The sequence below is a fragment of the Phoenix dactylifera genome, chromosome 18, assembly GCF_051530095.1.
Source record: "Phoenix dactylifera cultivar Ajwa chromosome 18, Ajwa_hap1_PhDact_Kaust_v1.1, whole genome shotgun sequence".
NCBI lineage: Eukaryota > Viridiplantae > Streptophyta > Magnoliopsida > Arecales > Arecaceae > Phoenix > Phoenix dactylifera.
This window is the reverse complement of record NC_143207.1, coordinates 19,409,511-19,462,279: the sequence shown is the minus strand read 5'-3', so window position 1 is coordinate 19,462,279 and position 52,769 is coordinate 19,409,511. Positions and strand designations below refer to the sequence as shown.

Genomic DNA, 52,769 nt, shown 5'->3' with positions numbered 1-52,769 from the left:
GTGCAAGGAGGACCGAGAGATAGCGATTGGCCAACGGCCCTTGGTTGGTGGCCAATCAAGTCCTGGCCATGGAGAGATGGATGTCGGACTTCGTCTCCAGCTTCAGATTGGTTAATCGGGTGGTGGTCTAGGCCCGGCTCCTCGATCTCCCCTGGAATATTGGGAAAGGGACTCTATTTGGGATATTACGGTGGTGGCCGGCCGGCCTTTGGCTCTGGACGGCGTCACAAATTAGGCGAGGAAGATAGGTTTCGCTAGAGTTAAGGTAGATTTCAATGCCCTCAACCTACTTAAGCTCGGTGTATTCATCAAAGGGGAGCTGCAAAATTTTTGGTAGGCTTTTGTATATGAAAACTTGCCAGTTTTCTGCTACAACTGTGCTCGAATAGGCCATGTAGAGGGGGACTATCGTGCCTCCCCTTCGATGCCGGTCTCGACGGAGGGGGAAGAGAGTAGGACAGCATCGGTGCCAATGGTGGTGGAGACACACTTGGGAGCGTCGCCGCGTCTGGCGTCGGAGGGGGGTGATGGGAGCCATCGGCCGGTGTTCGAGTCTTGGTTGGCCACCTGCTGGATCCAGCGGCCAAGGCCTGCAAACGCCAGGCCTGCCTAACCTTGAGTTCGCCTCTGGCCCATCGTCCGCCCATTTCGGGCCAAGTTCTCCTAGGAATCGGCAAGCTCACCGAAATCGCCGCCGAACTTGGATGGGTGGCAGAAGCCCACCAAGGTGACACGGAGGAGGTCGGAGAACAAGTGGTTTCTAGTTGGTGACTCAGCGATGTCTAATGATGAGTTGACTCGGTTTGCCGTGGGTGCTAGGTCCGGAGCGATCCAGGGGTGTGGAGAAGGCCAGGCCCGAGGGTCAGGCCTGTTGGACCAAGCTGAGGGGGCCAGGTCGATGAAGCGGGCCAGAAGCCCCCCAAGGCTCGCATTGAGGGTGGGCTGGCGAAGCGTGGACCGAGCCTCTTGGGCCCCTCCAAGATCCTCAAGGAGGGTGGGTTGAAGGATTAGTCGAGCCAAACTGGTCTTGGATTAGTCGAGGGCGGTGAGGAGGAAGGGCCTACGGAGATTGGGCTAGCCCTCCGCCAACCCACGCTCCACTGTGAGTGTTCGGAGGAGGTACCTCCGGGTTCGAGGATGGGTTGCACCTCCTTGCGCCATAAGAGGCTGCTGGGGATGTGGGCTTAGGTGGTAGTGAGCCACTGGAGATGGCATCTCGTGCTCAATTGAAGCAATAGGGGAGGACCCTTGGTGAGGGTAGTCGCGCAATCAGAGGCGCCCACGGCCGACTTCAAAGTAGGAGTCCATCTCCAACTCAGAATCCAGGGGGAGGCAGGGGCTAATACCTCAACCAAGCTCAGCCTTAGCGCCTGCATGTTGTCCCAAGGCCCGACGGAGGATTCAATAGAGGCGAGGAGGAGGGGACGACCGACTCGGGCCGACGGCGGAGACAAAGCTTCTGCCAGCAGCATGGTGGCATCAGAAGTGGACCCTAAGAACGGAGAGGTGGAGTTACTCGAGTCTGAGGAGAGAGGCTTTTAAGCAGGGGAAGTGAGGATATGGGGGGCAACCCAATGCCCTCTCTAGCTGGGGCCGGAAGGGTTGGGCCACAACTGGGCAGAGCACGAGCATGTGCTGCTCCAGTTGAAGAAGGCGCCTGTGGGGCCTTTCGGACGAGCAACGATGGAAGATGAAGGGGTAGGGGACTCGGCGCGAGAAGGCTTGTCCCCCCTTTCTCCAACATGCTAAATGAAGATCATGTTGTGGAATTGCCGGAGAACCGGAAAGCCATCTTTTAGCCCGGCATTCCGGAGACTTGTACTGCTGCATGAGCCAGAGGTATGTGTACTCCTCAAAACCCGACTGTTCGGAAATAGTCTCCAACACTCAAGGAGGTCCCTGTCGAGGTCCTCGAGATTTTATGTTGTGGAATTCCTTGGGTTGTCTAGTAGAATTATTGTGACGTGGAGACTAGGTAGCTGTAATCTTGATATTTTTCATAATTGCAACCAGGAGGTCATTATGGTGCTATCAGAAGGCAACGAGGTTCCATGGGTCTTATCGGCGGTCTATGCCGGCACCGACTATAGGAAAAGAAGGGTTATGTGCGATGAGGTAACTACCTCGATTTAGCAAGGGCACCCAGAGCTAGTTGTAGGGAACTTCAACTGTATTGATAGACCTCACGAGAAGTGAGAGGGCAAGGCCTTCGGCAACAAGGTTGAAGCCGGGGAGTTTCAGAACTTCATCACAGCAAGTGGACTGATTGACTTGGGATACACTAGACTGAGGTTAACTTGGTATAACAATAGGTTGGGCCGAGCGAGAGTATAGGAGAGGATAGATTCGGTGTTCGCAACTGCAGGATTGATCCAGCGATGCCTAGACCATTAGGTGAGCCACCTTTCTCAGATTGCTTCAGATCATTGGCCCATCCTGGTAAGCACCTCAACCCCAATCCCTTATCACAGCCCATTCCGATTTGAAAAGATTTAGCTTTCTTACTCCCGATCATGGGATGTGGTGCGGGAGGTGTGGGGGATGTTGGTGCAGGGGATGCAATGTACAAAGTGACTTGTAAGCTGGAGATGACAAAACGTCGGCTACGCAAGTGGAACCACAAGTAGGTAGGGAATATATTTAGGAGGGTGGAGGAGGCATAAGCGACTATAGCAAGTTTGCAGACCCGAAAAGAGCAAAGAGGGAGCTTAATGGAGGATGAGTAGAGGAAGCTCAGGATACAAGTGGCCGTTCACCACTCACTCCTACGGCAACAGGGGACTCTGTGGAGACAGCAGTTAAGATTACAGTGGATTATGGAGGAGGAGGGAACTCCTGATTTTTCCACTAATCGATAGTTATCAGGAGGCAGGGGAATAAAATTTCTAGCATCAAGGAGAATGGTGGGCAGAATACAGGTGACCCAGACTCCATTAGGAGGGTCCTGAAGCAGTTTTTTAGATCCAGATGGACAGACCAACCCGGAGGGGTGAAGCATTTTTTCATCCCCGTGTCACCTTGTTCAACTAAAAGGTGATATGGGGGTGTTTGCCGGCCATGAGAGTCTTGGTGAGGAGGGGGCATCTATGTCGCCTCTGCTTGTGAGTGGTGTTCCGATATGGAGGAGACCATTAGTCATGTCCTTCTTCGATGCCCCCGTGCGGTGCAGATATGGTGTGCCGGGGTCTCTCTGCATATCACAGCATCAACTGAGGACTTCCTGCAGGTGCTGCAGCAGTCGGTGCAGAGGCCTTGTACAGTGAAGTGGGGTATTAGGTGTGCCTATGTGGCTTATCATATTTGGCTAGATAGGAATGGCCGAATTTTCGAGGGTAGGAGGATGCATCCGAGGTCAGTGGTGGATAGAGCATTGGTTCACGCAACTGAGGTGTCTAGTACCACTGTTGTGAGATTGCCTGAGGTGGATAGGGACATCTGGGGCTCTCATTTAGCTTATGCAACAGCCAGAACAATTTTTGTTTCCTGAGAGCCCCTACCACATTGTTTCCTGAAGGTTAACTTCAACGACAGTGTTTTGGAGAGTGGAGGTGGAGGGGTTGTGAGCTTTGTGATTCGAGACCACAAATCTAGTCCCGTAGCTGCCGGCAATTGGCACACCTTTGATGAGCATGTCACTGGAGCAGAGTTGAGAGCTATATGGGAAAGCATAGTGCATGTGAGGTGCGAGGTGGGCGCAGATAGTATATACTTATAAGGTGATTCAGTTACGGTGATCGAATGGATCCAGAGTCAGCACAGTAGCAACAATCAGTACCTGCTGTTTCAGGACATCTGCATGATCTTCGGCAGGCTTGACGCTTTTCGGGTCACTCATGTCCTTCGAAAAGTGAATAACGCCGCCAATTATGTTGCTTCCTTTGCTGCGCATTACTCGGAAGAATTTATGCAGGATAGCATCGAACCCGTTCCTCCCCCTTCCTCCCCCTCTTCATCAGCTCCTCTTGTCGGATAGGATTGGGTGCGCCCACGCCCATGTGGTGTGAGTCACTGTTGTATCAACAACAAAAAAAAAAAAAGAAGCTAGTTTGCAATTTTTATAGTCCCTCTTATACCTTTCTTGGAACACATTTATCAGTAAGTTGTAGTGAAAGTACTAAAACCTTGTTGCCTGAAACCTGTGAGCAACATTTGAGTCTAATTTTGGCCGATCTTTTTCTTGAAAGATCACACCAGACAAGGCAAAGAAATGCCACCTTCCATATATATATATATATAATATCTAGTTACAATAATATAAAGTTATTTTATATCGGTATAAATACTATAGTAATTACTGCTATACTAATCCATCGATAATTTAATAGTAATATTATTTTTCATTATAACTATAAAAGTAACATGATAAATGTTCCACTAAGATAGAAAATATAAACGAATTGCTATTTTTCATGGAGGGAGGGGGTGATGTGGAAGCCGAGCGTGGGGAGTGGGAAGACGGGCGCGGGGAGGGGGAAGCCGGGCGCGACGAGTGCGGAAGACAGGCGCGGGGAGGGGGAAGCCGGGCGCGGCGAGTTTGGAAGACGGGCGCGGGGAGGGGGGGTTGGTGGTGGGGGAAGCCGGGCGTGGGGGGTGGGGAAGACGGGCATCGGGGGGGGCGACGGGCGCGGGGGGAGGAGAAGACGGGGGTGAGGGAAGCCGGGTTCGGGGAGTGGGGAAGACGGAGGGGGGGGGGGGGGGGGGGGGTGTTGGTGGTGGGGGAAGCCAGGCGCGGAGGGTGGGGAAGACGAGCGTGGGGGGGGGGGGGGGGGGGGGGGGGGGCGTGGGAGGAGGAGAGAAGCAAGGATAATAACGTCATTTTATATTTTTATTTTATTTTTAATTAATAAAAATAACCAAACAACTGTAATTATACTAGCAAGTTTCAATTACAGACAAGACAAACGAGGCCTCTTTCTATAACTGCAATTCTAATTGCTGCTGCAAATGAATTACAAGCAAATAAACAATCCTTAATACAGCTGCATCTTCAAAAGGTAACTTGATGGTTTTATATGCGCATAACTCGTATATATGGAAGCAAATCTTACCAAAGAGATAATCCACACAAGACCGACCACCTAGCACAAAACAAACACTTACATAAGATGAGGCAGGTCTTTTAGGCACCCTAGCTCTTTCCAATTCCACCAACGCCTGATCCTTTTGGTTCCACAGATCCTGAACTCCCCCACCATCATCCCCGGAGGAGGTGGTGTGGCGGCGGCGGCAGTCGAAGGGAAAGCAACAGAGAGGGAGCAGGGACGTATGAACCCATTTGCTCTCTAAACCTAGCAACAAACTTTTAGTTTGGTTTTATTTGCCCAAGGATTTTTTTGACAGTTTTCACCCAAACAAGGCAAAGGAATGCCATCCATTACCAAAAGACTTGTTTCTTTTACAACTAAGAACAAGAGCATCTGCAACCAAGAGACCAGGTGAAATGATGAACGCTTGTTTCACTTGTCTCCACTTTGCCGGAACATACAAACGCAGCCTCCTCATATAACAGAGAAAGGGAGTACCATTTTATTGACAGGTTACATCTTAAAGAAGTTACCGAGTTTATCGATAAACCTTATTCCGCAGCTACCCGAGTTTCATTCATCTATGTAAATTTGTAGACAGGAGGAAAATGATGAGTGTGCCCTTCTAGTTCATCCAAAAGACCCGCCTCTCCGTAGGATTCAACAGCATCAGTGAGAGTTTCTTCTAGAGGCCTGCATTTCCAACCCAACTTCTTTAGTTTCTCTGAGGTCAGCGGGGCATTTGGTGGTACCTCAACGATACTGCAATTCGAAATAAAGTAAAAATTAAGATTGAAGTGGAAATATTCATGGTACTCCTCAAATAAAAAGTTGGAATGGAACGAACTTCTTCTGGTAACCATAGTTAGGATACATGCCCTTCAGCAAGTCAACCAACTCTCGAATAGTAATTGGAGAAGCTGCACAAATGTATCTTCCAGATGATTCTGGCTTCTCGTATACTAGAAGCAATGCATCGGCAACATCTCGAACGTCTACAAAATGCCAGAGGTAGTCCAACATGGGCTCTGGACCTCCTGTTATGAAATCATGCAGAAAAAAAATGCTGAAGTCGGAGAACTCAAACCCAAGAACAAAAATCATTTTCTCAGGCAGGTGTCTAGACATAGGAGGTTTGTAATAATTACACACCATGGAAGCAAATTCTTCAGCCTACATGGTGTCAGACTTTCTTAAGATTAGTGCTTAAGAGAGTCTTTTGAACTTGTTAGTGCCCACAAAATGTTTCTTTTTAACCTTTTTTTATTATTGTTTTCAGAAAAAATGATTGGGAAGGGCTAACCAGATTCATGAGGATGTTGAAACAAAGCCATTGAGTTCCTATAGGAACTGCGGGTCATCGCGCCAAGATATGTCTTCTGCTCAAGGTTGAAGGGGATGAGAAAAGGATCAGAAGAGCTAACCAAATTGAGAACTAACTGGTGAGGAAACGATTTGAGAATGCTCATTTTCATGTAGATATGCCCTTTGAGTTCGCTATGGTAGAAACTATGACCTGTAGCACTGTAAGTAGGATAAAGCTTGAACTAGACATCTATCTATGGGGGAAAGAAGCTAGAACCACACAGATCAGATCGGTATTTTTGGCCTGTTATCTATGTTTAACCAGCATAGAATAGATTCAGTAAGAAGCTTAATTTTTAATAGAGTTATATATCCTCAAAATTTAATGCTGCAATCTACGCCAGATTGCATTGATATTTGAAATGATTTATATATGTCACGAGAGAGAGAAAGAAAGAAAAAAAGAAAAAAGAAAGAAAGAACTGTGTGTAAAGGTGGACCTTTTGTGACATAGATTAGAAACATGCTGCTAGTGCTCGCTGTAGGTTGCAGCAATGGTCCTACAACCACCGACGGGCAAACAGTTACAAGATCGAGCCCATTTTTCTCTGCATACTCCCAAGCTGCATGTTCTGCCATCGTCTTCGAAAGGCAATACCAGTTCTACAAAAGCAAATAAAGGATTAAACTTAGATTGTTATTTTGGCTCTATCACGCGAGCCTACACAAGCATTGTTCTTGCATTAGTGATAGAATCTTCCACCTACAATAATTAACTCATGGATAAAATCACAAAATTTTATGATGATAATTAAGGATTTTGGCAAATAAAGTGCACTAGCTGTCAACAACACCATTTGTGGTCGAGCCATATATTTTGGACATGTTAAATATACATGAATAATAGATTTCGGAAGGGGAAGGTGAAGTGGATGCCTTAGAAGCTTATGAAGTGTCTTCAGTGATGGTCCTGTAGTTTGGCAATGTACTCAAAGCTATGCATGGCCACCTCACCACTTAAAAGAGGTGGATTTACCATGTTGTTTCATATTATAATCTGTCAAAGAAACAAAAGGAGTTTGCAGGGCATGTACTGGCCAACTTAAATAAAAAGTTCAGTTTAACCCTTGGAGCAAGTACAGTATCTACAAAGCTCGAACCTGATTTCCGCACAAACCAAATAAACTACAACACCAAAGCTACAGCCATAATTGTGAAGGAACGACAATAGATTAATTAGAGGATGGCCCAAGTTAACCTAAACGGAAATTGTTGAAAACTATATTAATAGATATACACTACTGATAAATATGTTTATTGGCAGAAATAAGGGCCGGCACAGTAAAAAAATCTAACATTGACAGTGATGAATGGAGAAGGTACGGTTGCTTAGCTTTATTATCTTAAACATCTGAAAGACATTTGTCCAGCCATAGTTACTAACAATCATGTGACCACTTGTAGGCCATAAGGGAGTCTGTCGAGCACTAGGTTTACATGTTCCTGTAATAGCTCTTGATACGTAAGCTGGAAAATTATTTTGGAGAAGCAATATGAAGTTTTCTATTTTACTACAAGAATTGTGATGCTAATTAACTGTTCGATAATAAACTTAAATCCTAAGGTGATGTGGCATCGAACTAGCATTCTAGTTGGAGAGTCAAAGTCAAGTTAAGGTTAAAAAGATAAAAGGCCAAGGGTCACAAGAGTCATCATGAGTTATAGAAAGTTAAGAGTCTAGAATATGAATGAGTTATTGGAGATTTAAGAGTCATGGGTCATGGGTTTATTGATGAGAGTACAAAAGTGCGATCAACATACAACTTAAATTAGTATTATTGCTAACAAGATAACGATAATATCGCTGAATTAATATTATATTTTTGTTGGGCGCAGGTGATTATAAATCAGAGCTAAAATGTGCATCAGCAGGACTAAGTTCGGCCACATGGAACAACTGTCAGCCCGTGGCCAAGCCACAGCCAACGAGGAGACAAGTCAACGGCCAACATCACACAGCAAGGGAGCCATGTCAGCGATCCGTTTGGGTCACAGCCAGCCTTCCGCGATGCTTCCATCCACGTTCCCAGCATTCTTCTGCATCCCATCCTTTCGGATCCATGGTCCAACCATCTACCTTCAGCATCCCAAATGCAGTTAAGAAAATTGAATATCCCATTGCAGTCCAAATGAAATGAAATTTGGTGGAGATAAAGTAGACATGTTAAGGTTTCATATGCATCAAGAATCAGGTCAATTGGAACTCAGGAGAGAAAGTTATGAGGTTGCAAAGTTAGATTTTCCTAAACTGCCAGATTGGGCCCTAATAGATTAGACCTTTGTGTAGTATTTTAATGATTTCGGGATCCACAGAAGTCCAATTGAGCTGATTAAAATTTTGTTGGAACTAGACTTCTAGGGCTTTCCATGATTATAATAACATAAAATTTGAAGATCAGATGAGATCTGGAGAGCCTTCCAAACTTTATAGTGGCATTGGTACTCAAAGGTAAATTTGGAAAAACGCATGCAAGCGTGTCTAAGCCGTGCTTCCTAGGGTTTTAAGTCCCTAAACCCTATATATACTTGTAGAAACTTGCCGTTCAGAGGGAGGAAAGGCGGCATTACAAAGAAATCATGAAGAGGAGCCTCAAATTCATGGAGAGCTGATTTCTTTGGTGAAGGGTGATGGATGCACCGTTGCTTGATTGTTTCTTTGAAGTAAACTCTGAACTTTTGTTCTCAATGATTTACATCTATTGATATGTTTTGGATTCTTGCATATTTATTTTGTAGATAGTTCTTAAATGGTTTATATCTATTGATACATGGATTGCTTTAGTATTTGATTTGTCGTAGATGTAATAGGCACAATAAATGCTTAGAAGTTGAGTTCATATGTTCATGAAATATATTCCATGATTAGATCTATTCTGCTTTTGAATCTCTAAATGAAGAACCGTAGAGTTTATTCCTTGGATGCAATATAGTCAAGGGGGATTCCGGATCCCTAACCATTTCTATTTTACTGAACTTTGTTTATTTACTTATTATTCTCTACTTTCAATTTCTAGAAACCATCTGAAGTTATATCTGAAATTACGCTAATAACACATAGATCGCTCCCTGAGGAATTGACCTCGGACTCCCGAGTTATACTACTTGTGCGATTCTTCTGCACTTGGGAGAGCAGTTTTGCGAACGCATCAAGTTTTTGGCACCATTGCCGGGGAGTGGCTGATTTGTTAGCATATTTTCAGATCCAATTAGAGATTTAGTTTAGGTAAGTTTCAGCTCTTAAAAAAATAATAATAATAAAATAAAATAGAAGAAATATTTGTATGCTAAAGTGGAATAGGAACGACACCGGTCGATTAAGTCGTACAATTTTTGACAGCCCCTTAGGACACATTCTTAGGATTCCTTCGCAGAGTCTCACACCTTGTGAAATGGCTGATTTAAATGAAGATACGGGGAGTCACCATGATCGAAAATGTGAACCCCTTATTATGACTTTGGGACAATACTTACAACCTACCAGGACTAGTTAGCCTTCATGCATGATTTTTTCTGATAATGTAAGACATTTCAACATCAAACCAGGGATAATTCAATTGCTGCCCAAGTTTCACGGGTTAGAGTCCGAGAGTCCTTATCTTCATTTAAAGAATTTTGAAGAATTGAGCATCACATTCAGGGTGCCGAACATCACTGAGGATCTCCTCAAGCTGATGTTGTTTCCTTTTTCTCTAAAGGATAAAGCCAAAACATGGCTGAACTCCTTGCGGCCTAGATCAATAGGAACCTGGCAAGAAATGCAGAGAGAATTTTTGAAAAATTTCTTTCTCACACAATGGACCAACTTTCTAAAAAGGCATATCAGCAATTTCCAACAAAAAGATAATGAAACATTTTATGAGTGTTGGGAGAGATTTAAAGAACTGCATCTCTCATGTCCTCATTATGGGTTCGAAACTTGAAGAACTATTAGCTTTTTCTACGAAAGTTTGTCTCCACAGATGAAACAGTTTGTAGAAACCATGTGCAATAGTATTTTTAGAAAAGCAACATGATGAGGCATGAGAATATTTGGATTTTCTGAGCGCTAGGGTGGTCTATTGCGGACTTGAAGAGGATTAGCCCCTTAGTTTGCATGCAATGGATATATTTGGAGGACAATGCCAAAACCACAAGACAAATACAACGAAGGTTGAATCTTACGATGAGAGATGTGGTTGAAGCAGAAGTCCTCAAGTTCTTGATGTGGGTATTATTTATCCAATTTTTGATAGCAAGTCGGTAAGCCCTACTCAAGTCGTGCCTAAGAAGTCGGATTTGATGGTAGTTGAGAATGAGCAGGGTGAATTGGTCCCAACTCGTGCTCCGACGAGTTGGTGTATGTGTGTCGACTACTAAAAGCTGAATTTGGTCATCAGGAAGGATCACTTTCCTCTACCCTTCCTAGACTAAGTGTTGGAGAGAGTTGCAGGGCATGATTTCTATTATTTTCTCGATGGCTATTCCGGATATTACCAAATCGAGATTTCACCAGAGGATCAAGAGAAGATTACCTTCACTTATCCTTTTGGCACATTTGCTTTACGATGGATGCCATTTGGGTTGTGCAATGCACCTGCAACATTCCAAAGATGCATGCTTAGCATCTTTGAAGACATGAACGAGAAGTGTTTGGAAGTGTTCATGGACGATTTTGGTGACTCGTTTGATGATTGCTTGTCACACTTACAAGCGATCTTAGCTCGATGTGTGGAGAAGAATTTGATACTGAATTGGGAGAAATGCCACTTCATGGTACCAATGAGAATTGTCCTAGGACATATTGTTTCATCGAAAGGCATGGAAGTCGATAAAGCTAAGATCGACTTAATTGCCAAGCTACCTGCACCTAAGACAGTTAGAGATGTTAGATCATTTTTGGGTCACACCGGATTTTATAGGAGGTTCATCAAAGACTTTAATGTCATAGCTAGACCATTGTGCGACCTCCTATCCCTTGATACACCGTTCAATTAGACTCAAACCTGTCAAGATGCGTTCGAAAAGTTTGAGATCATGTGCGATGCTAGCGATTATGCGATAGGAGTTGTCTTAGGACAACGTAAGGATAATAAGCCATATGTCATTTACTACACGAGCAAAACCTTAAACGATGCTCAAATGAATTACACCACTACCGAGAAGGAATTGCTTGCAGTAGTATTTGCATTAGACAAATTTTGTTCTTATATTCTTGGTGCTCCTATTGTTATCTTCACGGACCATGCAGTACTAAAATATTTGTTGGATAAGAAAGAGACTAAACCACGCTTAATACGATGGATACTTCTACTCCAAGAATTTGACATCACTATCAAAGATAAAAAGGAAGTAGAGAATGTGGTCGCTGACCATTTATCACGGCTAGTTTTTCATGATTTGGTGTCACAGTTTTTCAACATGGACTCATTCCCTGAAGAGCAGTTGTTTGCACTTTCTACTATGCCATGGTACGCTGACATTATAAATTTTTTTGTTACGAACCGGATTCTGGAGCATTGGGAGTCGATAGATAAAAAAATTTTTGCGCGAAGTGAGGAATTATTACTATGACGAATCCTATTTGTTTAAATATTGCAATAATCAAATCTTTAGACGATGCATACCGGATCATGATATACAAAGCGTACTCTCTTTCTGCCATACTAATGCTTGTGGTGGACACTTTGCCTCCAAGAAAACTGCTGCAAAGGTCTTGCAATGTGGTTTCTATTAGCCTACAATGTTCAAAGATGCCCATGAGTTCTGCAGGACATGCGATCCATGTCAACGTATAGGAAGTCTAACTCGTAGGTAAATGATGCCTCTTCAACCCATTACTGTTATCGAAATTTTTGATTGTTGAGGCATTGATTTCATAGGCCCATTCCCACCATCTTTTGGACTCGAGTACATACTAGTTGGTGTTGAGTATGTGTCCAAATGGGTAGAAGTTGTCGCTTGTAGAACCAATGATCACAAACCTATTTTGAAATTTCTGAAAGAAAATATTTTTTTACGATTTAGGATGCCTAAGATCATAATTAGTGATGGTGAAAAGCACATTTGTAATAAACCTTTCGAGACCTTATTAAAAAAGTATGGTGCCACTCACAGAGTTGTTACCCCATATCATGCGCAAACTAGTGGCCAAGTAGAGTTAGCCAATAGGGAGATCAAGTGTAATTTAGAGAAAACGGTGAATCCATCATGCAAAGATTGGTCTTTGAAACTTTTCGATGCAATGTGGGCTTACCGTACCGCATACAAACCATTCTTGGCATATCTTCCTACCAGTTAGACTACGAAAAAGCTTGTCATCTGCCTGTAGAAATAGAGCATAAATTATGTTGGGCTATTTGAAAATTGAATTTTGAATTGCAAAATGCCTGTTTAGCTAAGAAGTTGCAATTGAACGAGCTTAATGAAATTCGCAGAGATACTTATGATAATGCTAGAATTTGTAAAGAATGGATGAAGATTTTACATTACAAATCAATTTGGAAAAAATCTTTCGAACCTTTGCAAAAAGTTCTTTTATACGATTCTCGCTTACATCTGTTTTCTGGCATGTTACGATCGAGATGCACAGGTCCTTTCATTACAAAATTGTTTTTTCACATGGCAGGGTTGAGATTGAGAATCCATGGGATGGTAGGATTTTTAAGGTAAATGGAGATAGGTTAAAACCTTTTCTGGAGAATTTTGTTGATGAAGAGGACTCCTTTTTCTTGGAGGAGCCTTTTTATGACTGAACATGACGGCAAAGGTATGTGTATATTAGTTAGAATTATTTTTTCTTTTATTTCTAGTTTTCTTCTTATTTTGTAGGTTTTCCCTTTCTGGATATCAACAACTCAAAGTATTACTCTGCTCTCCAATATTATTTTCTCTATTGTCTCTCATATATCGTTTTCTTGTATCCATTACATTGAGGACAATGCAATGTTTAAGTTGGAGGGAGGAAAATATTTAAAAAAAAGATTTTGTTTTTGCATTTGATTTATGCTATTATTTTCTTTTCTGAGCAAATGCACATGTATTTTCATATTGAGTTCGTGCAACTATTAAAGGCAAGGAATACATGCATACTATAATTGATCAGAGATCTATTATTAGATCTCCGCACTTGTACTTAATGACAATAGGAAAGCCTCAGGAGTTCATATTTGTTAACTGCATTTTTGTTGGCCTTATCCGTAAAAAAAGTACGAGTATCCTTATCCGCACCATAAAGTTCATGATTTGGTTTTCACATAAAGATAGAGGTTGAATATCCCGGCTAGATCACCTAGGTGCCTTATGATCCGACCTTGGTTGACCTATAGTCACGATGTAGTCACGTCTAAAATAAAAATATCTTTATGGTTCGATCTACCTTCTCTTTTATTGCAAAAAAAATAAATTATGATGACAAGTCTAGCCTCGTGGCGTAGTCTGGTTCAAGTAATTAAGTCTAAATGGTATTTCACGTAATGCCTTGAGCCAACTGGATCGGAGTTCATTGGCTGAAAGCTTGCTACATGGACCTTACTAGAGCCTAATGGGGTTGGATTGCTGTAGTCATCATACGCGTTTAAAAATAAAAATAAAAATAAGCATGAATGGGTTGGTTAGACTGAACCCAATGACATGTAGTAATGGCTGGTATGACTCCATTGTGTTGGACCTCTATGTACCCGAGTTATGTAGTTGGGATTGATAGCTCTTTCTTTACATGCAAACCATTCTTGATAAATTTAGACAACATGTGATATTCTGAAAATTTGATGGATCGGGTTCTAACAAACTGTAGAAAACACTTGTGAACTTGAGTAGTACACCTAAAACTTGGGTGGTGCCCTGTTGTGGTGGAGGTATTAGTACTCTAAGAAAGTCATGCTATTTTATGCACACTACACTTTTATATTTTCCTTGCTTTGACAGTTGCCATGCTTGAAAATATATATATATTAACTACATGTGTATTGGCTTAGGATTTATTTCATATTTTTATTAGGATCTCATGTCATGTCATATCATTCATGATGTTTGTGGGTAACATCTCTACAAACCCTCATGAGACAACACTCGTGATTCTCTATGAAAATGGGTACGTATTCAGTTTTGTTTACTTAGCTTCAATAAAACGTTTTAGGTTAGACTACATCTTTTGTGCTCTCATTTTATTGTTTGCTCGTTAATTGCCAGAGACTAGCAATAAACTAGTTGAGAAGTGTGATGAGAGCACAAAAGTACAATCTACATATCACTTAAATTAGTATTATTGCTAACACGATAACGATAATATCACTGAATTAATATTATATTTTTGTTGGGTGCAGGTGATTCTAAATCAAAGCTAAAATGCACATTAGCGGGACTAAGTTCGGCCGCATGGAACAACTGTTAGCTCGCGGCCAAGCCACAGCCAATGGCGAGACAAGTCAACGGCCAACATCACACAACAAGGAATCATATTAGCGATCCGTTTGGGTCACAGCCAACCTTCCGCGATGCTTCCATCCACGTTCCCAGCATTCTTCCGCATCCCATCCTTCCGGATCCATAGTCCAACCATCTGTCTTTAGCATCCCAAATGGAGTTAAGGAAATTGAATGCCCCATTACAGTCCAAATGAAATAAAATTTGATGAAGATGAAGTAGACATGTTAAGGTTTCATATGCATCAAGAATCAGGTCAATTGGAACTCCGGAGAGAAAGTTATGAGGTTGCAAAGTTAGGTTTCCCTAAACTGCCAGCTTGGGCCCTGATAGATTGGACCTTTATGTAGTATTTTGATGATTTTGGAAGGTACAGAAGTCCAATTGAGCTGATTCAAATTTTGTGAGAAACTAGACTGCTAGAGCTTTCCAATGACTATATTAACATAAAATTTGAAGTTCCGATGAGATCTGAGGAGCCTTCCAAACTTTGTGCTGACGTTGGTACTCGAGGGTAAAGTTGGAAAAACGCATGCAACCGTGTCTAAGCCGTGTTTTCTAGGGTTTTAAGTCCCTAAACCCTATATATACTTATAGAAACTTGCCGTTCAAAGGGAGGAAAGGCGGTATTACAAAGAAATCATGAAGAGGAGCCTCAAATTCATGGAGAGCTGATTTCTTTGGTGAAGGGTGATGGATGAACCTTTGCTTTATTGTTTCTTTGAAGTAAACTCTGAACTTTTGTTCTAAATGATTTATATCTATTGATTTATTCTGGATTCTTGCATATTTATTTTGTAGATAGTTCTTAAATGGTTTATATCTATTGATACATGGATTACTTTAGTATTTGATTTGTCGTAGACATAATAGGCACGATGAATGCTTAGAAGTTGGTTCATATGTTCATGAAATATATTCTATAATTAGATCTATTCTGTTTTTGAATCTCTAAATCAAGAACCATAGAGTTATTCCTTGGATGCAATATAGTCAAGGAGGATTCTGGATCCCTAACCATTTCTATTTCATTGAACTTTGTTTATTTACTTATTATTCTCTACTTTCAATTTCTAGAAACTATCTGAAGTTATATATGAAATTATGCTAATAACACATAGATCGCTCCCTGAGGAATCAACCTGGGATTTTCGAGTTATGCTGCTTGTGCGATTTTCCTGCACTTGGGAGAGCAGTTTTGCGAACACATCATATATCAAGAGTCATAAGTTAAGATTATTAAAGGTCAAGAGTTATGAGTTACATGAAGAAATTTCTACAGTCACATGAAGTCTATATAAAGGGTTGTAAGCATCCATTTGTAAGGTGTGGGTTGAATAAAAATTATTCTTCTTCCAAACTTTATTCTTGGGAGATTTTACCACCTTCTTCTTGAGTGTTCTTTCTCATTTTTTTGCTAACATTAACCACATCGATCGAGACATAGATCCTAAGAAAGAATGGTTGGGTGGTTCAAGAAAAGTGATAAATGAATTTGGGCCATAAATCCTGTTATGGTGTGTCTTCTATCAGAGGATGCACTGCTAAAAGAGTCTCTCCAACTGGAGACTCAGCCTAGAGGCTGAGGCCCACCGTGCAGTCTAGAGACATTAGGTGTAGCATTGTATCGAGGATTTTTTCTTCTTTGTACTCTTCTTTGTACTTCTTCCGATCGTCTTTGCTCGTGGATGTAGGCCATGTAAATGGCTCTGTTTGTATTCCGTTTATTTATAAACCCTAGATCTAGCTTCTTAGCATAACACAATATATGGTAAGTGATAGGGGATAAAATGGATCGTCCTGCTCAGGACATGGATCATCCCATTCCGACTGAGCAGACCTCAGTGCCGACCAGGCCAGACCTCAGTCCTGCTAGGTGCCAATCCGAGCTCGAATTTCACCAAAAAGACCAGGCCGACCTCGCTCAGATCTCTCCACTACTACGACCTGCAACAACCTTCTCCAACAATGCGCCTCGACCTGAGCTCGGGGCGCCAAGCATCTTCGACGATGCGCCCCAGCCCTAGCTCAGGCCGCTATCAAACAAACCTCAAAGTCGGAAAGGCTGAGCCGACCTCGGAATTCGCCAAGCCAACCTCATCAAACATATGTCACGACCTCCAAGTCGGCTTGACCTTAGTGCTCATCAAGCTGACCTCAAGTAAATACCGCGGCCTCCAAGCGAGCCCGACCTCACCCATGGCCACATCCACGTGCGCACCTACGCGCACCCCTACGCCTGCATACGTGGCCATACATTATAACCTCACTGCACCATGCTTTACTTGCGGGCCACACCACGACATGTCAACCAGGGGATACCCTGCCACCTCTATCGACGCCATGCCGTTCACAGGGACGGCCTACACCATATGCTTCAAGCAAGCCCTGGCTGTATGCCACCTAGGCACCTCCGTGGAGATTATAAATAGCCCTATCAGGTAACACCTAACAATTTTTGGCTGGACCACCTAAGATCCACTCTAACTTAAGCATCGGGGGGCCTCTCACCGAAATTTCACCGGTGAGGCTTTGTGTAGGTCTGCCGGTGCGCAGGAAGCGGTGTCCCTTTTCCATCCGATCGGTAGCTCTCCCAACTCCTCTGGCGTGGTCACCTTCGGGCCAAATTTGAACTACAACATTTGGCGCTAGAGGAAGGGCCTGAGTCGTGATCATGAGACTGAGGAGCCACGGAGCTTCAAACACATCGAGGAGTCGGGCACCAACTTTCGGCAACTCACTTCAAAGTCCACCCCCTGCAGCACCTGCACCGGCGGACCAAACTCCTCAAGCCCAGCTAGAGCAGTTTAATCTACTCATCTAACAAGTCCAAATGCTTGTTGCGGCCATTCAAGGCTTGCAGCAGACAGTAGCCCAGTTTATACTTCCTCTTCATGAGCGTGAGCCCTCAGGACAGCACTCACAACATTACTCCCCTACCAAGCGGCATATGACGGTCGATGAAAGCGAATACGACCAACCAAGGAGTAGATCTCTCCGGCTTAAGAGGAATTTTCCTTGGCCCAAGAGCTCGGCTCGTTCGAGGTCTCTCCAGAAGTTTAGGAAATACACTCCCCTCACCTCTACCCGAGCAGAGATCCTCATAGAAATTGAGGGTCAAGCTTACCTCCAACCACCACCAAGGATGCGATCATCCGAGTTGCGAAAGCGCTCGGGTAAATATTGCCGCTTCCACAAAAATCACAGCCATAATACAGACGACTGCTACCAGCTTTGAGATAAGATCGAAGCACTTATCCGCCGAGGTATGTTGGGTCGCTTTGTCCGTGCTCAAGCCGACCTGGGGGAGCCCGAGGAACAAAGCCCAGAGACACGTGAGGGGCAGAACGACACTTGCCCCATCGCGGGCACCATCAACACCGTAGCCATGTATCCCACGTGCTGGTGGCTCCTTGACCTCGGAGGGCAGTGGCGAAGACCTCATCCCCACCAGCTCGGGTCTAGCAGCCCGGGGCCTACAAGCTGCCACCCCTAGACGGGACTTTAGCTCCTCCAGATTAGAACTTTGATCTCAAAAGCATATTATCAATGAAAATTATCTTTTAGGCCTTAAAAAAAATGTGTCTTTGAAATGCCTTAACGGATTCGACACGACTAGGTTGTTTCCACAACTACGACATAACGATGCCAAATATTATTGACAAACATGCCCCGATCCGAGCTCGGGGCGCCAAATATCTTCGACGACGCGCTCCGACCCGAGCTCGAGGCGCCATGCATTGTATCGATCGCGAGCTAAAGAGCTTCCGCGACCGCAAGAGTATTTCGACAACATTCGATGCTATTTTGACGACATTCGATGCTATTTCGACGACATTCAACGCTATTTTGACGACATTCGATGTTATTTCGATGATATTCGATGCTATTTGACGACATTCAAAGCCATTTTGATGACATACGACGACCTCAATTAAGAAACGAAGAGGCACATCAACACATGCGCCCTGATCTGAGTGGGGGCGTCTTGTAAAGTCAACTAAGAGCCAAAGAAGCCTATCAACATCGGCGCCCTGATCTGAGTGGGGGCGTCCTGCAAAGTCAACTAAGAGCCGAAGAGGCCCATCAACACAGGCGCTCTGATCTGAGTGGAGGAGTCCTGCAAAGTCAATTAAGAGCAGAAAAGGCCCATATCCAAAGGTATGTCCCGATCTGAGCTCGAGGCGCTCCTGCGTTGTGTCGATCGCAGGCCAAAAGCTCCCGCGACCACAGGTTTAAAGGGCCGAAGAGGCCCATCGACTGCAGACACGCTGATCCGAGTGGGGCGCTCTGCAGAATCTATTAAGAGCCGAAAAGGCCCATCTCCGAAGATACGCCTCGACCCGAGCTCGGGACGCTCCTGCGTTGTGTCGATCGCAAGCCAAAAAGCTCCCGCGATCGCAGGTATTAAGGGCCGAAGAGGCCCATCAATTGCAGACGCGTTGATCTGAGTGGGGGCGCTCTGCAGAATCTATTAAGAGCTGAAGAGGCCTATCTTCGAAGATATGCCCCGACCCGAGCTCGGGGCGCCCCTGCATTGTGTCGATCGCGAACTAAAAAGCTTCCGCGACCGTAGGTATTAAGAGCCAAAGAGGCCCATTGACCGCAGACGCGCTGATCTGAGTGGGGGTGCCCTACAGAATCTATTAAGAGCCGAAGAGGCCCATCTCCGAAGACACGTCCCGACCTTAAGAAAAATATTTGAGGGTGATCCGATCTTGGCCCAGGCACCCAAGTCAAAGTTTACAGAAACCTATGAAGCCAAAAAGAACTAAAGCTTACAATGGCCTTCTATCTAAAAGATGCCCTAGCAAGCTATAGTTCGAAAGCTAAAGTGGGCCCTCGAGCTCAGTCTATGCAAAAGTCTGAAGTAGGTCTACTGCTCGACCTGGGCGCTTAGAGAGCGCCAGCAAACAAGCTCGGAAGCAGTGAGCTCTTCACCAACTTAGCAAGCCTGTCCGAGCCAGGAGTGAAGGCCGAACACAACAACTTGGCCAAAGTTACCTGGTAGCGTAAAGACTAAGTCAGCACCTAAGTTATGCAGTTCGGATTCTGTTAACTAAGCATAGAGATTCAACACAAGACAAGGCAAGACGAGCTTAAATTCTAAAGACTTCAACAATACAAATTACCAAAGAGGTATATTACAAGAGAAGCTGACCCTGAGGTCGGAATGAATACAGAGATAATCAAGTACAAAAAAGGCCAAACTAGCCGACCTTACAAAAATAGAAGAAAAATGGGTGCAAGGGGCAAATCTCAGGTGGCTTGAGCAGCCTCGGGCCCGACCTCGAGAGCGGCTTCAGCTCCTACAGCGACTTCGGGAACTGCTTCAGTCCCGACCTCGGCAACAACCCTACGACACCCTCATCTGCCATATCAGCGATGAGTTCGCGTGCCTCAATGGGCTCGCTTACTTCAGACATAGCCGCCGCCTCTACAGCTCCAGACAGAGACGAGCGAAGGCCGCTGAAGTCGACCCCGAGGCAGCATCGCTAAGCCTGGTCACGATAGTTTTTGAAGCCCTGGATCATGGCGTCAGTAGCCCCTCCGCTAGCTCGTTCATATACTTCTCGGACTGGCGAAAGTTTCGGACTGCCTCCCGGGCCTGCTCCTCTGACCACCTCCCAACTATTCGGCCTTCAGCCTCAAAACTTCAGCCTCTTGCCTTTGGCCACCCAGCGCATCTTCAAGCTTGGAGATGCGGCTTTCGGCGGCCGAACGAGTTCGGGTGAGCTCAGCCTCCACCTCTTGGACCTAAGCGAGTCCGGCTTTGACCAGTACCTTGGCCGCCCTTCTCTTCTTATCGGCCTTTTGTCGTCGTTGTTCGGCAGCTACCGCCCTCTCCTTGACCTCGAGCTACCGCTGCTCGGCAACCGCCACCTTCTCTTTGGCCTCCTGCAACTGCTGCTCGGCGGCCGTTGCTCGAGCCTCAGCCTCCTGCCTTAAGAGCACGGCGTGCTCCATCCTTGGCCAAAGCACCCTCGGGAGCCCTCAACAGTCAGACATGCTAGACACTAGCATGTCAACTATATGAAGAAGCTGACACAAGAGATAAAGTGTTAGTCGAGGTCAAGCACTTAGAAGAGATATAAAAGGCAAGGGTATGACATTACTTACCAAGATGCTGGCGGAGTGCTTCGTCAGCGAAAACGTCGAACCCCAGCCTGTCCAACCAAGCTCGGTCGCTCGGGAGTATGGCACAGCAGACGAGCTCGTGAGCAACCTTGCTAGACTTGAGGGCCATGTCGTCCTCGAACAGATGACACCCGGGCTGGAACGGCCTCCTCCCGGACTCAGAGTGAGTGGGCTCGACCTCAGTGGAGGTCGGCACCCTAGATGAGGGCCTAGCCCCGGAAGAGCTCACGACCCTAGCAGAGGTGGGGACCCCAGAAGTTGACGGGATCCCCAACAAATTCGGGACCCCGATCCCGCTCCTCGGCTCGGGGTCTGATCTGCACTGACGGACGGCTTTGCACGCCCTCCGAGTTCCGCAGCTAGGTGCTCCCATTGGCTCTGTTGTGCGCCCTTTTTCAATTGGTAAGGGCAACTTGGCCTCAGCGGGTAAGGTCTGCTCGAGCTCAAGCCGAGTAACTTCAGCAATCTCGACTTGAACGGGCTCGCCCCGCGACGACACAGCCCTGGCCTTCTTCAGCCTCCGCTCCGGCCGAGCTTCACTTGAGGCCGCCTCCCTCTTGTAGTACGTGGCCATTAGGATCTTAGCATCGAAAATCATTCCTGCAATTTCTGACAACAGGAGCCTTAATGAAAATCAAATATGAAAAAGAGAAGAAAAGGAGGGAGAAGGATGACTGCGCCGCCCTTACCATCGGGATGAGCCAAGCTCAGACCAACATTTAGCAAGGCCTCCTCGCTGAGCAGGTCAGAAAGCCTCGAAGTCCCTCCCAGTTCGAGCAGCCTGTCTAAAACTATCTGCTCGGACCGCGACAACTTGGGTGTCTTATTGTTCGCCATAGTCACCAGCCAACTCTAGGTTGGGTCGAACGCCCACGGCCGCTCGGAAGAGAGAAAAAAGAACTTGTCCTTCCACCCATGAATGGAGGAAGGAGTACCTCGAAAGAGTTTGCGGCCTCTCCGAAAGGTGAAGTACCACCATCCTCTGTCTGCAGGGTTAGCTTTTAATACAAAGCAACCCCGGAAGACGTTCACTGAGGTGGGAAGGTCGCAAGCGAGACAGAGAGCAAGGAATCCAATGATCATCCTCCATGAGTTTGGAGCGAGCTGCGCAGGAATAAGGCGATAAGTCGCCAGGAGCTCGTTCACAAACCCATGAAGGAAAAACCTCAGCCCCGCTCGGAGTGTCTCTATATATACTCCGATCCGACCTCTAGGGGGATCGGTGACCCGGGCACCAGGTCCCAGGAGCTCAAGAACGAACTTCCTGGGGACGAAGAACTGAGCCCGAACTAGGCCTAGCTCCTCTTTGGTCATGCTCGAGCCAACTCCACCCGAACTATGGTCCACCTCGAGCTCGACCTCCCCCGTATCCGAAGGAGCCCGAGCTCGGGATAGACCTGTGCTAAGCACAAGAACTCTTATGGGTGACCCCATTGCCTTGCTCACAAAAAAAACAAAGAGAAAGGGAAAGGAAGACGACTCCCTGAGCGACCGAGAAGGAAAAGAGCACCTACTTGGGATTTCGCTGGAGAAGAAAATAGAGAAAAAGAAGAGGGTCGTCGGAAACTGAGAGCAAAGCTCACCGCAAATTTTGCCGAGAAGCTCCAAAATACTCCAGAAGCCTCCCAGAAAGCTCGAGAGCGACGATGGCGGCCGAAAAGAAGGGAAGCAAGAAAAATCAAATAAGGGCTCAAAGGTCTCCCTAAGGCCTTATATAGCCTACCTCAATGTCTCAAATCGGGTTCCAAGCGGCCAAGTAGCCGGATCTCGCCACATGGCAGGCTGATGAAGACATAAAGAAAGCTATGAGGAATGCAGTAAGAAAAGCAAGAAGAGCCGAAGCAAAGAAAGCCAAGCAAATGTATTGCTTGGGTGGCGGCTTGCAAGAACCCAATGCAATTGGGTTTGAGCGCACTTTGAAAGGAGGCATACAAGGCACAAAGGACCAGCAAGGAAGCATGGCACATGGGGAGGAGCATGGAATGCGGTTTCCTAAATCTTAGGAGGAGCAATCAGCCATTTGAATTTAAATTCAAAGGCATGCGGACAAGCCATTTGAATTTAAAGGCATCCCTTGAAAGAAGGAGGATCTTTAGGCTTTAGAGTTGTTGTTTTGAATTTGAAATTTGAGTTTGAATTGTCTTTCAATTGAGGAGGTGGTTGAGATCCTTAGGACGTCCTATAAATAAGCCTCTCATGTAATTTGAAAGCATATTTTGAATGAATGAAAAATTCTGAGCATTAGCTCTAAACCAACCCATGAAAATAGGTGCTAGCTTGAGCTAGTCCTATCTGCAAATCCCACCGCTATCCTTTGATTTTTGGTGCTGCCCCGAGGTGGTCCATTAATCCCATTCATCCATCATGCCATCAAGCCCCAACCAACCATCTTACCGTGGACATTCATCCAACACTTTGGTGAATCCTAGCCATCCAACACTCCATCAACACATCACCCACCATCCATTGTTTGAGGGCTTCCATCATTGGTGCTTTCATTGAGAGGCATCCAACCCAAGGAAGAGGAAGCCATTGACGCCAAGAAGAAGAAGATCATGGCCGAAAGACAAACCAACTCATAGAGAGCGGATTGAAGCCTTGGAAGCAACGTTAGAGGCTCAAAATGCTGCTGCCAATGAGAGACTAGGCCGCGTCTGTAATAACCCCCCAAATTTTTTTTTTATATAAAAAAGGGATAGAATAGTCCTTTAAAATTGATATAAGGGGTAAAATGGGAAGAAATCAAAAGATAATGGCATAATTGCAGATATATCGAAGTGGCAAGGGCAAAATGGGAAATTAATAATATTAAACAAAGGTGAATAGTGCTTTGATGTGATTTAATTGGAGGGTTTGAGCTGGCTTTTGGAATGAAACCGAGAGAAAGAGGGAGGGGGTTCTCAGGCGTGAAACGGAGGAAAGAAAGAAAGAAAGAAAGAAAAAGAGAAGAAGAAGAAGAAGAAAGAAGAAGAGGAAGAAGATTCGAGGAGGAAAGAGATTCCGGTTGCACTTCCAGCTGAAGGGAAAAACGTTGATCTCCTTCCCCTCTACGCAAGGACCTCGATTTCCAAAAAGAAAAAGGTAAATATCCATCCCTATCTAGTCTTTTGATGACATTAGGCTATACAAAGGGTGGATATAGTCTAGAGGGGTCGGATAAGGGTTGTAGAGGCGGTTAAAAGAGGAAGAATCGGATTTTGACAAATTTTTCTGGCACTACGGAAAAACTGTGTCGAAGTTCCAACTTCGGCGAATTATTTAGGGGGTCAAACGACCTCCGATAGCAATGCATGTTATTCTTTGGAATCTCCTATGAGTGTAGAATGTTAGGTAAAAATTTCATCAAATCTGGAGTTTGAAAAGTGGATCAAACCCAGGATGAAGTAACCGGCTGTCGGTCCGAGTTACTGTTCATCCGGGTGGAAAATAAGGGATTTCATGCTATAATAGAGTATTAAGCCTAGATCAAGCTAAAAGGGACCTTGTACTCATGCAAGGGAGTCCCTAATACACATAAATGGTGAGTTAATTAATTAAAAAGAAAAAGAAGAAAGAAAAGAAAAGATTTAGGGAACGGGGGAGTTGAATCAATTAAAGTTCCCTATATTATAATTGGCACGTAGATTATAGCCCTTGATACAGGACTAAATGTATTATAAATGCATGTCACAGTTGGGCAAGAAGTTAGGGAGCAAGAAGAAGAAGCCCCTACTGCCTACCATAAAGTTTTGGAGGCGTATCAGGGCTGTGCCAGATTGACAGGTGAGTGGGAGTCATGTACTTTGCACCATGAGCACATTCCTTATTCATTTTCATGAATGTTGCCAAGTGTGACTTGATTCCACCTGAGCTTATTGATTAATTGTTGTAGTAGATTCCTCTATAATCTTGATTCTCCATGCTTGATTATTCTGTACATGCATTTGAGGAAACATTGAGAGGAATTACGAGGGGTTGATGAGTAATCAAATTGATTCCGAATTGTGAAATGATTTCTTTTGTAAATTGATTTCATTTCCTCTATTTCAAAGACTTGTGAGTGGTAGCCTTGATTATACTCTTTTATGAGTAGTTAAATTGGATCTGAATTGTGAAATGATTTCTTTTGTAAATTGATTTCATTTCCTCTATTTCAAAGACTTGTAAGTGGTAGCCTTGATTATACTCCTTTATGAGTAATTAAATTGGATCTGAATTGTGAAATGACTTCTTTTGTAAATTGATTTCATTTCCTCTATTTCAAAGATTTGTAGAGCCCATTTCAGTGGTATATTGAGTTGCATTGCACACCCTTGACCCCTCACTCCCAAACCTGATGTTAGTTTATGATTGGGTCGGAGTCGAGTGAGTGGTAGTCTTAATTATGCTCCTTTTAGTAGAGTATTGGGAGGGTGCATTATGGCATTCATGCATGGCTTGACAGTATCTGCAGGACACCTATAGTCGATGGGGTTGAACATCGGCCTTTGTGCACATAGTAGCCTTCTGGGTGGGCGGAGCCCAGTCCCTTCCTAGGGGGGGACACGGCCCTAGGCGTAGGATCGGCCGGTCCTACGACTTATATTCTGCTTGCCGCCGGGCATAGTAAGACCCCGCGAGGTGCAGTATGGCTTTCCGCGGATGTAGAATTCCCGCGAGGTGCCGTTTAGTATGTAGATGTAGATGGATTTCTGTTCTGGATACTGGCCAGCATTTACATGATCAGTGTGGTATCTTATCCTGCATATGCATGTGACAGTGGGGAGTTGTTGCTGGTTCGCCTGGGGCGTAAAACCCACCTCCCGATAGCTGTCTAGCATTTACATTATCGATATGGTGTCTTATCCTGCATATGCATGTGACAGTGGGGAGTTGTTGCTGGTTCGCCTGGGGCGTAAAACCCACCTCCCGACAGCTGTCTAGTGATGATTTACATATTGGTGTGGTGTTATATTCGATATATGCATATGGCAGTAGGGAGTTGTTGCTGGTTCGCCTGGGGCGTAAAACCCACCTCCCGATAGCTGTCTTGTTGATGATTCAGCCTATTGATACCTGATTTATATGATTCAGTACTATGACCTGTTGAGCATATTCATGAGTAGCATATATGTTGACTTGATTATTCCATATATGCTTCAGATGAGTTGATATTGATTGTGGTGATATTGATGATTTACTCCATATTCTCTATGTTGAGATCATGTTCATCTTGTTATTGATCTTGAGATTTCATCTCGAGCCATGATTATATTCTGTCTCATGTGCATAGTACTCTCTACTCCACTCACTGAGTATTTATATACTCACTCCCCAGTTTGATATTTTTGATTGCAGGGCAGGTATTGTATAGAGAGGAGCAGGATTAGTGGTTGCCTGCTAGCTGTGCCGCTCCATAGTATAGTATAGTACAATGTAGATAGAGGTTTATACCCTTTTGGTGTATTATAAACCTTCTGTTGTATATAGTGTATAGTTACAGTCATAGATCCTGTTGTGGATATGGGTTTGACCATGGATGGAATGGGAACCAGATTTTTATACAGATGAGTTATATGCCTGAGATGATGTATTGATATATATTGTCCAGGTTCATTATGTGACGGATTATGTGATTGCTGCTCTGACAGGTAGTGTTGTTGTATGTATTGAGATAATCCTGACAGGTCACTATAGAAAAAGTGATCATTTTGTGCATGTATCATGCCAAATTTTTCAAGATTTATTGATGATTGATAGGTAGTAGGGTTCTACGCGGTGGCTGGTGGCCTTATGCCTACCCGCACCCTAGGACCGTCGCGGCGGCCCGCCGGGAACGGGGCGGGGGTCGTGACAAAGCTTGGTATCAGAGCAAAGGTTAAACAAGAGTCCTGTCAGAGCAATAGAATGAGTCAGGATTAAGTATAGGATTATACTATGGAGCATAGGATTTTTCTGTATGTTAATTTATGAGTCATTTACAATTCAGTAAAATATATTATGACTCAGTGTGTAACGACTGCCCTCTCTTTTTAACTCTTTTAGAGACATATAAAGAATACCTCCAAGGAGAGGATCTGCTCGTCCTGGAAGGAGGATGGAGCCAGATATAGCATTGGATGCGGGTTCCACACATATCGAGCCCCAAAGAGAAAAATCTCCTCCTGCAGACAGGCGGAGAGTTGATGATCAAGGGGAGGTAGGAAATAGAGATGCATTGATGGAACAGTTACTGACGAAGAATCAGGCTCTGAGAGAGCAGATTGCTCGGGGGAAATCTCCTGCCCCGTCAGTAGTATCCATCTCACCTCCTGTACGTGTGCCAAGAAGTTTGGCCAGGCGAGCTCTAGATGATGAGGGGATTACTGTACAGGAATTTCTGAGGTTCAGAACCCCGGAGTTTAAGGGGGAAGAAGGTGAAGATCCTCAGAGATTTCTGGAGGAGACTGAAAAGATGATACGGAGACTGCCCTGTTCTGATGCAAGAGCTATAGAACTTGTAGGGCTTACAATGAAGGAAGATGCCTGGGACTGGTACCAGAGGCACGTGGAGGACAGATTGTACAGTAGGAATCCTCCAACCTGGGAAGAGTTCAGGCAAGCAGTGATGGATGAGTTCTTGTCTCCGGCTGAGAGGGAGAATCGGGCTCTTCAGTTTGAGAGGCTGAAGCAGATGCCCGAAATGAGCGTATCTGAGTATGCTCGTGAGTTCACTAGATTGGGGAAGTATGCTCCTTACATCATCCCCACTGAAGCTGCCAGGATAGAAAGATTCAGGCGGGGTCTGATTTCCCCGCTTTATAATGCAGTACTGGCAGTAGAGGTCCCCACCTTGTCTAGGCTAATTGATAAAGCAAAACAGTGGGAGACCAGAAACAAAGAGGAAAGAGCTGAAAGAGAACAGAGAAAAATGAGTATGGGGAAAGGGCAAAGCAGTAGAAATAGATCTGAGGGAGTAGATCTCTCGGAGGGCCCGACGGAGCAGTCTGTACGCTCAGCTCCACCTACCCCACGTAAGAGGAAATGGAGGGAAAGAGGCCAATCACAAGATACTTTTCTACCATCAGTACCTCGTCCTCCGGTCACTATGGCCAGAACGGAATCCAAGTTCCAATCATGGCCAGTATGTGGCATATGTGGGAAGCAGCACCCTGGCAGATGCAGAATGGGTCAGGGAGTGTGCTACAGATGTGGACAGCCGGGTCATTTTGTCAGAGAATGCCCGCAGGGTGCCACCCAGCAGTTTGTGCCTTTGGCATCCTACCCTTCTGTGCAGATGGACAGGCCTAGTAGTAGGGGGCCTGTAGGCAGAGGCAGAGGTCAGACACCAGCATCACAGCAGAGTGTTGGACCATCTTAGCCATCAGCTCCAGTAGGTAGAGGGCAAGGAAGGGTGTTCACGGTAAATCCACAAGAGGCACGGGCATTAAATGTAGCTGTGACAGGTATGCTCCTCATTGATAAGATTAAAGCTAGAGTGTTGTTTGATTGTGGAGCTACCCATTCATTTGTGTCCCCTTATTTTGCTAAAAAGTTAGCTAAGGATAAGATATTAATGCATATCCCCTTAGCTATTAGTACACCTGTAGGGGATAGTATAGAAGCGAAGTATATATATCCTAGCTATGTGGTAGAGATAGAAGGTAAAACACTCCTAATTTATTTGATTCCCAATACCACACCGAGCAGAATATGAAGAGTAGATATACTCATCCCTTTGAGTAATCAGGTAAATTACTCTTTTAAATTCGAGGACGAATTTTATATAAGGGGGGGAGGATGTAATAACCCCCCAAATTTTTTTTTTATATAAAAAAGGGATAGAATAGTCCTTTAAAATTGATATAAGGGGTAAAATGGGAAGGAATCAAAAGATAATGGCATAATTGCAGATATATCGAAGTGGCAAGGGCAAAATGGGAAATTAATAATATTAAACAAAGGTGAATAGTGCTTTGATGTGATTTAATTGGAGGGTTTGAGCTGGCTTTTGGAATGAAACCGAGAGAAAGAGGGAGGGGGTTCTCAGGCGTGAAACGGAGGAAAGAAAGAAAGAAAGAAAGAAAAAGAGAAGAAGAAGAAGAAGAAAGAAGAAGAGGAAGAAGATTCGAGGAGGAAAGAGATTCCGGTTGCACTTCCAGCTGAAGGGAAAAACGTTGATCTCCTTCCCCTCTACGCAAGGACCTCGATTTCCAAAAAGAAAAAGGTAAATATCCATCCCTATCTAGTCTTTTGATGACATTAGGCTATACAAAGGGTGGATATAGTCTAGAGGGGTCGGATAAGGGTTGTAGAGGCGGTTAAAAGAGGAAGAATCGGATTTTGACAAATTTTTCTGGCACTACGGAAAAACTGTGTCGAAGTTCCAACTTCGGCGAATTATTTAGGGGGTCAAACGACCTCCGATAGCAATGCATGTTACTCTTTGGAATCTCCTATGAGTGTAGAATGTTAGGTAAAAATTTCATCAAATCTGGAGTTTGAAAAGTGGATCAAACCCAGGATGAAGTAACCGGCTGTCGGTCCGAGTTACTGTTCATCCGGGTGGAAAATAAGGGATTTCATGCTATAATAGAGTATTAAGCCTAGATCAAGCTAAAAGGGACCTTGTACTCATGCAAGGGAGTCCCTAATACACATAAATGGTGAGTTAATTAATTAAAAAGAAAAAGAAGAAAGAAAAGAAAAGATTTAGGGAACGGGGGAGTTGAATCAATTAAAGTTCCCTATATTATAATTGGCACGTAGATTATAGCCCTTGATACAGGACTAAATGTATTATAAATGCATGTCACAGTTGGGCAAGAAGTTAGGGAGCAAGAAGAAGAAGCCCCTACTGCCTACCATAAAGTTTTGGAGGCGTATCAGGGCTGTGCCAGATTGACAGGTGAGTGGGAGTCATGTACTTTGCACCATGAGCACATTCCTTATTCATTTTCATGAATGTTGCCAAGTGTGACTTGATTCCACCTGAGCTTATTGATTAATTGTTGTAGTAGATTCCTCTATAATCTTGATTCTCCATGCTTGATTATTCTGTACATGCATTTGAGGAAACATTGAGAGGAATTACGAGGGGTTGATGAGTAATCAAATTGATTCCGAATTGTGAAATGATTTCTTTTGTAAATTGATTTCATTTCCTCTATTTCAAAGACTTGTGAGTGGTAGCCTTGATTATACTCTTTTATGAGTAGTTAAATTGGATCTGAATTGTGAAATGATTTCTTTTGTAAATTGATTTCATTTCCTCTATTTCAAAGACTTGTAAGTGGTAGCCTTGATTATACTCCTTTATGAGTAATTAAATTGGATCTGAATTGTGAAATGACTTCTTTTGTAAATTGATTTCATTTCCTCTATTTCAAAGATTTGTAGAGCCCATTTCAGTGGTATATTGAGTTGCATTGCACACCCTTGACCCCTCACTCCCAAACCTGATGTTAGTTTATGATTGGGTCGGAGTCGAGTGAGTGGTAGTCTTAATTATGCTCCTTTTAGTAGAGTATTGGGAGGGTGCATTATGGCATTCATGCATGGCTTGACAGTATCTGCAGGACACCTATAGTCGATGGGGTTGAACATCGGCCTTTGTGCACATAGTAGCCTTCTGGGTGGGCGGAGCCCAGTCCCTTCCTAGGGGGGACACGGCCCTAGGCGTAGGATCGGCCGGTCCTACGACTTATATTCTGCTTGCCGCCGGGCATAGTAAGACCCCGCGAGGTGCAGTATGGCTTTCCGCGGATGTAGAATTCCCGCGAGGTGCCGTTTAGTATGTAGATGTAGATGGATTTCTGTTCTGGATACTGGCCAGCATTTACATGATCAGTGTGGTATCTTATCCTGCATATGCATGTGACAGTGGGGAGTTGTTGCTGGTTCGCCTGGGGCGTAAAACCCACCTCCCGATAGCTGTCTAGCATTTACATTATCGATATGGTGTCTTATCCTGCATATGCATGTGACAGTGGGGAGTTGTTGCTGGTTCGCCTGGAGCGTAAAACCCACCTCCCGACAGCTGTCTAGTGATGATTTACATATTGGTGTGGTGTTATATTCGATATATGCATATGGCAGTAGGGAGTTGTTGCTGGTTCGCCTGGGGCGTAAAACCCACCTCCCGATAGCTGTCTTGTTGATGATTCAGCCTATTGATACCTGATTTATATGATTCAGTACTATGACCTGTTGAGCATATTCATGAGTAGCATATATGTTGACTTGATTATTCCATATATGCTTCAGATGAGTTGATATTGATTGTGGTGATATTGATGATTTACTCCATATTCTCTATGTTGAGATCATGTTCATCTTGTTATTGATCTTGAGATTTCATCTCGAGCCATGATTATATTCTGTCTCATGTGCATAGTACTCTCTACTCCACTCACTGAGTATTTATATACTCACTCCCCAGTTTGATATTTTTGATTGCAGGGCAGGTATTGTATAGAGAGGAGCAGGATTAGTGGTTGCCTGCTAGCTGTGCCGCTCCATAGTATAGTATAGTACAATGTAGATAGAGGTTTATACCCTTTTGGTGTATTATAAACCTTCTGTTGTATATAGTGTATAGTTACAGTCATAGATCCTGTTGTGGATATGGGTTTGACCATGGATGGAATGGGAACCAGATTTTTATACAGATGAGTTATATGCCTGAGATGATGTATTGATATATATTGTCCAGGTTCATTATGTGACGGATTATGTGATTGCTGCTCTGACAGGTAGTGTTGTTGTATGTATTGAGATAATCCTGACAGGTCACTATAGAAAAAGTGATCATTTTGTGCATGTATCATGCCAAATTTTTCAAGATTTATTGATGATTGATAGGTAGTAGGGTTCTACGTGGTGGCTGGTGGCCTTATGCCTACCCGCACCCTAGGACCGTCGCGGCGGCCCGCCGGGAACGGGGCGGGGGTCGTGACAAAGCTTGGTATCAGAGCAAAGGTTAAACAAGAGTCCTGTCAGAGCAATAGAATGAGTCAGGATTAAGTATAGGATTATACTATGGAGCATAGGATTTTTCTGTATGTTAATTTATGAGTCATTTACAATTCAGTAAAATATATTATGACTCAGTGTGTAACGACTGCCCTCTCTTTTTAACTCTTTTAGAGACATATAAAGAATACCTCCAAGGAGAGGATCTGCTCGTCCTGGAAGGAGGATGGAGCCAGATATAGCATTGGATGCGGGTTCCACACATATCGAGCCCCAAAGAGAAAAATCTCCTCCTGCAGACAGGCGGAGAGTTGATGATCAAGGGGAGGTAGGAAATAGAGATGCATTGATGGAACAGTTACTGACGAAGAATCAGGCTCTGAGAGAGCAGATTGCTCGGGGGAAATCTCCTGCCCCGTCAGTAGTATCCATCTCACCTCCTGTACGTGTGCCAAGAAGTTTGGCCAGGCGAGCTCTAGATGATGAGGGGATTACTGTACAGGAATTTCTGAGGCTCAGAACCCCGGAGTTTAAGGGGGAAGAAGGTGAAGATCCTCAGAGATTTCTGGAGGAGACTGAAAAGATGATACGGAGACTGCCCTGTTCTGATGCAAGAGCTATAGAACTTGTAGGGCTTACAATGAAGGAAGATGCCTGGGACTGGTACCAGAGGCACGTGGAGGACAGATTGTACAGTAGGAATCCTCCAACCTGGGAAGAGTTCAGGCAAGCAGTGATGGATGAGTTCTTGTCTCCGGCTGAGAGGGAGAATCGGGCTCTTCAGTTTGAGAGGCTGAAGCAGATGCCCGAAATGAGCGTATCTGAGTATGCTCGTGAGTTCACTAGATTGGGGAAGTATGCTCCTTACATCATCCCCACTGAAGCTGCCAGGATAGAAAGATTCAGGCGGGGTCTGATTTCCCCGCTTTATAATGCAGTACTGGCAGTAGAGGTCCCCACCTTGTCTAGGCTAATTGATAAAGCAAAACAGTGGGAGACCAGAAACAAAGAGGAAAGAGCTGAAAGAGAACAGAGAAAAATGAGTATGGGGAAAGGGCAAAGCAGTAGAAATAGATCTGAGGGAGTAGATCTCTCGGAGGGCCCGACGGAGCAGTCTGTACGCTCAGCTCCACCTACCCCACGTAAGAGGAAATGGAGGGAAAGAGGCCAATCACAAGATACTTTTCTACCATCAGTACCTCGTCCTCCGGTCACTATGGCCAGAACGGAATCCAAGTTCCAATCATGGCCAGTATGTGGCATATGTGGGAAGCAGCACCCTGGCAGATGCAGAATGGGTCAGGGAGTGTGCTACAGATGTGGACAGCCGGGTCATTTTGTCAGAGAATGCCCGCAGGGTGCCACCCAGCAGTTTGTGCCTTTGGCATCCTACCCTTCTGTGCAGATGGACAGGCCTAGTAGTAGGGGGCCTGTAGGCAGAGGCAGAGGTCAGACACCAGCATCACAGCAGAGTGTTGGACCATCTTAGCCATCAGCTCCAGTAGGTAGAGGGCAAGGAAGGGTGTTCACGGTAAATCCACAAGAGGCACGGGCATTAAATGTAGCTGTGACAGGTATGCTCCTCATTGATAAGATTAAAGCTAGAGTGTTGTTTGATTGTGGAGCTACCCATTCATTTGTGTCCCCTTATTTTGCTAAAAAGTTAGCTAAGGATAAGATATTAATGCATATCCCCTTAGCTATTAGTACACCTGTAGGGGATAGTATAGAAGCGAAGTATATATATCCTAGCTATGTGGTAGAGATAGAAGGTAAAACACTCCTAATTTATTTGATTCCCAATACCACACCGAGCAGAATATGAAGAGTAGATATACTCATCCCTTTGAGTAATCAGGTAAATTACTCTTTTAAATTCGAGGACGAATTTTATATAAGGGGGGGAGGATGTAATAACCCCCCAAATTTTTTTTTTATATAAAAAAGGGATAGAATAGTCCTTTAAAATTGATATAAGGGGTAAAATGGGAAGGAATCAAAAGATAATGGCATAATTGCAGATATATCGAAGTGGCAAGGGCAAAATGGGAAATTAATAATATTAAACAAAGGTGAATAGTGCTTTGATGTGATTTAATTGGAGGGTTTGAGCTGGCTTTTGGAATGAAACCGAGAGAAAGAGGGAGGGGGTTCTCAGGCGTGAAACGGAGGAAAGAAAGAAAGAAAGAAAGAAAAAGAGAAGAAGAAGAAGAAGAAAGAAGAAGAGGAAGAAGATTCGAGGAGGAAAGAGATTCCGGTTGCACTTCCAGCTGAAGGGAAAAACGTTGATCTCCTTCCCCTCTACGCAAGGACCTCGATTTCCAAAAAGAAAAAGGTAAATATCCATCCCTATCTAGTCTTTTGATGACATTAGGCTATACAAAGGGTGGATATAGTCTAGAGGGGTCGGATAAGGGTTGTAGAGGCGGTTAAAAGAGGAAGAATCGGATTTTGACAAATTTTTCTGGCACTACGGAAAAACTGTGTCGAAGTTCCAACTTCGGCGAATTATTTAGGGGGTCAAACGACCTCCGATAGCAATGCATGTTACTCTTTGGAATCTCCTATGAGTGTAGAATGTTAGGTAAAAATTTCATCAAATCTGGAGTTTGAAAAGTGGATCAAACCCAGGATGAAGTAACCGGCTGTCGGTCCGAGTTACTGTTCATCCGGGTGGAAAATAAGGGATTTCATGCTATAATAGAGTATTAAGCCTAGATCAAGCTAAAAGGGACCTTGTACTCATGCAAGGGAGTCCCTAATACACATAAATGGTGAGTTAATTAATTAAAAAGAAAAAGAAGAAAGAAAAGAAAAGATTTAGGGAACGGGGGAGTTGAATCAATTAAAGTTCCCTATATTATAATTGGCACGTAGATTATAGCCCTTGATACAGGACTAAATGTATTATAAATGCATGTCACAGTTGGGCAAGAAGTTAGGGAGCAAGAAGAAGAAGCCCCTACTGCCTACCATAAAGTTTTGGAGGCGTATCAGGGCTGTGCCAGATTGACAGGTGAGTGGGAGTCATGTACTTTGCACCATGAGCACATTCCTTATTCATTTTCATGAATGTTGCCAAGTGTGACTTGATTCCACCTGAGCTTATTGATTAATTGTTGTAGTAGATTCCTCTATAATCTTGATTCTCCATGCTTGATTATTCTGTACATGCATTTGAGGAAACATTGAGAGGAATTACGAGGGGTTGATGAGTAATCAAATTGATTCCGAATTGTGAAATGATTTCTTTTGTAAATTGATTTCATTTCCTCTATTTCAAAGACTTGTGAGTGGTAGCCTTGATTATACTCTTTTATGAGTAGTTAAATTGGATCTGAATTGTGAAATGATTTCTTTTGTAAATTGATTTCATTTCCTCTATTTCAAAGACTTGTAAGTGGTAGCCTTGATTATACTCCTTTATGAGTAATTAAATTGGATCTGAATTGTGAAATGACTTCTTTTGTAAATTGATTTCATTTCCTCTATTTCAAAGATTTGTAGAGCCCATTTCAGTGGTATATTGAGTTGCATTGCACACCCTTGACCCCTCACTCCCAAACCTGATGTTAGTTTATGATTGGGTCGGAGTCGAGTGAGTGGTAGTCTTAATTATGCTCCTTTTAGTAGAGTATTGGGAGGGTGCATTATGGCATTCATGCATGGCTTGACAGTATCTGCAGGACACCTATAGTCGATGGGGTTGAACATCGGCCTTTGTGCACATAGTAGCCTTCTGGGTGGGCGGAGCCCAGTCCCTTCCTAGGGGGGGACACGGCCCTAGGCGTAGGATCGGCCGGTCCTACGACTTATATTCTGCTTGCCGCCGGGCATAGTAAGACCCCGCGAGGTGCAGTATGGCTTTCCGCGGATGTAGAATTCCCGCGAGGTGCCGTTTAGTATGTAGATGTAGATGGATTTCTGTTCTGGATACTGGCCAGCATTTACATGATCAGTGTGGTATCTTATCCTGCATATGCATGTGACAGTGGGGAGTTGTTGCTGGTTCGCCTGGGGCGTAAAACCCACCTCCCGATAGCTGTCTAGCATTTACATTATCGATATGGTGTCTTATCCTGCATATGCATGTGACAGTGGGGAGTTGTTGCTGGTTCGCCTGGGGCGTAAAACCCACCTCCCGACAGCTGTCTAGTGATGATTTACATATTGGTGTGGTGTTATATTCGATATATGCATATGGCAGTAGGGAGTTGTTGCTGGTTCGCCTGGGGCGTAAAACCCACCTCCCGATAGCTGTCTTGTTGATGATTCAGCCTATTGATACCTGATTTATATGATTCAGTACTATGACCTGTTGAGCATATTCATGAGTAGCATATATGTTGACTTGATTATTCCATATATGCTTCAGATGAGTTGATATTGATTGTGGTGATATTGATGATTTACTCCATATTCTCTATGTTGAGATCATGTTCATCTTGTTATTGATCTTGAGATTTCATCTCGAGCCATGATTATATTCTGTCTCATGTGCATAGTACTCTCTACTCCACTCACTGAGTATTTATATACTCACTCCCCAGTTTGATATTTTTGATTGCAGGGCAGGTATTGTATAGAGAGGAGCAGGATTAGTGGTTGCCTGCTAGCTGTGCCGCTCCATAGTATAGTATAGTACAATGTAGATAGAGGTTTATACCCTTTTGGTGTATTATAAACCTTCTGTTGTATATAGTGTATAGTTACAGTCATAGATCCTGTTGTGGATATGGGTTTGACCATGGATGGAATGGGAACCAGATTTTTATACAGATGAGTTATATGCCTGAGATGATGTATTGATATATATTGTCCAGGTTCATTATGTGACGGATTATGTGATTGCTGCTCTGACAGGTAGTGTTGTTGTATGTATTGAGATAATCCTGACAGGTCACTATAGAAAAAGTGATCATTTTGTGCATGTATCATGCCAAATTTTTCAAGATTTATTGATGATTGATAGGTAGTAGGGTTCTACGCGGTGGCTGGTGGCCTTATGCCTACCCGCACCCTAGGACCGTCGCGGCGGCCCGCCGGGAACGGGGCGGGGGTCGTGACAGCGTCGAAGAGGTGCTCCATTAGCTCGTGGTGTCCATGAATAAACAAGGAGGAAGAAGAGCCAAGGGGAACCAAAGCTCTAGAGGATCCGAGGGATCTAGGGGCAAGAGACGCTATGAAAGGTTAGAAAGTTCAAGTTCATCTAGTGAAGCATCTTCAAGCCAAGCAGAGGAGTCATCCGAACGGAGTGAAGAAGATGAAGAGGACCGAAGGGAGAGAAGAAGAGGATATGAGAGAAGACCAAGGGGAGGGACAGCTATGCCTAAGATGGATCTTGTCAAGTTCAATGGGGATGATCCTAGCATATGGGCGAGCCGAACCGAGCAATACTTCGAGTATCATCCCATGGAAGGTCAAGAAAAGGTGTCCTATGCTGCCTACTTCCTAGAAGGTGAAGCTAACGAATGGTGGCAATGGATGAAGAAGATCTATAAAGCCCAAAGAAAGGAGTTGAGATGGAAGAGATTCGTCAAGGAGCTCTTGAAAAGGTTCGGATCTACTGATTATGTGGACTACCATGAAGTTCTCTCAAAGATCAAGCAATCGGGTTCCTTGAGGGACTACCAAAAAAAGTTCGAACACCTATCTATAAGAGTTTATGGCTGGACCGAAAAGGCCCTCATTGGGTCCTTTGTGGGCGGATTTAAGGAAGAGTTGGCTGCTGAGGTGAAGATCCGAAAGCCGAAGACACTAATGCAAGCTTTGGAGATTGCAAGGATGAAGGATGATCAACTTCGGGACTTGAGGAAGAGCAACCGGTTTGAGGTGAAGAAGACCACCCCTATGGCGGCACCATTTGGGGCCAATAGGGGATTCAACAAGGGCTTCACTCTGGGAGGTCCAAGTGGGGTTCCATTTGGTGGAGGCAAGCCCCTCATCAAGGGGATCAACAAGCTATATTGGAAAGAAATGCAACAAAGGAGGGAGAAGGGATTATGCTTCAATTGCGATGAGAAATTCACACCGGGACACAAATGCAAGGTGCAGCATGTCTACCTTATTGAACCAATCCTTGAAGAAGAGGAAACCGAAGAGGAGGGTCACGGTGGAGCTTACAAGGAGGAGCTCAATGAAACCGAGTATGGGGAGCCACACATTTCCATCCAGCCTTGGTCGGGGTTGCGGGTCTTAGAACCATGAGGACTCGAGCACGCATTGGCAAGCTTGAGGTAACAATCCTTATTGATAACAGTTTGTCCTTGAATTTTTTAAACTCTAAAGTAGCTAAATGTTTGAAGTTACCATTGACTGAAATTGAACCATTCGAAGTCAAGGTAGCTAGTGGTGATAGGTTGGAATGTAGAGAGTTGTTTAAAGGAGTGTGTGTGAAGATGCAAGGGATTGAGGTTATGGTGGATCTATATTCTTTACCAATTGTAGGGTTGGATATAGTGTTAGGTGTGCAATGGTTAGAGGAGCTAGGGAAGGTGGTGTCAGATTATAAAAAAATGAGTATGGAGTTCATGTGGGGAGAAAAATGGGTCGCTTTGAGAATGAATGGGAGAGTTGGAGGTAGGGCCATTGGGTTGAATGAGATGAAAAATTTTGAGGCATGAGGGGCAATGCTTTGCTATCACTATTGCCTCTCAACCGAGAGCCTTGAGTGAGGGTGAGGGAGATGAGAGTGGAGTTAAGGGTGTGAACTTGGGGGTTGAAATGCCGAGTGACTTGAGGGAGATGTTGCTGAAATATTCTGAAGTTATGAAGGAGCACAAGTCTTTGTCGCCTTCAAGAAAGTTTGATCATCAGATTCCACTAAAGGAGGAAGCAAGACCAGTGAATGTTGCCCCTTACCGATATACCTACTTCCAGAAGATGGAGATAGAGAAGCAAGTGGATGAGATGTTGGCCAATGGACTCATCCGGCTAAGCACTAGTCCATTCTCAAGTCCAGTTTTATTGGTGAAGAAGGATGGCACTTGGCGCTTTTGCATGGATTATCGGGCTTTGAATACAACAACCGTCAAGGATAGGTTCCCAATTCCTACCATTGATGACATGTTGGATGAGCTTGGAAGGTCTATGTTCTTCTCCAAGCTAGATCTCCAAGCCGAGTATCATCAAATTAGGGTGCATGAAGATGACATTCACAAGACCGCTTTTCAAACTCACAATGGCCACTTTGAATACTTGGTTATGCCATTTAGGCTTTGCAACGCCCCCTCTACTTTTCAAATATGTATGAATCAGATCTTCAAACCATTCTTGAGGAGGTATGTGCTGGCTTTTTTTGATGATATATTAGTATATTCGAAAAGTTGGAGTGACCACTTGAAATACTTGGAGGAGGTGATGCAGGTGCTACTTGACAACTCTTTCTTCATCAAGTTGTGTAAGTGTGCATTCGGTCAAAGGGAGCTGGAGTATCTTGGCCATTTGATCTTACACAAAGGAGTGAGGGTTGATCCGAAGAAGGTGGAAGTAATGGTGGTGTGGCCGAAGCCAAAATCTCCAACTGAGATGAGAGAGTTCTTGGGACTTACCGGTTACTACCGGAAGTTTGTCAAGGACTATGGATCCATCGCCAAGCCACTCACAAGCATGTTAAAGAATAATAATTTCAGATGGAATGAAGAGGGAGAGGCAGCCTTTGAAGCTCTCAAGAAAGCCATGACAACGACACCGATGCTTGCCATGCCAAATTTTGAAGAAGAATTCAAGATGCACACGGATGCAAGCAATGTGGGAGTAGGTGCTGTTTTGACTCAAAATGGAAGACCTCTAGCCTATATTAGCAAGGCCTTAGGGTGCAAAAGAAGGGTTGGAGTGTGTATGCTAGAGAAATGCTTGTTATATTGGAGGCCGTGAGGGTATGGAGGCCATATCCCTTGGGCAGAAAATTTCTGATTGTCACAGACCAGCAGCCATTAAAGCACCTTTTGGAGCAGAAAATCACCACTCCGGATCAGCAAAGATGGGTGGCAAAGTTGCTGGGGTTTGAGTTCTAAGTGATGTATAAGTCGGGCAAAGAAAACAGGGTAGCCGCTGCACTTTTAAGGAGAGATGATGGCGAGTTGTTGGCTGCAATTTCAGGACCTTCATGGTAGATTTGGGGAGATATTCCAGGGGGATTAGGGGTTGGTCCAAGGTGCCAAAAGGTGATGGAGAAGTGAAGTAGGGGGAGGAGTGGAAAATTATGAGGTGTAAAATGGGCTCTTAAAATACAAAGAAAGGGTGGTAGTGCCGAATGTAGGGGAGCTTAGAAAAAGGGTCATGAGCCACTTTCATGATTCTAAGGAGGGAGGATATTCGGGTGTGTTTAGAACTTGGGCAAGGGTAGCTAACTTGTTTTTTTGGGAAGGCATGAAAGGCGACATAAGGAGGTATGTGGGAGAGTGTGATACATGTCAAAGGGTGAAGAGTGAGAGCTGCAAACCAAAGGGCTTGATGCAACCCTTACCGATACCCTCTAACATATGAAAAGATGTCACCATGGATTTCATCGAAGGGCTACCCCTTTCCAATGGGTTTGATAGAGTACTTGTAGTGGTAGATCGGCTGTCCAAATATGCTCACTTTGTGGCCATGATGCATTCCTACACCACCAAATCCATAGCCAAGCTCTATATGGACAATGTTATGAAGCTACATGGTATGCCAAGGAGTATCGTGACAGACAGAGATCGGATCTTCATGAGTAATTTATGGAGGGAGTTTTTCAAGATGTATGGCACGAAGTTGGCAAGAAGCTTCACTTACCACCCCCAAACAGATGGCCAAAGTGAGATAACCAATCGGACTCTTGAGCAATATCTTAGATGTTATATGCATCAATATCCCAAACAGTGGAAGGAGCATTTATCTTGGACAGAATTTTGGTATAACACTTCATACCACCGTTCCATCAAGACAACACCATTTGAGAATCTTTATGGGAGGCCGGCCCCTACACTTGAATCCCATGAAGTTGGAAGTTCACCTAATCATTTGGTGGATATGGAGCTTAGGGAAAGGCATGAAGTCTTGAAGGAGTCGAAGAAGAACTTGGCAAGAGCTCAAGAACAAATGAAGAAGCACTTTGACAAAGGGAGGAGAATGAAGTTTTTTGAGCCGGCTGAGTGGGTCTACCTCAAATACCTACCAAGAAAGCATAAGGTACCATCAAAAGCAGCACTCAGCAAATTAAGAGCTAAGTACTTTGGGCCTTATCAAATATTGGAGAAATATGGGCAGCTTGCATACAAGTTAGATTTGCCAACCGGGGTCCTTATCCATTCGGTTTTCCATGTCTCATGGCTTAAAAGAAGAGTTGGGGATCTAAGCAAGGTGGTCAATGATTAGCCAATGGTGGATGAGAAGAAAGGGTGAATGTTCAGCCAAGTAAGGTATTGGAATATCGACAAGTGAGGAAGGGAGGTCAAATCTGAACCAAAGCTTTGGTGCAATGGAAGGGACTTACAGCTAAAGATGCCACATGAGAAAACATCTAAGTTCTCAAAGAGCAATTTCTAGAGCTATACGTTGAGGACAAGGTCGGTCTTGAAGGGGAGAGGAATGATGAAGACATGAAGAAAGCTATGAGGAATGCAGCAAGAAAAGCAAGAAGAGCCGAAGCAAAGAAAGCCAAGCAAATGTATTGCTTGTGTGGCGGCTTGCAAGAACCCAATGTAATTAGGTTTGAGCCCACTTTAAAAGGAAACATACAAGGCACAAAGGACCAGCAAAGAAGCATGGCACATGGGGAGGAGCATGGCATGTGGTTTCCTAAATCTTAGGAGGAGCAATCAGCCATTTGAATTTAAATTCAAAGGCATGCGGATGAGCCATTTGAATTTAAAGGCATCTCTTGAAAGAAGGAGAATCTTTAGGCTTTAGAGTTGCTGTTTTGAATTTGAAATTTGAGTTTGAGTTGTCTTTCATTTGAGGAGGTGGTTGAGATCCTTAGAGGGTTCTATAAATAAGCCTCTCATGTAATTTGAAAGCATCTTTTGAATGAATAAAAAATTATGGGCATTATCTCTAAACCGACCCATGGAAATAGGTGCTAGCTTGAGCTAGTCCTATCTCCAAATCCCACCACCATCCTTTGATTTTTGGTGTTGCCCCGAGGTGATCCATTAATTCCATCCATCCATCACGCCATCAAGCCTCAACTAGCCATTCTACCGTGGACATTCATCCAACACTTTGGTGAATCCTAGCCACACAACACTCCATCAACACATCACCCACCATCCATTGTTTGAGGACTTCCATCACAGGCTCAGAAGCTGCCTTAGCAAATCTTTCCAGATCGTGGTACTAAAAGCCGATCATCATAGCGAACGCTTCAGAAGACGGGGCATTAACGATTGGCCCCTCGCGTTCCACCCAGCGATGCCTCGAAAAGAAGCGCCACGCAACATATTAAAGAGTCCCAGCCTGAAATGATGTGGCAGGCTAATCCACCCGAACTCAGCTTACGAAGCTCAGCTTGAAAGCGTCGGCCCTTAATAACACGGTGTACCTAGCTCGGTGCGTACATCTTCATATACACTTAGCTAAGGGATAAAATGGATCGTCCTGCTCAGGACAGGGATCATCCCATTCCGACCGAGCAGACCTCAGCGCCGACCAGGCCAGACCTCGGTCCCGCTAAGAGCCAGTCCGAGCTCGGGTTTCGCCAAAAAGACCAGGCCGACCTCGCCTAGATCTCTCCACTACTACGACCTGCAGCAACCTTCTCCAATAACGCGCCTCAGCCTGAGCTCGGGGTGCCAAGCGTCTTCGACGATGCGCCTCGGCCCTAGCTCGGGGCGCCAAGCGTCTTCGACGATGCGCCCCGGCCCTAGCTCGGGGCGCTATCAAACAAACCTTAGAGTCGGAAAGGTTGAGCCGACCTCGGAATTCGCCAAGCCGACCTCATCAAACATATGTCGTGGCCCCCAAGTCGGCCCGACCTCAGTGCTCATCAAGCTGACCTCAAGTAAATTTCGCGGCCTCCAAGCGAGCCCGACCTCGCCCACGGCCACATCCATGTGTGCACCTACGCGCGCCCCTATACCTGCATACGTGGCCGTACATTACAACCTCACCGCTCCATACTTTACTAGTTGGCCACTCCACGACATGTCAACTATGGGTCATACCCTGCCACCTCTATCGACGCCATGCCGTTCACAAGGACGGCCTACATCGTGTGCCTCAAGCAAGCCCTGGCTGCACGCTACCTAGGCACCTCCGCGGAAACTATAAATTGCCCCATCAAGTAACGCCTAACGATTTTTGGCTGGACCATCTAAGATCCACTCTAACTTAATCATCGGAGGGCTCTCACCGAAATCCCACCGGTGAGGCTTTGTGCAGGTCTGCCGATGCGCAGGAAGTAGCGACCCTTCTCCATCTCGAACGGTAGCTCCCCCACTCCTCCGGCGTGGTCACCCTCGGGCCGAATTTGAACCACAACAATAAGTATGAAGCATATTGGTGATCATCATGCTACTTTGTGATCCAATAAGAATTGTTAGTTTAGTATCTTCCATGCAAGTTAAGTCAAAGTATATTCAATTGTGTGTCTGATTCTATTAAAGAAAAAAAAGTAAAATACTTTGTTTCATTTTACGAGAAAAGATATAGAAACAAAAGCTCTTATGATCAAAATAGTCACCTCAATCTTCTTGCAAAATTCTTCGGACGACCAGCACTTCTCATCCATGAGCTTATCATGTGGCCAATGTGGATTCAGTGAAACGGCAGTAATTGATGACACCACAATCACCCGTTTGATTTTCATCTCCAAACATGCTTGAAGTACATTTAGAGTGCCGTTAACAGCGGGAGTGATCAACTCTAACTGCAAGGTGATATATGGAGATAAAAAAAGATTCAAAGAAAAAGACCAGATGTCAAGTTCCCCAAGGAACAAAAGGTGTATACAATGCCAATCAAAACTCTGTATGTCCTTCCCTCCATTGTATCCCTATATGAAACAACTGACTCGGTATTTCCTAATACTGTACATGAATATCAGCATCGACAATTTCAAAATTTGATCTCTTACATATCTAAGCATATGAAAGACTTGCCTCTGGATCAAGGACTTTGGTTGCAGGGACAGGACTAGCCACATGGAAGACTCCTTCACATCCTGCAAAGGCTGCTTTTAAAGTGTCGTAGTGAAGCACGTCCGCTTTGAAGAGTTGAAGGTTTTCAGAGGCCTTCTCAAATTTCCTCAAGTGAGCGTTCTTTTCATCGCCTGGAACAAATGTTCAGAAAATTTATTCTACCTTGGGGAATGGAGAGAGTTGAATTAGGAAAAATGCATTCTTTGGTATTGCTTTGTGATTGACAAAAACTAAGTAGAATCAAGAAGAACGAATCTGATTGAGAAAGGACCCAGCTAGAGGTCGCCACAATTGTGACCCATCTTAGTTTTCTGGCTATCAAATTTCCCTGCTTTGTTTTAATCCGTTGCATAAATAGTTTTAAGTATCTGCATCTGCGATGGATAGCTGAAGGATATGAATTCTATTGGTTTCTATGGGCATCTGCAACACCTAAGAAAGCAAAAGAGGGGGGGGGGGAGGGGAAGACTTGGATTTTTCGGATCATCATGCCTTTCTTGATGTTCTTTTGATATCTGAAGTCTCCTTTTCACCCTTCACGTCGGGGGAAAAAAATAGGGGTTACATATGGAGCAATTGATGCGTAGTATTCTAATTTGTTGCTGAAACCTTACAGAAATCCAAGTTCTAACATGCAAAACCAAACTCACAAAACACCGCGTACTCGTAGAGTACACACAAAAAAATGATTTAATTCTTACGCGCGCGCATACAAAAAAAAAATCGTAGAGTACTACAGTTCAAACAAAGAAAGAGCAACACAAAAAGCTTAGATAGCACGAGTAGTAGTAGTAGTAGAGGGAAGAGCAGTACTTAAATCTCTGACTGTTCCATGGACCTTGTAACCATTGGAGAGGAGGAGCTTCACCAACCATGAGCCCACGAATCCTCCGGCACCAGTCACGCACACCCTCCCTTTCTCTCCTGCCACCTCCATTGCTCCCCCTATCTCTCCCCTCTCCGGTCTTTATTTATGTGGACTTTTATTAATCTCCCAAGAGATGCCGGCCCAGAAGCGGCCATTGACGAAGCCTATTCCAGAGGCGTCTCCGTTCAATCTCTCGGAATATTTTAAAAGTTTGGCGACATGTGGGACTATTTAGGAATAGACCTAAGATGGATCTTCTTAAGATCGATCGTCTCAAAAAAGATTATCTTAAGATCAAAACAATACCCTGCAGTAAATTTTTATAATCGGTTATTTTTTCCCATTTAACTTCTTAGATGATGAAGCCTAGTGGCGGCAGACTGTAAAAGCCTGAGCTTGCAAGTTGAAACCCATAATACCGAAAAAGATGTAGCAAGATTTATTTTTTCCAAAAAACAATGGAGTGTCACGCATAAACCCAGCACCCGGGTCCGGTACACAACCGGCCGCATGAACCCTGGAGCAATGCCCTCAAGATCAAAGAAGGCCTAGGATGAACAAAAATCCGATAATTTCATAATTGATTAATTAATTCAAATAGATAAATCCAGTATATACAAATAACTAAATTGGTCAATTACAAGAGCTTTCAATGTTCATCGGTATCAAAATAAACTAACTAACTAACTGATAACTCTAACACTCGCACTTTGCACTCATCCTATCCATGTCTATGCGCCCTACAACTCTGAAAAAGAGAGAGAAAAATGGATGGTGAGCTTTACAGCGCAGTAAGAATCCCTACACATTCACACCAACATAATAATAAAATAGGTTTGAAAACCACAAAAAAACATTACACACATCATGAAATCACAAAGTGGCTATCAATATTGCTCGAATAATCAATATCAATATGTACATCAAATATTAATAGAAATTCAGTCTCTCAAGAGTGATATAACATATGATTGCTCGTAAATCTTCATTACTATTTTTAATGCTTTTCATTCCATTCCTTATTAATTTGATCCGGATCAATTTCTTTTCGACTTTAGGCTAAATTTCAGTCACGTTTCCGGCTCATGATGGGGCGATGATAGTATCACATTTCCGACCTGTGATGGGGCGATCGATAGTATCACATTTCCAGCCTGTGACGGGGCAATCGATAATATCATATTTCTAGCCTGTGACGGGGCAATGGATAATATCACATTTTCAATTTGCAACAGTGCAATCAATAGTAATGAGATAAGCTCAAAGTTCCTATTCATTTAATCAATTCACATCCACACATCAATTCCTTTTTATTCATTTCCAGCTTTAGACTAACCACAGTCATGTTTCCAGCCCGTGACAAGGCAACGAATATAGCATGGTTAGTGCAGAGCACCACATCTGTTAGTTTGATTATGCAAGGGTAGGTTATGCGTATACATGCATCCATCATGATACCAATTATAAATCAGTACGATCAAAATACAATTTAATATAAAACTATTCTTGCTTTATCTAGATTATAGCATATCATACATATATAAGTGTAAAAATATTTATATTATCCAGGTCGGTGTATAAGGATTCTTACCTCTTCGCTGACAATCCAGACAGACTACCGTGATCTACGAACTAAGGTGCACAGAACTCTACTCAACGTCTCGTTGTCCGACAAATTATTTTCTTAGAAAACCAAATCAATATTAAATATTCAAGATATCTGCAACTCAGAACCCTCTATCGATCCTCTAAAGGGTCTACCAACATCTAGCACCCCAGGACTATCCAGAAATCCTCAAACCATGATTTTTCTGGTTCATTCATTGGTGAGCTTTGAATTCCATTAGCTTTGGATCAGGTGGATCTTGGGGTGCATCCTGAACACCTCCTTTATTTGCCATGCTGGTGAATGGCATGCCCACCCAGTTCTTTGAGACCTTTGCTGGGCTGCCAAAGGGTTGTCTGCTATCCACTTTGTTATTCATCGCCTGCGCGGATGCACTTTTCAGATTGTTTCGACACGCTTCCGAGAGTCGGGCGGTCGAGGCCTACAGACTGGAGGGGCCTCTTTAGATTTTGCATCTACTATTTTCTGATAATTGCTTGCTACTGGCCCGAGCGACGAGACAATCAATATAGGCAATTCGGAGGGTTTTAGAGTATTATTATTGGGCATCTGGGTAGAAGGTGAACTTTGGTCAGTCCAAGGATCAAGCTGAGGCTGAAGAGCTCCATAAGATGAGGCAGGTCTTTAGGCACCCTAGCTCTTTCCAATTCCGCCAATGCCTGATTCTTTTAGTTTCACAGATCCTAAACTCCCCCATCATCATCCCAGGAGGAGGTGGTGGGGCGGCAGCTAATGGTGGCAGCGGCCGCAGTCAAAGGGAAAGCAACAACAGAGAGGGAGCAGGGACGTATGAACCCATTTGCTCTCTAAACCTGGCAACTAACTTTTAGTTTGGTTTTATTTGCCCAAGGATTTTTTTGACAGATTTCACCCAAACAAGGGAAAGGAATGCCATCCATTACCAATGAGCCAATCTCAGATCAAGTTCTCAATTGCACCCTTTATTACATGTGGAGATAAATAGGTCTCCAACTTTAGTCCGAGAGCAATCTAGAAGCAAAAGACTTGTTTCTTTTACAGCTAAGAACAAGAGCACCTGCAACCAAGAGACCAGGTGAAATGATGAACGCTTGTTTCACTTGTCTCCACTTTACTTACCGGAACATACAAACGCAGCCTCCTCATATAACAGAGAAAGGGAGTACCATTTTATTGACAGGTTACATCTCAAAAGAACTTACCGAGTTTATCGATAAACCTTATTCCGCAGCTACCCGAGTTCCAGCCATCTATGTAACTTTGAAGAGAGGAGGAAGATGAAGAGTGTGGCCCTCTAGTTCATCCAAAAGACCCGCCTCTCTGTAGCATTCAACAGCATCAGTGAGAGTTTCTTCTAGAGGCCTCCATTTCCAACCCAACTTCTTTAGTTTCTCTGAGGTCAGCGGGGCACTTGGTGGTACGTCAACGATACTGCAATTCGAAATAAAGTAAAAATTAAGATTGAAGCGGAAATATTCATGGTACTCCTCACATAAAAAGTTGGAATGGAACGAACTTCTTCTGGTAACCATAGTTAGGATACATGCCCTTCAGCAAGTCAACCAACTCTCGAATAGTAATTGGAGAAGCTGCACAAATGTATCTTCCAGATGATTCTGGCTTCTCGTATACTAGAAGCAATGCATCGGCAACATCTCGAACGTCTACAAAATGCCAGAGGTAGTCCAACATGGGCTCTGGACCTCCTGTTATGAAATCATGCAGAAAAAAAATGCTGAAGTTGGAGAACTCAAACCCAAGAACAAAAATCACTAGAGTTATATAGAGCTTAATTTTTAATTGAGTTGTATGTCCTCAAAATTTAACGTAGCAATCTAGACAAGATTGCAATTATATTTGATATTATTTATATATGTCACTAGATAGAGAAAGATCGAGCCCATTTTTCTCTGCATAGATTAGAAACAAGCTGTGTACAGGACTGTGTGTAAAGGAGGACCTTTTGTAGCATAGATTAGAAACAAGCTGCTAGCGCTCGCTGTAGGTTGCAGCAATGGTCCTAAAACCACTGACGGGCAAACAGTTACAAGATCGAGCCCATTTTTCTCTGCATACTCCCAAGCTGCATGTTCGGCCATCGTCTTCGAAAGGCAATACCAGTTCTACAAAAGCAAGTAAAGGATTAAACTTGGATTGTTATTTTGGCTCTATAACGCCAGCCTACACAAGCATTGTTCTTGCATTAGTGATAGAATCTTCCACCTACAATAATTAACTCATGGATAAAATCACAAAATTTTATGATGATAATTAAGGATTTTGGCAAATAAAGCGCACGTTAAGGATTCAGTGATGGTTCTGTAGTTTGTCAATGTACTCAAAGCTATGCATGGCCACCTCACCTCTTAAAAGAGGTGGATTTACCATGTTGTTTCATATTATAATCTGTCAAAGAAACAAAAGGGGTTTGCAGGGCATGTACAGGCCAACTTAAATAAAAAGTTCAGTTTAACCCTTGGAGCAACAGTATCTAGAAAAGATCAAACCTGATTTCCGCACAAACCAAATAACCTACAACACAAAAGCTACAGCCATAACTGTGAAGGAACGACAATAGATTAATTAGAGGATGGCCCAAGTTAACCTAAACGGAAACTGTTGAAAACCATATTAATAGAATTACACTACTGATAAATATGTTTGTTGGCAGAAATAAGGGCATAATAAAAAAATCTAACATTGATGGTGATCATGAATGGGTACGGTTGCTTAGTTTTATTATCTTAAACATCTGAAAGACATTTATCCAGCCATAGTTACTAAGAATCATGTGACCACTTGTAGGCCGTAAGGGAGTCTGTCGAGCACTAGGTTCACATGTTCCTGTAATAGTTCTTGATACGTAAGTTGGAAAATTATTTTGGAGAAGCAATATGAAGTTTTCTATTTTACTACAAGAATTGTGATGCTAATTAACCACATCGATCGAGACATAGATCCTAAGAAAGACTGGCTAGGTGGTTCAAGAAAAGTGATTAATGAATTTGGGCCATGAATCCTGTTATGGTGTGTCTTCTATCAGAGGATGCACTGCTAAAAGAGTCTCTCCAACTGGACGCTCAGCCTAGGGGCTGAGGCCCACCGTGCAGGCTAGAGACATTAGGTGTAGCATGCATGCATGCTTGTGCTCTTGTTCTAGGGCTTTTATGTGTGGCAAGTTTTAAAGCATTGTATCGGAGATTTTTCTTCTTTGTACTCTTCCATCCATAGCGAGGTTCTTCCGATCGTCTCTGCTCGTGGATGCAGGCCATGTAAATGGTTGTCTCTTTGTATTCCGTTTATTTATTAACCCTAGATCTAGCTTCTTAGCATAACACAATATATGGTAAGTATGAAGCATATTGGTGATCATCATGCTACTTTGTGATCCAATAAGAATTGTTAGTTAAGTATCTTCCATTCAAGTTGAGTCAAAGTATTCAATTGTGTACCTGATTCTATTAAAGAACAAAAAAGTAAAATACTTTGTTTCATTTTACAAGAAAAGATAGAAACAAAAGCTCCAATGATCAAAATAGTCACCTCAATCTTCCTGCAAAATTCTTCAGACGACCAACACTTCTCATCCTTGAGCTTATCAAGTGGCCAATGTGGATTCAGTAAAACGGCAGCAATTGATGACACCACAATCACCCGTTTGATTTTCATCTCCGAACATGCTTGAAGTACATTTAGAGTGCCGTTAACAGCGGGAGTGATCAACTCTAACTGCAAGGTGATATATGGAGATAAAAAAGATTCAAAGAAAAAGACCAGATGTCAAGTTCCCCAAGGAACAAAAGGTGTATACAATGCTAATCAAAACTCTGTATGTCCTTCCCTTCATTGTATCCCTATATGAAACAACTGACTCGGTATTTCCTAATACTGTACATGAATATCAGCATCGATAATTTCAAAATTTGATCTCTTACATATCTAAGCATATGAAAGACTTGCCTCTGGATCAAGGACTTTGGTTGCAGGGACAGGACTAGCCACATGGAAGACTCCTTCACATCCTGCAAAGGCTGCTTTTAAAGTGTCGTAGTGAAGCACGTCCGCTTTGAAGAGTTGAAGGTTTTCAGAGGCCTTCTCAAATTTCCTCAAGTGAGCGTTCTTTTCATCACCTGGAACAAATGTTCAGAAAATTTATTCTACGTTGGGGAATGGAGAGAGTTGAATTAGGAAAAATGCATTGTATGGTATTGCTTTGTCATGAGATGCTCTAAATCAATATTCTCCGTTTAGTATGATTAAAAGACAGAATCCTTTTTTACTGTAATGATTTTATTTGTTATCTCCAATGAGTCTTGCAATTTTCCAAGCATTCTTCAGAAATCAACGTGGGCATGATATCATCAGTCCCTTCTGATCTGCTTCTTCATCTACTGGCAACTCGAACAAGATCACCACTTAGCCTTGTATCTTCGCACCAGCACTTGGATGCTGACAAACTGAAAGTATTTTTCTGCTCTGCTCTTATATTCTTGGAAAAAGACGACCACTTTCATTTAGGAGCCGAAAGCGCGTACAGGAAACCAGAAGGCAGAAGAGAAACAAAAGAGAAGACAAGGGAGAAATCTTCTGAAATGATCCGAAATAAAATTGAAGAATAGACAGGAAAACAAAAGGTGATTCACGGTCCTCCTATCTTGAAAAAAAACTCGGAATTTTCGGATCATCATGCCTTTCTTGATGTTCTTTTGATATTTGAAGTCTCCAAATACTGAAACCTTACAGAAATCCAAGTTCTAACATGCAAAACCAAACTCACAAAACACCGCGTACTCGTACAGTACACACAAAAAAATGATTTATTTTTTACGCGTGCAGACGAAAGAAAAAAAATCTTAGAGCACTACGGTTCAAACAAAGAAAGAGCAGCGCAGCAGCAGCAGTAGTAGTAGTAGTAGAGGGAAGAGCATTACTTAAATCTCTGACTGTTCCATGGACCTTGTAACCATTGGAGAGGAGGAGCTTCACCAGCCATGAGCCCACGTATCCTCCGGCACCCGTCACACACACCTTCCCTTTCTCTTCTACCACCTCCATTGCTCCCCCTATCTCTCCCCTCTCCGGTCTTTATTTTAATCTCCCATGAGATGCCAGAAGCGGCCGTTGTAGTCCACGCATCTCCTTTTCAATCCTTTTTGTTTGGTAAATCTCCTTTTCAATCCTTATTTTTTTTGGTAAATCTCCTTTTCAATCCTTCGGAATAGTCCAAATGTTTGGCAGAAAAGGTGGCGACATGCGTGGCCCTCCGTGCAGTAGCTCATTTATAATTCCAAATGTTTGGCTTAAGTGGCTGGCTCTATCTCAAGCACTTCCGTCTCTGAGTTCGAGCTAGAGCTCAATTAAAATTTAAAACTAAACAGGCCCTAACATAATCTCTTAAAAAAAAAAAAATTATTTCATGACTATTAAATTTAGCCATGTCCATTACATTATAAGACCTGTAAATGGTCTTCGAGGATCCAGTGGTGGTGGGAAGCCATTGGAGTTGGGTATGAGCTGTGACTAGATCTTCTTTTAACAAAATTCATAATTTCAACAAACTTCAAGGAGCCTTAATCCTTACCTATCTCTGCCGGGAAAAAAAAATCTTTTTGGTGGTTAAAAACAAAATAGCCATGCTAACCTATGCTTCTTAATTAATCAATAGTATCTCTCCTCCTTTTATTTTATATCGACTATATAATTATTCAACAAATATGTATGAGCTGTTCTAAGGGAGCTTTTAAAATGGCATAATTAATTAGTTGATGTTCTTATCCAGGGTGAAGTCTCCTCCTCATCACATTCTTTGTTGAGTTCCATGAGGATGATTAATTGTCATCAGCAGGTGCCACACTGGCAGGGCAGGAAAAATCTAAAACAACTTTGTACGTTGATAGGAAAAGTAAACTATGGCGAAACAAATGTTTTCTTAGAGTTAATTAACTGCATTTTCAAAGCATCCTAATCTTTATCTCACCATCAATCGATCAATAATCCAAGTGTTAGTTAATTTTACTTATTGTCAATCCTTGGTTGGCCACCTGATGGATTCGGCAGTCAAGGCCTGCAAGCATTAGGGTGTGACCGAGAAGGATGAACAAGCCCCCTTGAGTTGGTCTCGAGCCCGTCGTCCGCCCATTTCGGGCCGAGTTGCTCTAGGAACCGACCAAGCTCACTAGAGTCGCTGCCGAACTTGGATGGATGGCAGAAACCCACCAAGATGGCGCGGAGGAGGTCATTGGAGAAGTGGTTTCTAGTTAGTAACTTGGCGATGTCTGGTGATAAGTTGACTCGATTCGCCATGGGTGCTAGGTTCGGAGCGATTCAGGGGTCTAGAGAAGGTCGGG

At 43.8% G+C, this 52,769-nt stretch overlaps 2 protein-coding genes across 10 annotated transcripts; both read right to left on the bottom strand.

Moving 5' to 3' along the window:
* Window positions 1-5,340: 5,340 nt before the first annotated feature.
* Window positions 5,341-45,045, bottom strand: LOC103695514 (cinnamoyl-CoA reductase 1-like). Of its 7 annotated transcripts, none has more exons than XM_088714074.2 (7): window positions 44,762-44,972; window positions 43,910-44,079; window positions 43,492-43,677; window positions 12,622-12,690; window positions 6,830-6,992; window positions 5,872-6,061; window positions 5,341-5,786 (listed from the first exon to the last, which is right to left on the bottom strand). In XM_088714074.2, exons 1-7 carry the CDS (start codon window positions 44,883-44,885, stop codon window positions 5,606-5,608), a joined length of 1,083 nt encoding a protein of 360 aa, XP_088570200.2. In that variant the 5' UTR covers window positions 44,886-44,972; the 3' UTR covers window positions 5,341-5,605. The 7 variants fall into 7 exon arrangements, with proteins under 7 accessions (XP_088570200.2, XP_089784526.1, XP_089784524.1 ...); XM_088714075.2 differs by having other exon boundaries at window positions 5,442-5,717; window positions 43,492-43,673; window positions 43,906-44,079; window positions 44,762-44,971; XM_089928395.1 differs by having other exon boundaries at window positions 5,442-5,786; window positions 43,492-43,673; window positions 43,906-44,079; window positions 44,762-44,965.
* Window positions 45,046-47,358: 2,313 nt separating this feature from the next.
* Window positions 47,359-51,530, bottom strand: LOC120108199 (cinnamoyl-CoA reductase 1-like). 3 transcript variants are annotated; one of them, XM_039121771.2, is made up of 7 exons: window positions 51,354-51,530; window positions 50,383-50,552; window positions 49,966-50,151; window positions 48,383-48,545; window positions 47,939-48,128; window positions 47,625-47,853; window positions 47,359-47,479 (listed from the first exon to the last, which is right to left on the bottom strand). In XM_039121771.2, the coding sequence occupies exons 1-6, from the start codon at window positions 51,475-51,477 to the stop codon at window positions 47,673-47,675; spliced, it is 1,014 nt and encodes a 337-aa protein (XP_038977699.1). In that variant the 5' UTR covers window positions 51,478-51,530; the 3' UTR covers window positions 47,359-47,479; window positions 47,625-47,672. The 3 variants fall into 3 exon arrangements, with proteins under 3 accessions (XP_038977699.1, XP_088570243.1, XP_088570242.1); XM_088714117.1 differs by having other exon boundaries at window positions 49,966-50,147; window positions 50,379-50,552; window positions 51,354-51,526; XM_088714116.1 differs by having other exon boundaries at window positions 47,359-47,853; window positions 49,966-50,147; window positions 50,379-50,552; window positions 51,354-51,526.
* Window positions 51,531-52,769: the final 1,239 nt, after the last annotated feature.

Excerpts from the sequence above, each read along its gene's own strand:
- LOC103695514 (XM_088714074.2), bottom strand. The coding sequence starts at position 44,885 with ATGGAGGTGGCAGGAGAGAAAGGGAGGGTGTGCGTGACTGGTGCCGGA. Across the intron at positions 43,678-43,909 it reads CCAAAGTCCTTGATCCAGAG|TTAGAGTTGATCACTCCCGC; the intron begins GCAAGTCTTTCA and ends ATCACCTTGCAG. Across the intron at positions 6,993-12,621 it reads AATGGTTTGTATGCGGTACG|AACTGGTATTGCCTTTCGAA; the intron begins GTAAGCCCACAT and ends TTGCTTTTGTAG.
- LOC120108199 (XM_039121771.2), bottom strand. The coding sequence starts at position 51,477 with ATGGAGGTGGTAGAAGAGAAAGGGAAGGTGTGTGTGACGGGTGCCGGA. Across the intron at positions 50,553-51,353 it reads TGGAACAGTCAGAGATTTAA|GTGATGAAAAGAACGCTCAC; the intron begins GTAATGCTCTTC and ends CATTTGTTCCAG. Across the intron at positions 50,152-50,382 it reads CCAAAGTCCTTGATCCAGAG|TTAGAGTTGATCACTCCCGC; the intron begins GCAAGTCTTTCA and ends ATCACCTTGCAG.